Raw genomic sequence first — 72,089 nt, forward strand, 5'->3', positions numbered from 1 at the left:
TCTATGTTCTATGTGAACATTTATTTGTTTTGGCTTGCATGCTGACCGGCTAGGGAAAATAAAGCAAAGAGAAAATCAAGAGTGATATAGGGAAGAAATAAAGCCCGGTTCTAAAGAAAATCCCAGTACTTAAAAACATCCCGAAACTCTGCCAAAATTTTCAAAAAGAGTTATTCCAAAAGAGTCAAACACTGTGTTCTTCCAAATGTGTCAAAAACTGACCGAACTACGCAGGTCTGATTCTCACCGGATGTGAGATACGTAGGCAACCTACATAAGGTTCGGCCTTATTTTTTGAAAAAAAAAAGAAAAAGAGAGTCAGTGGTCAAGTAAATACAGTCTGGATTTTTTTTTGTCAAAATAAGCTGATCCAGCTTCAGCAATGTCTTAAACTGTTCTTGCCGAGATAGCCTTAGAATATTTTTTTTAGTTGTCGAAAGGCTATTTTCGTAAAAGAACGAACAAGTTTGTGAAGTGTCATAAAGTAATCCTCCCCGGCCTCAAAATTCATGTGAAATTAGGAAGGGGCGACACTTGCAAAAACAGTCATTTGGCTAAAATTGGCATATAGGGGAAGAGATCATGGTCCTTTGATTTGTTTTTTTGGAAATATGTTTACAAAAAGGTCCACTAGAGTCAACCTTAACCTTTACCTTCCACAAGAACAAATGAATACCATTCAGGATCTGCCAGAAGTGGTCAGGGAACAAGCTTAGTTGCACTTGCGTATGTGGTAGAATGATCTAGATGAAGATGGTAAGAAATGGATAAAAAAGCAATTGGGTGCCCTTATAAACATTTTTTAGATTAAACCATGGGAAGATCTGATAAAGGCCCTAGTAACCTTTTGGGATCCTGTCCACAATGTCTTTCGTTTCTCGGACTTTGGGATTACCCCTACTTTGGAGGAAATGGCCGGGTACATTGAGTTTGGATGGGATTTGAGGAAGCAACAACTTATATTTCCAAGGGCTCCGTCGGTGCACAAGTTCTTTGACCTCCTGAATATTAGTAAACAGGCGAATAAAGACCATGTGAGAAACGGGTGTTGTGCTTTCCATTTCTTATACTTCAAGTTCGGGCACTCTGCTGTTTTGAAACGCATGAAAAGGGTCTGAGCAACAAACAAGATAAGGGCTGTTGGCAAATTCATCGCCGGTTTGCATTCATTGTGGCATTCTTGGGGATCATGGTTTTTTCAAATGAGAAAGGGACGGTGGATATTCGTATGGCTAGAATTGCACAAATCCTCACTACCAAGGAAGATCATACACTTGCCCTGTTGGTGCTAGCGGATATTTGTCGAGCATTGACTTTATGCAAAGCAGAGGCTTAATTCTTTGAAGGTTGCAACATCCTTCTGCAAATGTGGCTGATCGAGCACCTTCACCATTATCCTAGATTCATGAGTTATGGTTCAAGCCTGGGTAACTTCATCACCAGCTACGAGGAGAGGGTAAAGGATTACAATGCACCAGAAGGGTTTGAAGCATGAGTCTCCCACTTGAAAGTTCTCAACGCAGGTCAGGTCGAGTGGACTATAGGATGACTCCCGAGGACAGAAGCCATATATATGACTGCTACCAAGGGCTACCTGAGGTTAATGTTGTAAGGAGTATTCAGCCATATGCACCGCTGAGGGTCTTGAGGCAATTGGGAAGGTATCAGATTGTGCCCGAAGATGAAGATCTAAGCACCCAGGTCATAGAGTTACATCCAGAAGCTACATTGTCCGAGGCTGTAGTTCAGCAGGATTGGAATAGCTGTCGGTATCTAAAAAATGGCACTCAGGTACCAGACATCGCCAGGGGGGAAGTAGATCCAAACCATGCTGCTTGGTTTGAGAAAATGTCTTGTGCAAATAACGAGCCAGAGCCCGAGAGGCCCGCCAAAAGGCCTCATGTTCAAGCTTTTGAGGACAAAATTAAAGAGAGGTTAGCCTGGGGGGAGAAGGGAAAAGAATATAAGGCCACCATCCATGATCTACGAGAAGAGTTGAGAAATGTCACCTTCAACAATGATTTGCAGGCACAAGAGGCCGAGGGTGAGAGGAGAAGATTGGTGCGAGAAAATGAATCTCTCAGAGCCCAGGTTTGACAATTGAAAATTGAAGCCGAGAACCTAGGCCGAAGCAGGAAAGATGAAAGGCTCATTTATAACCTTACTCAAAAGATACGTGACTATGAAGATGACCTGTAGAAAGCTGAGTCTGAAGTAGCAAAAACACAAGTAAGGTTGACTAAAAGTGCCGAAAGGCATGCAACTTTCGTTCAACAGATGAAAGAAAGATATGAAAGAGGGGTCACCGGTTAGGAAAAGGCAATTGGCAACCTCCAGGGAAATGGCTAAACAAGCCAAAAGTTTTAAGGCTGAAAGAGAACATTGTTACGCCTTAACGGTGCGGTTGGAAGAATACTTGCGGCACTTGCAAGAACAAAACCACGCTGCCACTCAGGTCTTAGAGGCTAGATCCCATCAGATTGGCCTTCTGTTGCAAGAGAAGGGCATTATGAGAGAGAGAGTTCGAGGGATTGCTGACTACATTACCATGAAGTGCAGTGCGTGTGAGGACATGACGAGGTCCATATTTTTCGCCACTGTAATGATCTTTGTCCGTCAGATAATGGAGGAACTCTATTGGCTCCAAGATGACATGGCAAGTAGGCCCGCTACAAGACCGATTGGTGTTCCTAGGGCAGGGTTGGAGGCACTGATGTATTCGTGATTTTCACTTGAGTCTGTATTTTCTTTCTTTTGGAGTCTGTCATTTGTTTTCGAGTCTGTATTTTCTTTTGTTGATAGCTTATTCTGGAGTCTGTAGCTCGTTCTTTCATCAGAGTCTGTTAGTTTCTTTTGAGTCTGTTAGTTTTGAGTCTTTGTAATAGCATTTGCTTTTTATTAAAATTGAAAATCCCAAAATATTTTGTTATTTATTTTTATCTCTCCCAGAACTACGCTTGGTCTGATTCATGCGGGGTCATGATACGTAGGCAATCTCCATAGGATTCGACCGTAACCCTAAAAGAAAGAAAGGAAAGGAAAAACAAGAGGAAAAGAAAAGAAAAAGAGACGAAAAAAAGAGGATAAAAACAAAGAGAAAGCAAGGGCAAGATTGAAAAGACGAAAAGAAAAAGAAGAAAAAGGGAAAAGAAAAACCGAGATGAAGCAAACAGCTGATCAAATGCATAATAGAAACGGTTAACTGCTTAGGTGCATTCATTCCCCAAAATGTGTTGTTACCAATTTGTTAAAGCCCTAATCACTAACAAGGTTGTTGTTGATATACTGAGTTCAGGCAGGTGGTTAGTTGATTGGCATTCTAGCAACTCACTCCTACAATACCCGGTCAAAAGACAAACTGAACATGGCCAACCAAAAACTGGAGGCAAGAATTGTTGATCCGTCAAAAGAGGTGGATGGATCGGAGATTAATTTAAAAGATGAGTTATATAAGCTGAAGCAGCAAATGGTTGAAATATACCAGGCCTAGGCAAAAGGGCATCCACCACCGGTTTATCCCACCAACCCTACTTATATCCCACCATTGGCTCAACCTTAGGAACCTCCCACTGTGAACTCATCTCCAGCCTTTCCCATCTACCAACAGTGCTATGGCGCCACTTCCCATACATCACAAGCTCCACCACCCAAACAAGTCTCGTACCCTCCTCCACCAGTCACTCCTGTTTTTGTGGCAGCTCCACCTGCTGCATTACACCGATCATCCAGTGAGCCTCTATTCCAGGCTCACGATAACTAGTATTATCCCCCCGAGCCCACCTTCAAAGTTCCAAAACCATATTCTTACACCCCTCATCTTGATCTCCGGCAGAGACCGAGAAGCCACCCAAAAATCCCGAACATGAAGAGATGATAAAAATGGTCAAAAGCTTAGAACAATCGTTCAGAGATATGAGGGGGTTGAGAGGTCAAGTAAGTGTGGCGTATAAAGATTTATGTCTGTTCCCAGATGTTCAGTTACCAGCAGGGTTCAAGATGCCCAAGTTTGATCTATACGACGGGCATGGTGATCCAATGGCACACTTAAGAGGATTTTGTAGCAAGATGAGAGGAGCAGGCGGAAAAGATGAATTACTGATGGCATATTTTAGCGAAAGTCTGAAGGATTGACATTAGAATGGTATACCAGACAAGATCACAGCAGGTGGTACACATGAGATGATTTGGCCCAAGCCTTCGCTTGCCATTTTCAGTACAATCTTGAAATTATCCCAGACCGTCTGTCATTGACGAAAATTAAGAAAAAACACGGCGAGAGTTTCAGGGAATATGGATTCTGTTGGAGGGAGCAAGTAGCGAGGGTTGATCCTCCGATGAAAGAAAGTGAGATGGTTGATTATTTCTTGTAGGCCTTGGAGCCACTTATTTTGGTGTCAGTAGTGGGCAAGTCCTTTAATGAGGTTGTAAAAATGGGCGGCATGGTTGAGGAGGGACTCAAGTCCAACAAGATCATGAGTTATTCAGCAATCAAAGTGACCACCCAGGCCATTCAAAACGGTACTGAAGGTGTACTTGGGAAAAAGAAGAAAGAAGATGTTGCGACAGTTGAGTCATGAGCTTGGTTCGGATTAGGGACCCTTCACGGTACTACAACCAGCCTCGACCCTATCACCAAATCTACCCCACACTCCATATAGCCCACCACAACACTATTACCCACTACCAAATCCCCACTTTTCCGTCCATCACGCATAAACATACCTTCACCATCCCGCCCATGCGCAATACGTGCGCCAACTCCACCTAATTCCTACCCAGCTCCACAAAATGACTATCTACCCCCAAGAGCCTACCAAAATCTCCCTAGAACAAGTTTTAGGCCCAATCAGGCCACCAAGAATGAGAGGTTGCAGAAGAAGAAGACTTTCACTCTATTGGGAGAATCCTATACAAGTTTGTTCCATAGGTTGAGACAATTAGGTATGCTGAGTCCGATTGAACCAAAATTGCCAAATCTTCCCCCGAGGAATCTTAATCACTCTGTGAGTTACGAATATTGTTCTGGTGCTCTAGAGCACGACACAGAGAAGTGCTGGCAATTGAAAATAGCTATTCAAGAGCTCATTGATACTAATCGGATTGAGGTCCAAGCACCGAAGGTGCCCAATATCAACCAGAATCCATTGCCAGCCCATCTTGAGACAAATATGATCGAGATAGTGTATAGGGGAGGGGAACCCAAGAAGCCTTCGCAGACCATCATGATGATCCAGGCTAGTGAAGTCAGGCCAGTTGAAAATCCAACAAGTGAGAAATCAGTGATCCGGTTGAGCGAGGCAAACAGTGAGCCATCTGTAGTAGCCAAAAAGGGTACCCCAAGTGATGTGGCAATAAAACAAGAAGTAGCCAAAGTGGTTGTGCCAGGAGTGGCGAATAAGCCTGTTGTAATTGTGGAAGGTGTCCGTATAGACCCTGTCATTATCAAGCCGATAACTCAATTACTGATAGTCAACAGTAGGGAGGTCCCGTGGAATTATGAATGAGTGACAGTGACTTACAAGGGAAAAGAAGTTAAAGAAGAAGTTTGTGAGACCCATGGTTTGACTCGATCGGGGAGATGCTTTGCCCCCGAAGAATTAAGAAAAGCTAAAAGCTCCAAAGATAGCCCAATGCTAGTGAAGAAAGATGTGACCGAAGAAGAAGCAGAGGAATTCTTGAGAAAGATGAAAGTGCAGGACTATTCCATTGTGGAGCAGTTGAGGAAGACACTGGCTCAGATCTCACTATTGTCATTACTGATCCATTCAGACGAGCATCGTCGGACTTTGATGAAGATCCTGAATGAGGCCTACGTTCCTGACAAAATCTCAGTAAACCACCTGGAAAAGATAGCTAACAAGATATTTGAGGTAAACAGAGACACATTTTCTGATGATGAGTTGCCCATGAAGGGCACTGAGCACAATAGAGCCCTCTATCTCACAGGGAAATGCGAAGATTTTGTGGTTACGCGAGTACTGGTCGACAATGGTTCCAGTCCAAACATTTGCCCTCTCTCCATTTTGAACAAATTGAAGGTGGATGATTAAAGAATTCACAAGAACAGTATCTGCGTTTGGGGATTCGATGGTGGAGGGAAATATTCAGTCGGGGACATAGTGATTGAGCTTACAATAGGGCCAGTTGAATTTACCATGAAGTTCCATGTGCTCGATGTGGCTGTTTCTTACAATCTGCTGTTAGGTCGACCCTGGATTCATGCTGCCAAAGCGGTCCCATCTACTCTGCATCAAATGGACATGTTTGAATGGGATAGACAGGAAATTGTTATGCACGACGAAGATAATTAGTGTGTTCCCAGTGATACCATTGTTCCGTTCATAGAGTTTGAAGACGACAAGGGGCCATGGGTTTATCATGTTTTTAACACGATATCGGTAGAGAAAATTCCAGAGAGGAAGTGCGTTCCAACTCCAAGGGTAGCTGTTGCATCAGTCATGGTAGTCGCTGAAATGTTGAAAAATGGTTTCGTACCGGGAAAGGGTTTGGGTGCATCTCTGCAAGGTATCGTACAACCAGTGTCTCTAACCAAAAACTTGGATACATTTGGTTTGGGGTTCAAGCCCACAGCTACAGACGTAAAAAGAGCTAGAAAGTTGAAATAGAGGGCCTGGGTCCTCCCAAATCCCATCCCACGGCTCTCCAGATCATTTGTTAGGCCTGGCACTAAGAAACGCCCAGTAACAATAGTTCCCAATTCGGTGGTTGATGTGGATATGGATTTGATCGAAAAGTTCAAGAGGTTATTCGCCGATGTGAACATGCTGGAGGCTGGAGAGGGTTCTAGTAAAGTGGATGTACAGTTTGTTGGGGCCAGTGCAAAGATTAACAATTGGGAAGCTACTCCTCTCCCTACCAGGAAAGAGTTTTGGTAGTTTGCTTTGATTTTCTTTCAGTTTATCTAGATTATTCCAAGGTTGTAATTCAGATTCTATGTTCCGTCCGTTTGGATGTATAAACCTTGTTATCTTTAATATCAATGAAATGCAGTTTCCCTTTTACTTCCTTCCTGATAGTTGTATTTTTGTTTTTCTTTCTTATTTGTACAGTTCTTTTTATGCTGGTTTCAATGACATGACATGCATGAGGAATCTTCGGCCCAGTCTCCAAGCCTAACCTGAGTGATACAGAAGCAATCAATTTAGGGGACCCAGACAATATCAGAGAAACTAAGATAAGTGTCCATCTTGAACCTCAACTCAAGGAGGAGATAATTAAAGCATTGGTTGAATACAAAGAAATTTTTGCATGGTCATATGACGACATGCCAGGTTTAAGCACTAATTTGGTGGTTCACAAATTGCCCACTGACCCGACATTCCCTCATGTCAAGCAGAAGCTGAGGAAATTTAAAACTGATATGAGTGTGAAGATCATAGAAGAGGTTACCAAGCAGTTTGATGCAAAAGTTATTTGGGTCACTCGGTATCCCACTTGGTTTGCCAATATAGTACCTGTGCCAAAGAAGGATGACAAGACTAGGGTATGTGTTGATTACCGTGATCTCAATAAGGCAAGTCCCAAGGACAACTTTCTACTGCCAAATATCCATATTCTGATTGACAATTGCGCCAAACATGAGATTGAGTCTTTCGTGGACTGCTATGCGGGCTATCATTAGATCTTAATGGATGAGGAAGATGTAGAAAAGACGGCATTCATCATGCCATGGGGAACATACTGCTACAGGGTCATGCCTTTCGGTTTGAAAAATGCTAGGGCAACTTACATGAGAGCAATGACAACCATATTCCACGACATGATACCCAAGGAAATCGAGGTCTATGTGGATGATGTAATCATAAAGTCAAGAAAGCAGTCTGATCATGTTAAAGATTTGAGAAAATTCTTCCAAAGGCTTCGCAGGTACAATCTTAAGCTCAATCCTGCAAAATGTGCATTTGGTGTGCCATCTGGAAAATTGTTGGGATTCATAGTCAGCCGTCGAGGTATTGAATTGGACCCGTCAAAGATCAAAGCTATCCAAGAATTTCCACCCCCAAGGAACAAAACTGAGGTGATGAGTTTATTAGGGAGGTTGAATTACATCAGCAGGTTTATTGCTCAGCTTATGACAACTTGTGAGCCTATCTTCAAACTATTAAAGAATGTTGCTGCTGTCAAATGGACGGATAAGTGTCAAGAAGCATTCGATAAGATAAAGGGTACTTGTCAAACTCACCTGTGTTGGTGCCACCAGAACCAGGGAGGCCTTTGATTCTGTATTTGACGATCCTGGACAATTCATTTGGTTGTGTGTTGGGTCAGCATGACATCACCGGCAGGAAGGAGCAGGCCATCTATTATCTCAGCAAGAAGTTCACATCTTATGAGATTAAGTACACCTACCTTGAGAGGACATGTTGTGCCCTAACTTGGGTAGCACAGAAGTTGAAGCACTATTTGTCATCCTACACTACGTACCTCATCTCTCATTTGGATCCATTAAAGTACAACTTTCAAAAACCTATGCCTACAGGGAGGCTCGCAAAGTGGCAGATCTTGCTCACAGAATTTGACATCGTCTATGTGACTAGGACTGCAATGAAAGCTCAGGCATTGGCCGATCATCTGGCTGAGAACCCAGTAGACGAAGAATATGAGCCTTTGAAGACTTACTTCCCTGATGAAGAGGTAATGCATATTGATGAATTGGAACCAGCTGAAAAGCCTGGATGGAAACTTTTCTTTGATGGGGATGCTATCATGAAAGGCGTTGGGATATGAGCGTTACTTATTTCTGAAACAGGGCATCACTACCCTGTTACGGCTCAGCTTCGTTTCTACTATACTAACAACATGGCTGAGTACGAGGCATGCATTCTGGGTTTGAGGCTAGCTGTAGATATGGGTGTCCAGGAAGTCTTGGTCTTGGGCAACTCGGACCTTCTGGTGCACCAGATTCAAGGAGAATGGGAAACATGAGATTTAAAACTCATACCGTACCGACAATGCTTGCAGGAGCTTTGTCAATGGTTCCAATCAATAGAGTTCAGGCATATTCCAAGGATTCACAATGAGGTTGCCGGATGCTTTAGCTACTCTGGCATCAATGTTACATCATCCAGATAAGGCTTATGTAGACCCTTTGCAGATTCAAATCCATGATCAGCATGCTTACTGTAATGTGGTAGAGGAAGAACTTGATAGTGAGCCTTGGTTTCACGATACCAAGGAATATATCACGATGGGGGTGTATCCGGTACAAGCCACAGGTGATCAAAAGAGAACAATTCGATGGTTAGCAAGTGGGTTTTTCTTCAGTGGAGGGATCTTGTACAAAAGAACTCCAGATCTTGGATTGTTGAGATGCATAGATGCTAGACAGGCCACAACTGTCATGACCGAGGTACATTCTAGAATCTGTGGGCCGCACATGAGTGGGTATGTTCTGGAAAAGAAGATTCTACGAGCAGGTTATTATTGGCTCACCTTGAAGCGAGATTGTATCAGTTTTGTGCGCAAGTGTCACCAATGTCAGGTGCATAGAGATTTGATTCATTCTCTTCCATCTGAATTGCATATAATGTCCGCACCATGGCCCTTTGTTGCTTGGGGCAGGGATGTCATTGGGCCAATCAAGCCAGCAGCGTCTAATGGGCACAGGTTTATTCTAGTAGCCATTGATCATTTCACCAAGTGGGTGGAAGCTAAAACTTTCAAGTTTGTGACCAAGAAAGCAGTGGTCGATTTCATGCACTCAAACATCATTTGTCGGTTCGGAATCCCAAAGGTGATCATCACAGATAACGGCACTAATCTTAACAGTTATTTGATGAAAGAGGTGTATCAACAGTTTAAGATTACACATCGCAATTCCACCCCATACCGCCCCAAGGTGAATGGAGCAGTCGAGGCAGCCAACAAGAACATAAAGAAGATACTTCAAAAAATAGTGGAAGGGTCCAAGCAATGGCATGAGAAGCTGCCTTTTGCATTGTTGGGTTATTGCACTACTGTTCGCACTTCAGTAGGGGCAACTCTTTATTTGTTGTATATGGCACGGAAGCAGTGATACCCGCGGAAGTTGAAATTCCATCCCTTCGAATTGTTGCAGAAGCTAAAATTGATGATGATGAGTGGGTTAAAACCTGCTTGGAACAATTGAGTTTGATTGATAAGAAAAGATTAGCAGCAGTGTGTCATGGCCAGTTGTATCAACAGAGAATGGCAAGAGCATATAATAAGAAGGTGCGTCTACGGAAGTTTGAAGTGGGTCAGTTAGTATTGAAACACATTCTTCCTCATCAGGCTGAAGCAAAAGGCAAGTTTGCTCCAAACTGGTAGGGGCCGTTCGTCGTAACAAGAGTGTTGTCCAATGGCGCTTTGTATTTAACAGATATAGAAGGCAAATGTGTAGAAATGACCATCAATTCTGATGCAGTCAAAAGATACTATATATGATTTCTTTGGTTAAATTGAGTTTGTTTGTACTTGGCATATTTTGAAGATTGGAATGACGAAGGCATTTTGTTCTGCTATCTAAACACTTTATCCTTTGTTACCCTTTTTTGAGCCTTGTTTATTTCCTTTCATACCCCTCTTTTGGAATCAGTGGCGAAATTCAGAAACACGGGAACAAACGATAAGTAAAAGAAAGAAATGAAAAGATAAAGAAAAGAATGAAAAAGAAAAGGGAAAAAGAGAAGAAAACAAAACTACAAAAAGAAAAAGGAAGAGAAAAGAACAGAAAAGAAAAATCACAACAACAAAGCAATTTCTACGACATGAACTATGTTCGACTTGATTCCTTTTAAATATACGTAGGCAGCCTCACGGTTCGGTCCCATCAAAATAAAATCCCAAAAGTCCCCAAGCAAAGAAACTGGGGCAGAAGTTGTGGTTGTTGCAAGAAATCTGATTCCAAAAGTTGTAATTTTAAACCCACTTGAATTGTTTTGAGCCTTTGATACCTTTTCTTTCTAACCCTATCCAAAAACCCACATTACGGTCCAAAGAAAGACCTTCCGATCAGTCTTTGAGAGATGCCAAGTCGAGCAAGTAGAGGTGATTTGTATTAGGGGCAGCACTCTGGTCCAAGCAGGAAAAAATAATAAAAATGAGAGAGTCTTATTGGTGAAAACCCTCACAGGTACCGTAAGGCGATGGGAGCTGAGAGAAATAATAAAAATGAGAGTCTTATTGGTGAAAACCCTCACGGGTACCTTGAGGCGAAAGTGAGTTGAGAGATGAACAAATGAGAGAGGCTTGTTGATGAAAACTCTTCAGGGCACTGCAGGTTGAGCAAGGTCAAGGTTTTGGTGAAGAAATCAGGTTATGGAAATTCCGGGGCAACAAAGTATGGCAACTGAAAGTTAATTGGTTGGACAGATTGGGCCGATTAATCCGAAATGCATGCATGTTATGGAAAGTCCCTTTTCTTTTTCCCCTTCAAATAGTCTTCCAGTTTTGGATTCTGCTTATCCTTAACTCTGAAAGTCATTGCATTTCATTTCTTTTGGGTTTATTTCTCTAAGATGCTCCCAATGTCAGTTCTGTTTAAGCAAATAAGAAGGCATTTCAAAGCTTACTACCAACTTCCAAAGTTGCACAAGGCACAGGGCAGCCAGGGCATTGCTAGAGGTAGTATGATGTGAAATAATGTATAAAAGGTCGGTGGAGATTCCATCGGTGAAACGGTTTGGTAATTTCATGGGAAATGCAGGTGTTCAAACAGATGGGTCAGAGAAGTAACACAATGGTTTGGGTATAGAACACTTGGGTCATCCAAGGTCATGGGGTTTGAAAGTTAGTCGGGAAGTCAAGGGGTTCTTGGCCAGTTCAGGGGAAGTCAGTCAAAACAAAGCACGACAACGGGGAGGCCACTTTCAGCAAGAATGCCACAAACTAACCACCACATTTTAAACTGACAAGATTTTTCTTTGATTGAAACAGGGGCAGAAAGTTTCGATTGTTTCGGAGAAACCCTCCATAAGGGGAAAAGCCAGCACCAGACAGGTTTGATTTTGGATTCTCAGGACCCTCCTGAAAAAATGGGACCTAGTTTAGAGTTCAAAACAATCATAAGTAGTAAAATCTAGCATAAATGTACCCCAAGGAATATAAGATGGTTTCAAAGTTTGCATGTTTAAGATATGATTCAATTAGGAGTTTTCAGAGCCCTCCTGAATAATGGGACCTAACTTTAGAATTTCCATCAGATAACAAGATGTAGCGTAAGTTCTGTTGTAGGGTAATATAATTTAGCCGTAAAACAATCACTCTTAAGAAAAAAGTTAATTTTTGGTTCTCACGACCCTCCTGGATAATGGGATGTAGCTTTAATAATTTCTTAGATAAACAAGATATAGCGGAAGCAATACCTTTAGAAGATATAATTCAGATTTAAAATTGTCGTTTAACTAGGAGTTGTCAGGACCCTCCTGGATAACGGGACCTAGCTTTCAAATTCTTAGTAATATTTGGTAATATGATTCAGTTTAACACTCACATATGTGCCCAGCTGCCAAACTGGGGTAGAAGGTTTCTATGTTTTTGTCTATTTTGTTGAAATCAGGCGCCCACCTGGAAAACAAGGGAATACATTTCAAGTTTCAGCAATCAGGCGCCCACCTGGAGAACAAGGGAATTGGTGGGAGAACAAGGGAATACATTTCAAGTTTCAGCAATCAGGCGCCCACCTGGAGAACACGGAGAATACATTTCAAGTTCAGCAATCAGGCACCCACCTGGAGAACAAGGGAATACATTTCAAGTTCAGCAATCAGGCGCCCACTGAAGAACAAGGGAATACATTTCAAGTTCAGCAATCAGGCGCCCACCTGGAGAACAAGGGAATACATTCAAGCTTCAACAATCAGGCGCCCACCTTGAGAACAAGGGAATACATTCAAGTTTCAGCAATTAGGCGTCCACCTAGAGAAAGGGAAACATCTCAGATTACAATTCAAGGTGGCAACAAGGGGATTCCACCGGGACAAGGCAACAAAAACCACAAGAGCAAGTTTGAAGATATAGATAGGATTTAGTAATTCATAGATCATAGTTTAGGCTAGCTTCTTTTATTTTGTCATGGTGTAATAAGGGGTTCAGTGAGCAGTAGCAGTAACAACAACAATAGTGAAATCACAACTTCATGGTAGTCCCAGCCACCAAACATTCCTGAACTACACTGACCTGATTCCTTTTTAGCTAAGGATATGTAGGAAACCTCAGAAGCAGGGTGCGGTCAACTCTTTCAAAAATGCATCCCACGGAGTATTCAAACGGGCAAAAATCGCTCGTATCCGCTTACTTATCTTTGCACGAAAACTCTTCGTGTTTTCGAGCAAAGAGGGGCAGCTGTGAGCACGTGATTTTTGCCCTACACGAATTACTCCCATAATTTCAAAACAAAATAATTTCTTTTCATTATTTACAATTTTGTGAATTTTGTGGCATTTTTGTTAAATTGTTTGCGTTTGTCTGTGCATTTTTATTTTTGCTTAATTAATAAAAAATACAAAAATAGTGCATTTGCATTTAGGACCTAATTTTCTACTTTTTAGGATAATTACTTAATTAATGTTACAAAATGGAAGAAAATAACAAAAATAGTTTATTTTGCATTTTTAACTTTTAATTTTTGCGTTTGTCATAGTTTTCTTTTAAATTAGGACTTAATCAATTTTGAGGAAATAATTAGTTTAGTTTTGGGAATTAAATCAGGTTTTTTATTTTAATTTTGCATTTTACAAAATCTGAAAAAATAATAAATAAAAAAAGGGAAAGAAAAGGAAATAGAAAATGAAAAGAAAAGAGGGAGTTCAGTATTGGGCCACTTTTGTGATCTAACTTGCCCAGCCCAGATAATTCCTCCCTAGACCCGGTTAAAACCCGGCCAAATCGGCCCAAAACCCGCTTCCAAATTACCCGGTCCCCCTACTTATCCAAACGACGCCGTTTTTGGCCTTCCCATCCCCACCATTGATTTCATCCGATCTAACAGACCTAAACTAACCCTTCCCCAGTATATAACTGTCTTAACAAGCCTTACCCCCTATACTCGCCCCCCTCACTCTTCGTCTCCTTCATAGACGATTGAAGAACCCTAGCAGCCGCCCCTCTTTTCCCACCGCCTTGGGGTGGCAGCGCCACCTCCTCTCACTCCCAAATTAATACCCTGAAACCCTCACGCCTCCCTCATGTTGAATTCACAAATATTTTCCCTCGAATGTCCCTTGAGCTTCTCGAATCTTAGATCAAAGTGTAACCCTAAAGCCCCAATTCCTCCAATTCAAGACCTTTGTGAAGATTTAAGGTTTAGTCAGACTTTATTCATGCGTTTTGTTAAAAACACATGATTAATCTCCGCTTGAGCCAAGATTCTGAAGATTTGAAGTTCTTTTGCATTTCTTACGGTCTAGGCTGTTTTTAGGTATGATATCCTTAATTTCTCAGTTTGAATTTTCATGTGAGCTCCTTTATTGTCTATTTCTGTTTCTTGTGTGTGAGTTCTGAATTTTCTTTTCTTCTCTAATTTTCTGATACTTTGAACTCTTTTCATGTTTTCCCACTTTAAGTTAATTAATGTTTCTGAACCCGAATCTTAGTTTAAATTGGTTTACCCTTGATATTTGGGCTTTTAAAGCTTTGGGTCGAAAGACTGTTGTATCTGTTCAATCTTCTTCTCCCTCTTTTCTTTGAATTCCTCTATGAGACCTCGAGTCAATCTGGGCTCAAAAGAATAGGTTCGGCCCAGAGATTGCAAACCGAGACCCCTAAGTGAATTTGGGTCAACTTGACCCAGTTGGTTTAAGAGGTAAATGCCAGGGCTATTAAGGGTAAATTGGGGAATATAGGTAGGGGAAATCTCTAGGTAACAGAACTGGGAAGCCTTTAGGGAAGTGGGGGAAGGGATTGGCTTGCAAAACTGATGTAAGTTAGGGTCTAAGTTGAACAAAAAGAAAATTGGAGAAGGGGATAACTGATATTTAACAAATCATTACTGCTGCCCTGAAACCCATCTATAAAATTCCATTTTCTAAACTTTCAAAGGGGATCAGATTGGAGAAAAATTAGAAATGGCTGAAAAATACTGAAAGGGTTTGAATAATCAGAAAAATACAAAGACAAATCACAAAATTACTGTTACATTGAAGTTTTTCTGTAATTCTTGGGGTTTTCAAGTTTTGAAGTAATCTCTGATTCATTCTAGGCTTGAAATGGTTTAAAGAAGCTTGATTTACTATTGTTGAACTGCTGAAGTGCATCCACTTATGCTGCTGATCTTCTCACCTCCTCTTTTGCTCTAATTGCAACAGGTACTCTTTTGAACTGTGACTGGAAATGAGGCCTGATTGAGTCTCAGTATGAAGATCTGTAAACCAAGCTGAAGTTATATTACAAACATTAGTCCCTGTTGTTGATTACTGCTTGATTCTGCCATTTTTTATTTATCTAATATTTGCCTAGTCTAGCTTATTTTGCATACTTCATTCCCTGATATTACATTTGTTTTAAGTGATGGATTTGGACCTTGTTTGAATGTAGTTGATTCAAGAGTATTTATTTAGACCTAGTGTAATATGTGTTAGTTGAGGATCGTGATTCTTAGTCTAATTAGTGTAATATGTGTTAGTCCAATGATGTCAAAGTGTCACTTAGTTCTGCTTTTGCTTGTGTATGAGCCTCTTGCATTTTTAAAAGGGCTTTCGGCTGGGTATAGAGTGAAAATTTCTTGTTGAAGCCATGTCGTCAAACATATACATGTGTTTCGAGATCCTTTCAGGTATTTTTGATGAAAACTGAAGTAAGAATTGGTTGTGTTTGATAGCTAGGCTAGTTGTATGAAGGATAATAATGCTCCAGGGAAGAATTGGTCTGTTGTTATTTGGGCATGGAATGTTCTATTTTGGCAATATAGGAAGATCGCCTATTGAGTTTTGTTGAAATAAATCTCACTAGGAATTGTATATTCACTTTAGAATATATGTTAGCATTAAAATATGCTTTGCATCCGAGTCAAGGATTATCAGTATTGGTTCAAACTTAGATTTTCTTGAATGATGTAATTTGCCTCAAACATTAGCACTGAATCGTGAAACTGGGCTGCCTTCTTTGGCCCAGTTATGCCGAATTTCTTTTCAGCGATGGGATTTTCCATCTGGATTCACGTCAAGCCCAGCTGTTTCTTTCGTTGGTCATATAGTAATTGGCAGTTGGCCGTTGGGCTTCTGACCAGCCTGGCCTTTCCGCAATCAAACATGGGTTGTCTATTACTAGTTCATTGATTATTAAATATTAGCTTAAACATTAGTATAAAATAAGTAGAAATCCTCTTACGTCTTTTAAACAACTAGTTATGCTCATTAATTAATTGAGGTGTGCCATTTAACATAAATAGTTATGGCTATCATAGTTAAGTCTAGAAGTTAGAACAAATCGAGCTACGCTGTGCCAAACAAAAATGACAATTGCATGACCCTCGTATTAATTTCATGATTTAGATATAACAAATAACCAATGATCATAGTTTGCTTTAAGCACGTCTAATATATTATCGTGGTCATGGACACGTTCGCGTGACATGATTATGATCTTAAAAACAAAACCAGAGTATGCGTTTGCGCAACTTTGGCCAAACTTTTCTCAATAAAGTGTTATTAATTGTGGACACGTTCGCGTGACATGATTTTTGACGCGCCAAACAAACAGGTACACGTACGCGTGACCCGTTTCAAGATAACTTTCTTAATTAAAAGTGGTAAAAGGTAAATGAACATAGGTTCTAATTCAGAGGAAGCCGATAGGAAGTGAACAATACGTCTATTCTGGCAATAGGATGCGTTCACGTGTGGAAGGCGTGGGGATTTATAGGCTCATTTTAAAGGATGGTTTTCACTTAGATTTAGAAAATACTTTTTATGTTCCAGAATATTCTAGAAATTTAATTTCTCTTTCAAGACTATCGATTAGTGGATATGATTTGAATTTTCATTATCCTTCTATGAAACTTTTGAAAGATAATAAAGTTATTAGTTTTGGAAATTTGAATGGAAATTTATATAAACTTGAGCTAGACCCCACATTTGAATGCAATATTTTAACTTTGCATGATAAAGAAATTGGCACTAAGCGATGTATTATCAATGAGAACTCATCTAGTCTTTGGCACAAGAGATTGGGACACATCTCTATTGATAGAGTCAAAAGGTTGGTTAATGATGGAGTTCTAAAAGCTCTTGATTTTTCTGACTTTGGGACTTGTGTGGACTGCATTAAGGGTAAGCATACCAACAAATCAACTAAAGGTGCCAAAAGGAGTTCTCAATTACTTGAGATCATACATACAAACATATGTGGACCTTTTCCTACCACTTGCTTGAATGGTGAGAGACATTTTATCTCGTTTATTGATGACTATTCAAGATATATGTATCTATATTTTCTGTTTAACAAATCAGAAGCATTTGATGCTTTTAAAGTTTACAAAATAGAAGTCGAGAAACAAACTGGTGCTCAGATCAAAATTGTAAGATCTAATAGTGGTGGAGAATATTATGGTAGGTACACAGATAAGGGACAAGTTAAGGGTCCATTTGCTGAGTTCCTTGAAAGTGAAGGTATAATTGCTCAATATACCATGCCAAGAACACCACAACAAAATGGTGTGGCAGAAAGAAGGAACCGGACATTAATGGACATGGTAAAAAGCATGATTAGCAGATTAAGTTTACCTTTATTCTTATGGAGTCAAGCCTTAAAAACCGCTGTGTATATTTTAAATAGGGTTCCATCCAAAGCTGTCCCCAAGACACCTTTTGAGTTATGGAAAGGATGAAAACCTAGTTTAAATCATTTACACGTTTGGGGATGTCAAACTAAAGTGAGGGTTTATAACCCACAACTAAAGAAGTTGGATGAAAGAACAATAAGCAATTATTTTATAGGCTATGCGGTTAACTCTAAGGGATTTAGGTTTTATTGTCCTTCTCATTCTCCTAAATTGTTGAAGCTATAAACACTAAATTTCTTGAGGAGCATGCAGAGAGTGAGAGTGGTTTGACTCAAAGGGTGGAATTGAAAGAAATAAGGGAACCACCTGTGGTACCTTTATATATTGGAAACTTGAATGTTGCTCAGAAAAATTCTCATGAATTATCTGAACAACAACAAGTTCAAGAGCCATCACCACTTGAGGATCCACATGAAGATCAACCCGCTTTACCTGAACCCACTGAAGAAGTGCCTGAACCAGTGGGAGTGAGAAAATCCTCAAGAATTAGCAAATCAACAATTTCTAGCGACTATGTTATATATCTCCAAGAGTCTGATTATGATATTGGACTAAAAGATGATCCATGCTCGTTTTCATAAGACGTGAGTGGAGAAAACTCCACACTTTGGTATGATGCCATGAAAGAAGAGTTAGAATCTATGGCTAAAAACAAAGTCTGGGATCTCGTCGAATTACCAAAGGGATCCTCTACCATAGGTTCCAAGTGGGTCTTTAAAACTAAAAGAGACTCATCGGGTAATATCGAATGATATAAAGCCAGACTTGTAGCAAAGGGTTTTACTCAAAGGGAAGGCATTGATTACCATGAAACCTTCTCTCCAGTATCAAAGAAGGATTCATTGAGAATAATCATGGCATTGTAGCTCATTTTGATTTAGAGTTACATCAAATGGATATGAAAATAGCTTTCCTGAATGGAGATCTAGAAGAGGAAGTATACAGGAGTCAGCCTGAAAGATTTTGTGATAAGAACAAAAGTCACCTTGTTTGCAAGTTGAATAAATCCATTTATGGGATAAATCAGGCTTCCCGCCAATGGTATATTAAATTTCATAATGTTATTTCTTCATTTGGATTTACAGAGAACATCATTGATTAGTGTATATACCTTAAGATAAGTGGGAGCAAATATATTTTTCTAGTCCTATATGTGGATGATATTTTGCTTGCAAGTAGTGATTTGGGATTGTTGTACGATACTAAATAGTTCCTTATCCAGAATTTTGAGATGAAAGATATAGGTGAAGCCTCTTATGTCATTGGCATAGAGATTCACAGAGACAGACCCCAAAGATTACTTCGACTGTCTCAAAAGACCTACATTGAAAGAATTCTGGAAAGATTCAAGATGAAGAACTGTTCACCTATAGCAACACCCATAATTAAAGGTGAAAAATTCTCATTGAATCAATGTCCACATAATGCATTGGAAAGGAGCAAATGAAAGATATTCTGTATGCTTCGCTTGTTGGGAGCCTTATGTATGCACATGTCTGTACTAGACCTGATATTGCTTTTGCGGTAGGAATGCTTGGCAGATATCAAAGTAACCCTGGTCTTGACCATTGGAAAGATGGTAAAAGGGTCTTGAGATATTTGCAAGGAACCAAGTATTTTAAGCTCACATACAGATACTATGATTCTATGGAGGTGATTGGATATTCGGACTCTGATTTGGGTGGATGGAAAGACACTGGTAAATCTACTTCAGGATACATTTTTCTTCTTGCTGGAGATGTTGTGTCTTGGATAAGTGTCATGCAGACTATTGTTGCAACATCCACAATGGAAACTGAATTTATAACATGCTATGAAGCTACATCACAGACGTTATGGTTGAAAATCTTTATTTCCGGCCTTAGGGTTGTCGATTCCATTTCAAGGCCATTAAGAATCTTTTGTGATAATTCAGCTGTAGTATTCTTTTCTAAGAATAATAAAAGTGGCAGCTGAAGCAAATACATCGACATAAAGTACTTGATTGTTAGAGACTATATGAAGAAACAAGATGTGAGTTTTGAGCATATTAGCACTACTTTAATGATTGTTGATCATATGACTAAAGGTCTGCCAGCTAATATTTTTAAGGATCATGTAACCCATATGGGCCTTAGTAGCTCAATTTAGCCTTGCTTTATTCTCTAACAGTTTTTCTAGACATTATGTTTATTTTGATATACATGACAGTGCACACTTCGGTTTTTCATGTATTATTTTGTGATCATTGGATCAATAAAGTTGGACTGTGAATGACTTATATTAAGTTCATTCATAAAGTTGTTGACAATTTGTTAGAATGTATTGTGCATTGTAATACATGGAAGGAAGTGTTTGTTTAAGAGCATGACCGCCATGATTCATGTAATGATATGTTCTAGCTAAAGTGATTGTTGCATAACGTTTAGTTGAGTGATAAAGTCTATGGCCATACTATATGTTTATCTCTCATAGAGGATGATCTGATTTTAAATATGTGGGCCAAGTGGGAGAATGTAAGAAATTCACCGTCTCTTTCTAGAGATTTCTAGTGTGGCCCACATATAAGGTAATAAATTATTTACCTTGTCTCCAAAAGGAAATAATATATCAGATAATATTCTGTAGTTATGCATATATGGTGGTTTCTTTGATCAAAAGAAATTACCATATATTAGTAGTTCCTAGGGTAATTATAATTTATGAAGAAATCCCTAGGGCTAAAGTATTTGCCTAAGAGTCCCTAACCTACCTATAAATACGCCTGTGACTCCATCAGTCTGGCATCATACGATAGACGCAGGCTAGAAGGCTCCTAGGTTTTTTGTCAAAGTTCTACAAGGCGATTCTACAACACTTGAACAACTATGGCTGAAGGTACGTTCCTTGTATAATTTCTGCTGCGTTAGCTCTATATGTGTATTCGAATTTCAACAAAGACAATATGAGAAGCACCTATATATTATATTGTACTTACTTAAGAGGAAGAACGACTAAGTATCTATTGGCGCCCAAATTGAAAATCTGACTTTAATTACGTGGTATAAGAAACTCACTTTTTGGAGAATTTTATTGATCTCACATGTAACATGGGAATGTAGTTAGCTCACATAGTTATGAATCAAAGAACAAAACTTGACTGGCCAGTATTCATGAGCAGATAACAAGCAAGAGTGAAGAGAGGTCTTATTTTACCAGTTTTGGTGGTATATATATATATATATATATATATATGTGTTCCATTTTCGGCTTTCTGGTGATATAAGTTAAAACACGCCTTTTGTAATCACCTTAACAGCATTGCTACAGATGGATGAAACTACTCGATCTATTTTGTATAGTTTGTTATAATTAAGTTGAGCGTTGACATGCATGTGTGATGCTTGAATTGCAATCACATGACTGTAACCCATAGCTTGCGAAATTGTTGAATTTCAGAATTTGTAATTGCAAGCAACGGCCCAACAACTGAAGAAAGCAATACTAAGCATGAATCCTGGAACCATAGCAACTTAACTAGCAGCTACTTAATCTACCACCTCAAACCACATAAAATAAAGTTGTAATCATTTTCACCACATTAATTAATCGCATCAACTTAGATTAAAATTTGTGAGAGACAGAATCTATATATATATATATATTTATCTATATATATATATTAAAGCAAGAAAGTTACCATATATAATTGATATTATGGTTAAGCCAAGTGGTTGTTGGGAATAAACTCCGTAAAAATAATATTCACGGTATTACTGATAAACACGGACCACTAAGTTATGGTTAAATCAACAAGAGTAAAAATGCAGCAATAATGACACCAAGATTTTACGTGAAAACCCTTATGAATAAGGGAAAAAATCATAGCCAAGAAGAGCAACTGATATCACTATAACGAGGAAATTTACACTGTGTAGTAACGAGTACAAATACTCCTAAGACCACTATACCCTCAAAAGAAAAAAATACTCTTTTGCTTTTTCTACCTCACTACAATATCTCTCACACTCTATTTTTCTTCACAGACTATTTTCTTATAGTCTATGGAATACCTTGCTCTCTCTTTGTTGGCCTGTCGAAATGAGAGTTAAAGCTCTCCTTTTATAGCCAAAACCTCACTCTCTAAAGCCTACAATATTTGATAATTTGCACACTCTTTTCACAATTTCAACAAGGTTGGCTACCAAACCAAACCAAGTCAATAAAATTGGCTACCAAATCATACAAATTCAACAAGGTTGGCTACCAAACCAAACCAAGTCAACAAAATTGGCTGCCAAATCATTTGAATGAGATGGACACCATATCAATCTCCCCCTACAATCTCATTCATCTAGAAGAGGTAGCACTGTCTTCTAGTCTGAGTGCATGCCGACAAGTTCTTTGCATAGCTCGAACTTGTTTTTTGGTACCACCTTGGTCAACATATCAGCAGGATTTTTACTTGTGTGAATCTTTTTGACCTGAAGTAATTCGTTCTCCACTCGTTCACGAATCCAGTGATATCTGACATCAATGTGTTTTGTTCTTGCATGGTACATGGAGTTTTTGCTTAGGTCTATTGTGCTCTGACCTTCGCAATAGACAACATACTCCATCTATCGCAATCCAAGTTCTTGAAGAAATCTCTTGAGCCATATCATCTCTTTGCCTGCTTCAGTAGCCGCAATATACTCCGCTTCAGTTGTAGACAGTACGACACACTTCTGTAACTTCGACTGCCATGAGATAGCTCCCCTTTAAAATGTGAACAGGTATCCTATGGTAGATTTACGATTATCAAGATCACCTACCATATCAGCATCCGTGTAGTCCTTCAAGATTGAATGAGATCCTCCAAAACACAAGCAATCTCCTACAGTACCTCTTAGGTACCTGAGTATCCACTTGACTACTTCCCAATGTTCCTTTCCAGGATTTTCAAGGAATCTGCTAACAACACCAACTGCATGAGCAATATCTGGTCGAGATATCATTGCATACATCAAAGCTCTCATGCCCTTAGGCAACTTCACCAACTTATAAGTATGGTTCTCATGCAGAGATTTCATCTCATCTTGCATGGCTTCAATCCATTGATCCTTGTGCTCATCTTCTATAGCCTCCGCATAATATTCAGGTTCTCCCCATCAGCGAGTAATACATACTCATTGGGTGAATAACGGGAGAAAGGAGTACGAGGTCTAGAGGACCTCCTGAGTGGAATATCTAGCTCGTCCACAGCTTCGTGAGTAGGAACATCTACCTCATCAACATTAGCATTGTTATCACCATCACCATCAATATGTTGATCTGGATTATGGTTCTGGCCATTACCATCATCATTGAGCCCACCAACGTCATCCGCATTTGTATGAGGAACTTGATCAAGATTGACTAAACCTTCAGAACTTAGAGATTTTAGCTTCTCCGCTTTGTTAATATCTTCAATGGTTTGATCCTCCATGAAGATAACATCACGACTTCTCACGACCTTCTTCTCAATTGGATCATATAGCTTGTAACCAAACTTATCAAGGCCATTACCAATGAAGATGTACTGCCTTATCGTGGCAGTTAATTTTGATCTCTCCTCTTTAGGCACATGTACAAAAGCTTTGCAATCAAACACTTTTAAGTGGTCATAGGAAACATCCTTGCCATACCAAACTCTGTTTGGAACATCACTTTGCAAAGCAACTGCAGGGGATAGATTAATAACATGTGCAGCGGTCAACAAAGCCTCACCCCAAAAGGAATTCAACAACTTTGCTTCAGAAAGCAAACATCTGACTCTTTCCATCAAGGTCCTGTTCATCATTTCTGCTAAACCATTAAGCTGAGGAGTCTTAGGAGGAGTCTTTTGGTGTCTAATACCTTGTTGCTTGCAGTATTCGTCAAACGGTCCACAATATTCACCACCGTTATCAGTACGAATACACTTTAGCTTCTTTCCAGTTTCTCTTTCAACTGACGCCTGAAACAGCTTAAAGACACCCAACACTTGGTCTTTAATCTTCAAGATGTAGACCCAAAATTTCCTTGAGCAATCATCATAAAGGTAGCAAAATAAAGTGCACCACCCAAAGTCCTTGTCTTTATTGGACCACATAAATCTGAATGCACCAACTCAAGCAACTCTGTCTTTCTTGAAGGAGGATGAGACTGGAAAGAAACTTTTTTTTGTTTTCCAGCCAAGCCTCACATTTTTCTAATTTTGCACTTTCAAAATTTGACAACAATTTCTTCTTGTCCAGAACATTTAGTCCTTTCTCGCTAATGTGGCTAAGCCTCTTATTCCATAACGTTGAAGAGTTATTACTCTCAACGACATTCACAATATCAACACAGGTAGAGGCCGTAGACCACAATGCTTTTCCCCACGAGCCACAATCATGGAACCTTTAGTGAGCTTCCACTTTCCCGCACTATTGGTACTGATATATCCCTTATCATCCTAAACACCAATAAAGATTAAGTGCAAACGAACATCAGGTGCATGCTATACATTGTTTAAAACTAGTTTAGTTCCAATACTAGTTTCCAAACAAATCGTTCCAACACCAGCCACCCTAGATACAGTCCCATTACCCATACTCAAAGTTCCAAAGTCACCCTGAGTATAAGATGTGAAAAATTCCTTCCTTGATGTCACATGAGATGTGGCACCACTGTCCACAACCCAGCTTGACACATCACAAGTAATATTTATCAGATCCGCATCAAGGACGGTAACAAGATCTTCTGTAGTGATAGTTGCCACACGATTGCCATCTTCTTTTTGTTCTTCCTTGTCTCTATTATCCTTTTTCAAAATCCAGCAGAACTTCTTTGTGTGCCATTTCTTTCCGCAATGATAGCACTCAATATCTTTAAGTCTGCTTCTGGATTTGCTTCTATTATATTCTCTATTTTGAGAACCCTGATTCTTGCTTCTCCTCCTAGAGTCAGTCACCAAGACATCTGATGAGGAGGAATCTTGAGATTTTCTTCTCATCTCTTCATTTAAAAGGCTGCTCTTGGCAAGATCCATAGAGATCACACCATCCGGAGGAGAATTTGATAATGAAGTTCTAAGAATTTCCCAAGAATCTGGTAGGGAACCAAGTACAAACAGGCCTTGAATTTCTTCATCAAATTTAATGCCCATAGCAGATAACTGGTTCATGATCCCTTAAAAATTATTCAGATGATCTATCATAGAGAAACCATCATGGTATTTTAAACCCAACATTTGCTTTATTAGAAACATCTTGTTGTTTACAGTTTTCTGAGCATACAAACTTTCAAGGTGCTCCCATAGGGTCCGAGCATGTGTCTCCCCAGAAATATGGTTCAAAACATTATCGTCAACCCACTGTCTAATAAAGGGCAAACCTGTCTGTGTAACAGATTCCACTCTTCATCTGATTTATTATTAGGATTTATAGTGGCGAAGACAGGTTGATGAAAATTCTGGACATAGAGCAAATCTTCTATTTTGCCCTTCCAAATGACATAGTTTGTGACGTTCAAAGTAACCATTCTACTAGTGTTGGATTCTATCGTTTATCACAAATATAAATACTATTTATTATAAGACCAAAGTAATTCTTTTCTGATGTGGAAGTTCAGATTGTGCTGCAACCACAGAGCATTCTTAGACAGAACCTTGGCACTGATACTACTTGTTGGGAATAAATCCCATAAAAATAATATTCACGGTATTAGTGATAAACGTAGATTACTAAGTTATGGTTAAATCAACAAGAGTAAAAATGCAGCAATAATGACACCAAGATTTTACGTGAAAACCCTTCTGAATAAGGGAAAAAACCACGACCAAGAAGAGCAACTAATATCACTATAGCGAGGAATTTTACACTGTGTAGTAACGAGTACAAATACTCCTAAGACCACTACACCCTCAAAAGAAAAAAAATACTCTTTTGCTTTTTCTACCTCACTACAATATCTCTCACACTCTATTTTTCTTCACAGACTATTTTTTATAGTCTATGGAATACCTTGCTCTCTCTCTTTTTTATCTTTGTTGGCGTGTCGAAATGAGAGTTAAAACTCTCCTTTTATAGCCAAAACCTCACTCTCTAAAGCCTATAATATTTGACAATTTGCACACCCTTTTCACAATTTCAACAAGGTTGGCTACCAAACCAAACCAAGTCAATAAAATTGGCTACCAAATCATACCAATTCAACAAGGTTGGCTACCAACCAAACCAAGTCAACAAAATTGTCTACCAAATCATTTGAATGAGATGGACACCATATCAGTGGCAAGCTAATAAATGTCAATAATATATGGTAACTTTATTCTATATTTGACTACTTTAGTTAAATACAAATATATATATATGAATTTGAATTAAAAGATAATTTTGAATTTATAGATAAAGCTCTAAAATTCGAATTTAAATTAAAAAAAATTAACTTTTTTTATCGTGTTATCATACTTAATTTGGTTAATGATCATATGAAATCATGTTAGGAACTTTTGTTATTTTTTATAATTATTTAAATATTACTTCGCCTCTAGGAAAAAAAAACTACTCCATATAACTATAAAACTATTTCACATTTAAAATCCTATAAATATAATTCTTTGAAACACTGTAGCTAGATTTGAATAAAATGAAATTCTTTTAATATAATGTAATATATAGGGTACAAGTCTATGTTTATCTAAATAACAAAAAAGAGTTTATAAAACCAAATAAAAGTTTACTTACATATATAATGAAGTAAACATATATGCTGGAGAAAGAAACATCACAAAATCAGTCAATATTAAAAAAAAAAATTGTTTCTTTTTTCTTCTTGAAGAATATTTGTTTGAAGAGTCAATTTGCATAAATGGATATCGAACCCCTTCATTTAGCTGTAGTCAAGCCAATATTCGAAGGGTATAATATTTGTTTCGTTGGAGAATATTAGTTTTGAATCATTAAATTATGTGAATTTTTTTTTTTTCAAACTCAATAGGAGATAAATTAGTTTCTAATTGATAATTTCTATAGCGCCTTTTAAGGGTAACAAAGAGTATATATAAAGAAAAAATTGGTATGACGTGGAATATTTTTTTTTGAATGTAAACAAATTATTTCGAAAAATCTCTTTACTTTTTTTAATTCAAAGATAGTAAAAAGATAAGATATTTTTGAACATTAGTAGAGAGTTTTAAAATTATTATAATATAAGTTGTATCATGGATAAACTAAAAAAAATGGAATCTTATGGAATATTTGCATAATATTCGGTCATATTTATTGTTTACTTTTTATAGCAAATATAAATAGATGATATATCAACAACACACGATTATACACATATTATATATGGATTATATATAAATTACACATCATTCAATTTCTTAATTTAAGTGGTCGGGTGAGCATCTATTTAGGTTGATTAGATAAAGCCAAAAGAAAAATATGAAATAATTTCAACCAAAGACTAAAAATATAATTAAAGTTCATATGTAGATGATTTTTATTAAAACTCATCCTTTTGTAGTGAAATAAAATAATTTTTTGTAACAACAGAAATAATGACATAAAAAATAAGATAAAAGAAAATAAATATTGAAAAGTGTTAGAAAGATCTAAAAACGAGAAATAAAAGATGACAACAAATTTTTTGTTATGTTTCACCTTTGTTGAGTATAAAAAATTTGAAAGTTAATTTCATCGATTTCAAATATATTTTTTTTGCAACTCAAATACATAAATTATAAGAAAAGGATATCTTCGAATATTTTTTTTTAATTTACATTATGTGTCGTTTTTGAAAAATCACTATTACTAACAAACTGATAAGATATTCGAATTTTAATTGGAATGCAATTTGAGTAGTTTGCATTGAGGTTAAGCAAGGTATGATGTCGAAACATAAACTACTTGACAATTTTAAGACAATATATGCAATGTTTTATAATAATAATTAACTATTTTAACATTTAATGATTCAAAGAACAAATTTTTTGCATACATAGGGTATTAAAATTCAAATTTTGGGGCTAGAGATATCAATAAACTTAAAGTGGAGTCATACTGAAATAAATCCGGCTAAAGAATTATTTAAATTTTTAGATAGCCGATTAAAGTGAATTTTAAATTAAGGATAATATCTTCACTTGCATCATTATAAAGATAATCATTATTCTAATATATATAAAGTTTTAGAAATTGAAATTTCAAAATAGAAATATTTTTGAAAGATAAAATCATACCAAATAAGAGTTCAAGTCGTAGTATGAGAGTCACGTCGTAATCAAAGAATCGTTTATATCGTGTCAACCTTGTGCTTTGCCATAAATATGAGTTATTTTTTTACTTTGTGACTATTTTTAGGCTCCAATGATACCTATGAGAATAGTGCAAAAATAAAATTATCACTACGAGAATTGATAACATGTTAGTCTTTTTTCATGTAGTGTTTCTTAATTAATATCTGACAATTATCTATAATTATTTAGAAGGTTTAAATGTTAAGGTTATTTACATATAATTCAAATAACTCAAATATTTAATATGGTTAATGTCAAATATCAAAATGGAGTAAAAAAATTCACTAGGTAAAGAATTTTTTATATTTTTAGATAGCCAACTAAAATGAGTTTTGAATTAAGAATAATATTTTCAATTACATTATTATAAAAATAATTATTATTGAAAAATAATGTTTTAGAAACTGAAATTTTAAGAAAGAAATATTTTTTAAGAGATATAAACACACCAAATAAGAGTTCAAGTAGTAGTAAAAAAATTAAGTCTTATCCAAAGAGTCATTCATTGTCTCAACATTTGATTGTTTTGCCATAAATATGAGTTATTATTTTGCTTCCTGACTATTTTTAGGATCCAATGACACCGGCAAGAATGGTATCAAAAAAGAAAAATAGAAGAAATTGTTAATTTTTTCATGTAGTTAATATCCAATGATTATTTATATTTACTAAGAAAGTGTAAATTTTAAGATTATTTACATAAAATCCAAATAATTTAAATATTTAACATAATTAGTGTCCACGTATCTGCACGGGTACTAATACTAGTATGAAGATGATAGCGATGAGGAGTTAGTGATGACTGGTGAGACGATTGGTAGGCTTCTTTCCAGTTGTCCTTGCTCCTTGCCTGATTTAGATACAACACCAACTATACGTCTCAAATCTGACATTGTTTCCAACAGTCCCCGATCTTTATTTGTGGGATCGACTACTTGCAATTCCTATATAATATTCATGACAATCAACTCGTTGAACCCACATTTTACCTTACTTTTAAATTTCCTTTTCATCGTTTCACTTTAATTATTTGCTTAATACTCCCGCTGTTTTAAGGCATGACATTAAGTCATTCATATTGTGGAAATACTATACAAACTAATAATAATAATAATAATAATATGTTTGTAGGATTCCCATTGTATAAGAGGGTAACCGTTTATAAACAAATATACAAGAGGTTTATCCGTGATTGGATCACTCTTTTTTTCATTTTCTTTTCACCGAAAGAAAATTATATGACCTAATAGCAGGGGAGCTTGGAATGAGCAATGAAAATGGTAGTGGAGGACTAAACCAGTTATGAGATTTAACACTTTTTGTGATGGGAGCAAACCTTGCTCTATGTGAAAGAAAGAAATTAGACAAAACAAAAAGAATGAAAAGTAAAACAGAGAAGAAAACGTAGTATAAAACAGAACAATAGGCGGAAAAATTTATCTTTTGAATTCTTTTCTTTTGACGTAAGTGATTACATCGGCAAGACATTCAAATACCTATAAAAGGGGTCTGCCTTTTTATTTACAGATCACTTCTTCTTTCTCTTCAATTAATAAAGAGCTATTCTTTGTGTGGCCGTGGAGTAGGCAAAAATTGCCGAACCATGTAAATCTTGTCTTGTCTTGTCTTGTGCAATTTATTGATTTTCTCTTTAAAATATTTTTTTCATTCTATTAGCTTGATACGCTTCCCAACATCTGGTATTAGAGGACAAATAGTATAATTCTGGTAGAAAAGTACGGTATAGGTACTATTCACAAGAATAATGCGATACTATTGATCATCAATACTAACACTATTCACAATAGTGAAATACTATTCATTAACAGTGATAGTACTGTTCACCAATAGTGATTGTTGTCTACATTATATAGTTGGGTCATTTTTCTTACACAAAGGAGTATTTGCGGTTACTATTCACAAGCACTATTTACATAAAAAAATTTGTCAAAAAATGGCATCGGAAGAAGGGAAGGTTAAGATTGACAAGTTCAATGGCAAAGATTTTGGATTCTGAAAAATGCAAATAGAGAATTACTTGTACCAGAAAAATTACGCTTGCCTCTGACCGGGGTAAAACTAGAGATATGGCCAGAGCGAATTGGGATTTATTAGATTGCCAAGCACTTGGTGTGCTTCACTTGTCGCTGACATGAAATGTAGTGTTCAACATTATTAACGAGAAGACCACTGCATGCCTGATAGAGGCGTTATCAAATATGTACGAGAAGTCATCTGCTTCAAACAAAGTCTATTTGATGGATCGATTGTTCAATTTGAAGATGACATAAGGCGGATCTGTTAGGGAACATATCAATGAGTTTAATGTAATATTAACTCAGTTGAGTTCTCTTAATATAACATTTGATGAAAAAGTCTAGAGAATCAAGCGATTGCCCAGGATCTGCTTTTAATATAGAAAGCAGGGGGAGAAGCAGCAAAAGAGGAAAAAGTCATGGCCGTGTCAGATCAAATTCAAGGAGAAGAAGGCAATCCAAAAATCTCAAAGTCATTACGTGTTGGAATTGTGATAGAAAGGGTCACTACAGTTGTCAATGTAGAGAACCAAAGAAGAAGAAGGATGAAAATTCAACAAATGTAATTGTTGAACAAGTCGGTGATGCACTAATTTGTTGTGCAGACAGTCCAGTCAAATCTTAAATTATGGACTCAAGTGCATCCTTTCACTCTACCTCATGCAAAGAATGATTGCATAATTATGTTGCAGGAATATTCAGGAAGGTTTATCTAGCAGACGGAGAACCTTTGGATATTGTCGGAAAATGTGAAGTTCATATAAAAACTTCACAAGGGACGCTATGGAAATTGCAAAATGTTGACATGTTCCTAGCTTCAAGAAAAATCTGATATGCATGGGTCAGATTGATAATGAAGGATACACAATAATATTCGGTAATGGATCGTGGAAGATAACTAAAGGAAATTTGGTTGTGGCACGAGGCTTCAAGAAGGGAACATTGTATGCAACTGCAATACAGAGAGATGCTATAGCAACAGTTGACCATGGTCATGACACAACGTTGTGGCACCGGAGGCTCGGACATATAAGTGAGAAGGGAATGAAGCTGTTGGCATCCAAAGAAAAGTTGTCAAACCTAAAGCATGTTGAATTAGATACGTGGGAAAATTACATTTATGGAAAACAAAAGAGAGTTAGTTTCTCAAAAGCTGGAAGGATGCCAAGAAAGAGAAACTGGAACTAGTAAATACGGATGTGTGGGGACCAACTCCTGTAACTTCTCTAGGAGGCTCACGCTATTATGTCACCTTCATTGATGATTCCACGAGAAAGGTATGGGTTTATTTTATGAAAAATAAATCTGATGTGTTTGTTACCTTTGAAAGATGAAAAACTGAAATTGAAAATCAGACAAGCCTAAAGCTAAAAATGTCTGAAGTCTGATAATGGAGGAGAGTATGATAGCCAAGAGTTCAAAGTATTCTGATATGAGAATGTCATGACCCCGGTTCGCCCTCCGTGAACCATCGTGACGACACCTAGTCTCTACGACTAGGTAAGCCTAAATTGCGAAAGATAACCAAACTTGCGGAAGTAAAACAATATAAAAACAGAAATAAAACAATAATAGTGTTTAAATGTGCCGCTCGGCATACACCATATATAAGTCTAAAAAACCAGTATCTAAATCCAAGACCCGAAAACCCATGAATCACAAGCTAAGATAAATACTATATAACTCTAACTCCGGAATATCTAACAAGAATAGAAAAAAAAATACAGAAGGACTAAATACTAAAGGCAGGAATGGAAGGGACTCCTTGGTCTGCGGACGCGACAGATATAACTTGGAGTCTCTAAAGCAGTCGTCTCCCTCAAGGATGGTAGGCCTGAGCGGCGGTACCTAGATATGCACATGAAAAACATGCGCAGAAGGTGCATGAGTACACTACAGCGGTACTCAGTAAGTGCCAAGCCTAACCTCGGTCGGGTAGTGATGAGGAAGGTCAGGGCCCTACTGAGATTAAATAAATAATAAGATGACAAGATAAGATAAGCAGTAAAATTGAGAATCTACAGTAAGAATCTATACATGATAATAAGAGTACAATAACGGAAACAGAGATAAAGGCAACCACAAGGAAAGACCACTCATAGCAAGGATGATAACCGAGGGATCTCTTGGTATCCCGAGGATCTCTTGGTATCCTCAATATATGTGCCAGAGATCTCTTGGTATCCTGAGAATCTCTATATGCTAGGGATATCTTGGTATCCCGAGGATCTCTATATGCTAGGGATCTCTTGGTATCCCGAGGATCTCTCAGTATCCTTAATAAAATGCCAAGAATCTCTTGGTATCCCGAGGATCTCTTGGTATCCTCAATATATGTTAGGGATCTCTTGGTATCCCGAGGATCTCTCGGTATCCTCAATATACATGCCAGGGATCTCTTGGTATCCCGCACCTCAGTCCAAAACATAAATACATACAGGGGATCTCCCGGGATGTCGTTCCGTAGTCCCAAAATTAAAACACACAGAAAAAACACAAGAATACTCAACCAAATGCTAATTTCGTACCAAGTAAATAGTTAATTCTAGCCTAACATGCTTCGCGTAATGCAATTAAGGTAGTTTAAGCAAGCAGACAATTAAGTCAACTAAACATGCTTTTCTAAACTAACAACAGGCTAAATTCGCAAGTAGAAATAAGCAGGAAAAAGGAACTCAATTGTAATACTTAGAGTAAAAATTGGATTTTCAACAATTAGCTCAAGTATGCACTCGTCACCTCACGTACAAGGCATCTCAATTATCATATATGTCATATCCTAAGGGGAAGGTCCCCCACACAAGGTTAGACAAACCACTTATCTCGAACCAGCTCAAAATCAACCCGACACCACGTCTTTGCCACGAGTACTCAACTCTAAATGGCCCAAATTTATTCAATTCAATTGCATAATGTAAATAACACTTCAAGTGACTGATTCTACAATTAAAGTCTAAGCTAATACGCGAAATTATGTAAAATGACCAAAATGCCCCTTGGGATCACATCTCGGAATCAGGTGAAATTTACATTTTCAGAAACCTCGTACTCTCACGAGTCTATACATAACAAGAACACTGAAATCGGAGTCCAAATGGCCCCTCAAATCCTCATTTAAAGGTCTCTTAAACTCAAGCCCTAAATACCCATTTTCCCCAAATTTTTCATCACTAATTAGGTCTGTAATCACATAGAAACGAGTTATGAAGTCAAGGATGTTACCCCCAAGCGATTCCCCTCGAATCCTTCTTCTATCCCCTTCAAACAGCTCCAAAAACGATTAGAAATGGTGGAAATAAACTCTCAAGTCGCGGAACCCCTTTTAAAATAATGCCCAGTAGTTTCCACATCTACGGTCATGGGACCGCATCTGCAGTCCCGCTTCTGTGGAAAAAATATCGCATCTGCAACTTTCACTTAAAGAGCCAGCTTCTGCATCTGCGACTCCCAATCCACAGATGCGGTACTGCTGCTGTGGTAATTCCACCGCTTTTGCGTTTCCTGAAGAAAAGACCAAAATCCGCTTTTGCGGCCCCTTAGCCACTTCTGCGGCGCCGCACCTGCGGTCCCCAAACAGCAGATGCAAAAATACCAGAAGCAGCAAAAAAAAATACATCAGCTGCAACATTTCCTCAAATTTCTCGTTAACCATCCAAATCACCCCGAGGCCCCCGAGACCTCAACCAAAACCACAAACATCACCTAATACCTTATTCAAACTTGTACCAATCCTTAAAACACCTAAAACAACATCAAAACCTCGAATTAACCAAAAATTTAAGCCTAAGAACTCCAATTTTCCTCAAAATACGCTTTCGATCAAAAAGTCTATCATAACGCGTCCGAATGATCTAAAATTTTGCACACACGTCATATTCAACACTACGGAACTACTCCTACCTCCGAAATTCCATTCCGACCCTCGGATCAAAATCTCACTATCGGACTGGAAACTTCAAAAATTCAACTTTCGATATTTCAAGCCTAAATTAGCTACGGACCTCCAAAACACAATTCGAACACGCTCCTTACCCCGAAATCACCCAACAGAGCTAACAGAACCATTAGATTTCCATTCTGAGGCTGTCTTCACACTATTCCGACTACGGTCAACTTTCCAACACTAAAGCAAAACTCTCCGAAACTCAAAACCGAACATCTCAGCAAATCGAAATAGCAGAAATAAACTTGGGGAAAGTAATTAATAGGGGATGTGGGCGTTAATTCTTAAGACGACCGACCGGGTCGTCACATCCTCCTACATTTAAACATTCGTTCATCCTCGAACGAGCATAGAGACATACCTGAAGTAGTGAAAAGATGCGGGTAACGGCTGCGCATATCCTGCTCGGTCTCCTAGGTCGCCTCCTCGACCGGCTGACCCCGCCACTGAACCGTTACTGATGCAATGTTCTTTGACCTAAGCTTTCTAACCTGCCTGTCCAATATCGCCACCAGCTCTTCAACATAGGATAGAGTTTTGTCCAACTTGACTGAACTAAAATCCAACATGTGCGACGGATCACCATGATACCTCCGGAGCATCAAAACATAAAATACCGGATGAACTCCTGCCATGATGGGAGGTAAGGCAAGCTCATAAGCAACCTCCCCAACACGATATCAATATCTCAAAAGGTCCAATAAACCTCGGACTTAACTTCCCTTTCTTCCCAAATCTCATAATGCCCTTCATAGGCGAAACCCAAAGCAGAACCCGCTCTCAGACCATATAGAAAACATCACGAACCTTCCGGTCCATGTAACTCTTTTGTCTGGACTAGGCTGTACGAAGTGTGTCCCGAATCACCTTCACCCTCTCCAAAGCATCCTGAACCAAATCTGTGCCCAATAATCTGGCCTTACATGGCTCAAACCAAACAACCGGAGACCTACACCGCCAACCATATAAAGCCTCATACGGTGCCATCTGAATGCTGGAGTGATAACTATTGTTGTAAGCAAACTCTGCCAATGGCAAGAATTGATACTCAACTCCACCCGAGTACCCAACTTATGATGAATGGCCCTCCAAAACCGTGATGTGAACTGAGTACCTCTATCTGAAATGATGGAAACTGAAATACCATGCAAACGAACAATCTCCCGGATATAAATCTCCACCAACCGCTCCGAAGAATAAGTAGTACACACAGGAATGAAATGAGCGGACTTGGTCAGCCGATCCACAATCACCCAAATAGTATCGAACTTTCTCAAAGTCCGTGGGAGCCAACTACAAAGTCCATGGTGATCCGCTCCCACTTCCACTCCGAGATCTCTATCTACTGAAGCAACCCATGTGGTCTTTGGTGCTTATACTTCACCTACTGATAGTTGAGACACCGAGCTACAAATCCAACTATATCTTTCTTCATCCGCCTCCACCAATAGTGTTGTCTCAAATCCTGATACATCTTTGCGGCACCGGATGGATGGTATACCGCAAACTATGAGCCTCCTCTAGAATCAACTCTCGCAGCCCATCAACATTGGGTACACAAATCCGACCCTGCATCCTCAATACCCCATCATCACCAATAGTCACATCTCGGGCATCAACGTGCTGAACCTTGTCCCTGAGGACAAGCAAATGAGGGTCATCATATTGCCGCTCCCTGATACGATCAAATAAGGAAGACCGAGAAACCATGCAAGCTAGAGCCCGACTAGGCTCTGAAAGATCCAATCTCACAAACTGGCTGGCTAAGGCCTGAACGTCCATCGCCATAGGCCTTTCCGATGCTGGTAAATATGCCAAACTCCCCAAATTCTCCTCCCGGCAACTCAAGGCATCAACCACTACATTGGCCTTGCCCGGGTGATACAAAATAGTGATATCATTGTCCTTTAGCAACTCTAACCACCTCCTCTGGCGCAAATTTAGATCCTTTTGCTTGAACAGGTGCTGCAAGCTCCTATGGTCAGTATAAATCTCACAAGGCACACCGTATAAGTAATAGCACCAAATCTTCAGGACGTGAATAATGGCAGCTAACTCAAGGTCGTGAATATGGTAGTTCTTCTCATGTATCTTCAATTGTCTAGACGTGTAGGCAATCACCCTACCATCCTACATCAATACCGCTCCGAGGCCAACCCTCAAGGCATCACAATAGACCGTATAAGACCCCGAACCTGTAGGCAATATCAAAATTGGGGTTGTGGTCAAAGCTGTCTTGAGCTTCTGAAAGCTCGCCTCACACTCCTTCGTCCACTGGAATGGAGCACCCTTTTGGGTCAAACTGGTCATAGGGGCTGCAATCGATGAAAACCCCTCCACAAAATGACGGTAGTAGCCCGCCAAGCCAAGGAAACTGCGGATCTCGGTAGCTGAGGATGGTCTGGGCCAACTCTGCACGACCTCTATCTTCTTCGGATCCACCTGAATATCCTCACTCGATACCACGTGGCCTAAGAGTGCCACTGAATCCAACCAAAACCCACATTTCGAAAACTTAGCATATAACTTCTTCTCTCTCAAAGTTTGAAGCACAGTCCTCAGGTGCTGCTCATGATCTTCCCGATTCCGGGAATACACCAGGATATCATCAATAAAGACAATATCAAACGAGTCAAGATACTTTCGGAACACACTGTGCATCAAATGCATAAAGGCTATTGGTGCATTGGTCAGCTCAAATGACATGGCAAGGAACTCGTAATGACCATACCGAGTCCTGAAAGTAGTCTTCGGGATGTCTGCCTCCCGAATCTTCCACTGATGGTAACCTGAGCGCAAATTAATCTTATAAAACACTCGTACGCCCTGAAGCTGGTCAAACAGATCATCGATACAAGGCAAATGTAAACGGTTCTTCACTGTAACCTTGTTCAACTGGCGGTAATCAATACACATACGCATATAACTATCCTTTTTCTTCACAAACAAGACAGGAGCACCCCAAGGTGAAACACTGGGCCAAATAAATCCCTTATCAAGCAATTCCTACAACTGATCCTTCAACTCCTTCAACTTAGGAGGAGCCATACGATATGGAGGAATAGAAATGGGTTGAGTGCCCGGCAACAGATCAATGCCAAAATCAATATCTCTATCAGGTGGCATGCCCGAAAGATCAGCTGGGAACACATGGGGATAATACCGTACTACTAGGACTAAATCAATTGAAGGGGTGTCAATATTGACATCTCTCACATAAGCTAAATACGCGTCACACCCCTTCTCAACCATACGTTGAGCCTTAAGGAAAGAAATAACTCTACTGGGAGTGTGATCTAAAGTACCCCTCCACTCAACACGTTGTACACCTGGCATAGCCAGCGTCATGGTTTTGGCGTGACAATCAAGAATAGCATAATGGGGCGACAACCAGTCCATGCCCAAGATAATATCAAAATCAACCATGCTGAGTAACAATAGATCGGCTCTGGTCTCAAAACCACTAAGAGCAACCAAACACGACAGATAAACATGGTTTACAACAAGAGAATCTCCCACAGGAGTAGAAACATAAACATGGGAACTCAAAGAATCCCGAGATACACCCAAATGCGGAGCAAAATAAGAAGACACATAAGAGTAAGTACATTCTGGATCGAATAGAATCGATGCATCTCTGTGACAAACCAATATAATACATGTGATGATAGAATCAGAGGCAACAACCTCGGTACAGGCAGGAATGGCATAGTATCTGACCTGGACTCCCCCTCTAGGGCGACCTCTATCTCCCTGACCTCTACCTCTAGCTAGCTGAGCAGGTGGGGTAGCAACTGGAGCTGTAATAATAGCCTGATAACTCTGCGAGGCACACTGTGGTTGAGAAGTCTATGGAGGTGCACTCCTCCTAAGTCTAGGGCAATACCTCACCACGTGGCATGTGTCACCACACTCAAAACAAGCTTTGGGAGGACGTGGTGGCTGTGACTGGCTAGGGCCAGGTCTGCTGGACTGACTTCTGAAAGCACCCCTCGTAGGAGGGGCGCTAGAAACCGGAGGTCCATAATAAGGCTCCTGAGGCCTAGGAGGAGCTGGAGCACTACTTGCTACTGGAAGAGATGAATGAACAAAAAGACTCATATAACCCCTACCATGATGACCTGCAGCTGGGGTACGAGCACCAGAATAATGGCCCGACTCTCGAGACCTCTTGGCCACCCTCTCCTCTCTCTCCCTAGCATGCATACCCTCAATCCTCCTAGCAATGCTCACCCCCTGCTGATAAGAAATATCTATCTCCAACTCACGAGCCATGCTAGATCTGATGCTGGGAATAAGCCCCTCAATAAACCGGCGAACCCTCTCGCGAATAGTAGAAACCAAGGCTGGTGCATGCCTAGCCAAACTAGTGTAACGGACTGCATACTCTAAGACAATCATAGTACCTTAGCGCAAATGCTCAAACTCCGCACGCCATGCGTCCCTAAGGCTCTAAGGAACATACTCCCTCAGGAACAGATCTGAAAACTGAGCCCAAGTCAGTGAAGCAGCCTCGTCTGGACTATCTCTAACTCATAGGTGCGTCACCACTCATAGGCGGCTCCTCGAAGCTGGAAGGTAGTGAAAGAAACCCCGCTCAATCCTGAGATACCCATGGTACAGAGAATGCGGTAACACTCATCAAGAAATCCTAGAGCATCTTTCGATGCTAGACCACTGAATACAGGAGGCGTGTACTTCTTGAACCTCTTAAGCCTCAGCTGCTCATCCTCGGAAGCCGCTGCCCTGTCCTCGGGTTGAACTGGCACTGCAGGCAGTCTAGGAATAATCTCAGGGACCTGCTCAACATGCACTCGCTGCTCAGGAGTGAGGGCGGCGGGAGTCTGAGCTCCTCCCCCAGCTTGAGATATGGCTGCAACAATGGGAAGCAACCCTTCCTGAGCCAAGGTGGTGTACATGCTCATGAACTGCGCCAAAGTCTCCTGAAGGGCTGAAGTAGTAGTAGCAGTAGGCATATCAAGTGCCTGGACACCGACTGGAACTGCGGGTGGTACCTCGGCGGAAGCTTGCGTAGGTGCTCTAGCTGCACCACGTGCGCGTCCTCAGCCTCTACCCCAGCCCCGGCCTCTAACGGCTACAGTAGGGGGCGCAAATGCCTGATAATCTCGGGTAGCATGTGTCTTCACCATCTGTGAGAGAATAGAAGACAAAAGTTTAGAATTGTGATGTCAAAATATCACACGACAAGGAATCAAATGAAGTGGAAATTTTCCTAACAGTTACATAGCCTCTCGTAGATAAGTACAGATGACTCCGTACCGATCAGCGAGACTCTAATAAACCGAATTATTATCCATGATTCCTATGAACCTAGAGCTCTGATACTAACTTGTCACGACCCCGGTTCGCCCTCCGTGAACCATCGTGACGGTACCTAGTCTCTACGACTAGGTAAGACTAAATTGTGAAAGATAACCAAACTTGCGGAAGTAAAACAATTTAAAAACAGAAATAAAACAATAATAGTATTTAAATGTGCCGCTCGGCATACATCATATATAAGTCTCAAAAACCAATATCTAAATCCAATACCCGGAAACCCATCACAAGCTAAGATAAATACTACATAGATCTAACTCCGAAATGTCTAACAAGAATATAAAAAAAAATACAGAAGGGCTAAATACTAAAGGCAGGAATGGAAAGGGACTCCTTGGTCTGCGGACGTGGAAGATGTACCTTGGAGTCTCTAAAGCAGTCGCCTCCCTCAAGGATGGTAGACCAAAGCAGCAGTACCTAGATCTGCACATGAAAAACATGCAAAAAAGGGCATGAGTACACCACAACGGTACTTAGTAAGTGCCAAGCCTAACCTCTGTCGGGTAGTGACGAGGAAGGTTAGGGCCCTACTGAGATTAAATAAATAATAAGATGACAAGATAAGATAAGTAGTAAAATTGAGAATCTACATTAAGAATCTATACAGAATAATAAGAGTACAATAACAGAAACAGAGATAAAGACAACCACAAGGAAATACCACTCCTAGTAAGGATGATAACCGGGGGATCTCTTGGTATCCCGAGGATCTCTTGGTATCCTTAATATATGTACCAGGGATCTCTTGGTATCCCAAGGATCTATATATGCTAGGGATCTCTTGGTATCCCGAGGATCTCTCGGTATCCTTAATATACATGTCAGGGATCTCTTTGTATCTCGAGGATCTCTTGGTATCCTCAATATATGCTAGGGATCTCTTGGTATCCCGAGGATCTCTCAGTATCCTCAATATACATGCCAAGGATCTCTTGGTATCCCGCACCTCAGTCCAAATCATAAATACGTACAAGGGATCTCCCGGGATGCCGCCCCGTAGTCCCAAATTAAAACACATAGAAACAACACAAGAATACTCAACCAAATGCTAATTTTATACCAAGTAAACAGTTAATTCTAGCCTAACATGCTTCATGTAATGCAATTAAGGCAGTTTAAGCAAGCAGGCAATTAAGTCAACTAAACATGTTTTTCTAAACTAACAACAGTCTAAATTCGCAAGTAGAAATAAGTAGGAAATAAGAACTCAATTGTAATACTTAGAGTAAAAATCGGATTTTCAACAATTAGCTCAAGTACGCACTCGTCACCTCACGTACAAGGCGTCTCAATTATCATATATATCATATCCTAAGGGGAAGGTCCCACACACAAGGTTAGACAAGCCACTTACCTCGAACCAGCTCAAAATCAACCTGACACCACGTCTTTGCCACGAGTACTCGACTCCAAATGGCCCAAATCTATTCAATTCAATTGCATAATATAAATAACACTTCAAGTGACTGATTCAACAATTAAAGTCTAAGCTAATACGCGAAATTATATAAAATGACCAAAATGCCCCTTGGGCCCACATCTCAGAATCAGATGAAATTTACATTTTCATAGACCTCGTACTCTCACGAGTCTATACATAACAAGAATACTGAATTCGAAGTCCAAATGATCCCTCAAATCCTCATTTAAATGTTTCTTAAACTCAAGCTCTAAATACCTATTTTCCCCAAAATTTTTATCACTAATTAGGTCTTTAATCACATAAAAACGAGTTATGAAGCCAAGGATGTTACCTTCAAGCGATTCCCCTCGAATCCTTCTTCTATCCCCTTCAAACAGCTCCAAAAACGATTAGAAATGGTGGAAATAAACCCTCAAGTCGCAAAATCCCTTTTAAAATAATGCCCAACAGTTTCTGTATTTGCGGTCATGGGACCGCATCTGCGGTCCCGCTTCTGTGGAACAAATGTCGCATCTGCAACTTTCACTTAAAGAGCCAGCTTCCGCATTTGCGACTCCCAATCCGCAGATGCGGTTCAGACAACAGCTTACCTAAAAAACAGGGGACCCTCTATATGCTAAATTTTTTAAATTCTGAAGAGGTATGGATAGGAAAGGAAGTAACTCTCTCACATCTTAAGTCGTTCGTTTCTTATGTGCATGTAAACTCTAATGATAGAGACAAGTTTGATCCTAAAACAAAGAAATATTTTTTTATTGGCTATGGTGATGATAATTTTGGTTATCGATTTTAAGATGATTAGTATAGAAAGATCTTAAGACACATGAATGTCACATTCAATGAAAATATGATGTACAAGAAGCTTGGAGTACAACTAACCAGCACCAGCAGACAGACATCTGAAACAGTTGAGTTAGAAGAAATCTCAGAAAATAAAGTGGCTAGAGAGACTACAACTGATTCTGAAATTGAAGATGCCGAACCAAAAGCTAAATCTGGGTCAGAATCAGAACCAGAACCAGAGATAGAATCAGATGGAGAACTAGATCTGGAGTTAGGACTTGAATAAAATTTGGGATAAGTTAATCCTGGACCTACATTAAGGAGATTTAAAAGAGTCATGAATACTCCATATAGGTTAACTCTCTCTCTCTCTCTCTCTCTTTCCACTATTTACTTCTAACTGATGTTGGAGAACCATAGCATTTTGTTGAAGCTATGTAGGTGATAAACTCTGATAAGCAGAAGCTGGCCATGAACGAAGAGATGAATTCTCTTCAAAAGAATAAAACATGGATACTTACGGAGTTACCAAAAGGAAATAAGGCATTGCAGAACAAGTGGGTTTACGGTCAAGAAAGAACATGATGGTAAGAAGAGATACAAAGAATGATTAGTAGTAAAAGGCTTTCAACAGAAGGAAGAAATTGACTACACCGAGATCTTCTCTCATGTAGTCAAATTAACTACTATCAGGTTGGTGCTAAGTATCGTAGCTGAAAAAATTTGCATTTGGAGAAGCTAGATGTTAAAAATGCTTTCTTGCATGGTGGCCTTGAAGAAGATATTTACATGAAGCAACCTGAAGGTTTTTACGTTTCTTGTAAAGAAAACCTTGTGTGTAAGTTGAAGAAGATTTTGTACGGTTTGAAACAAGCTCCCCGACAACGGTACAAGAAATTTGATGGATTCATGCATAGCAATGGTTTCAGGATATGTGAGATGGACCATTGCTGTTTTATCAAAAATCTTGATGAATCATGTATAATTTTACTATTGTACGTTGATGATATGGTAAATGCAGGATCTAGCATAAATGAGATCAATATGGTTAAGCAGCAGTTGACGGAAGAGTTTGAAATGAAAGACTTAGGACCAGCTAAGCAAATGCTTGGGATGAGGATTAGCAGAAACAGGTCTGTAGGAAACTTAAAGTTGTCTCAAGAAAAGTATATACAGAAGGTACTAACCAGGTTTAGTCTTCATGATGCAAAGACCAGAAACACTCCACTCGAAAGCCATCTTAATCTGTCGAAGGACCAATCATCTAAGACAAATATGAAGAAAGGAAGTACATGTCCAAAGTTCCATATGCTTCAGCAGTTGGAAGTTTGATGTATGCTATAGTTTGTACTAGACATGACATAGCCCATGCAATTGGAGTTGTAAGTAAATACATGTCAGATCTAGGAAAAGAGCATTGGAAAGGTGTAAAATGGATATTGCGATATCTCAAAGAGGTACCTCAGGTATGGCACTTTGTTTTAAAAAGAACAATATTATCTTACAAGGTTTTGCTTATGCAAATTTAGGCAGCGATCTGGATAGTCGAAAAAGTACCACAGGCTACGTGTTCACCTTGGGTGGTACTGCTGTTAGCTGGATGTCCAGAATTCAGAAAAGTATTTCTCTATCTACTACTGAAGCAGAGTACATGTTAATCTTAGAAGTTGGAAAAGAGATTATTTGGATCAAGAATTTTCTTAAAGATCTAGGTAAAGAACATGACAATTGTGAGCTTTCAGCGATAGCCAGAGTGTAATTCATTTTGCCAAGAATCTGGTGTTTCATGCAAGATTGAAGCATATCAAGTTGAGGTATCATCATATCCGAGAGTTGATAAGTGAAGAAACTCTTTCCCTATGGAAGATACCAGGATCGAAGAACCCATCAGACATGTTGACGCGCACAAATTGTATAGTATCATAAATAGCCCCAAAAGTTATCGGTGTTGACAAACTGAGGTTGTGCACTACCTCAATTAGCCTTCAAGACTGATAATGTGAAGGCGCCACCAGATAATAGAAAATCTTTTTTATTTTCTTTCTTGATGTAACATAGGTTTGAGAGGGAGATTGATGGGAGCAAACCTTGCTGTATGTGAAAGAAATAAAAGTACACAAAAAAAAAATGAAAAGTCAAAGATAGAAGAAAAAGTAGTATAAAACAGAATGATAGGCGGAAAAATTCATCTTTGAATTATTTTCTTATAACGAAAGAGATTACGTCGGCAGGGCATTCAAATGCCTATAAAAGAGGTCTGCCTTTTCATTTGCAGATCATCCCTCAACCTCTTCTTTCTCTTCAATTAATAAAGAGCTATTCTTTACATAGCCGTGAAGTAGTTAAAAATTGCTGAACCACATAAATCTTGTCTTGTCTTGTGCAATCTATTACTTTTCTCTTTTAAATATTTTTTCCCTTCTATTAGCCTGACACGCTTCCCAACGGTTTTAAGAAAAAACTGAAAATCATCTCTCTCTCTCTCTCTCTCTTTCTCTCTCTATATATATATATATGAGGGAATAGAAAAAATGACTTGACACCTCTCTTTGGCCAAGAAACTCAATTATCTTTTTTCTCCTTTTCCCCTCATATTTCCCTTTATTTTATTTAAAAAATTAAAAACTTCTAGGCAGTTATTTTTCCCTGCCAGAATGAATGTGATTAATGTGTATTAAAGACATTAGTAAAGGCAAAAAAAAAAAAAAAAAACGTTTCCTTTCCCATGTCCAAGGAGTTACTTTTTTGGAGAGTTACAAAACTTTTTGGAGAGGAGTTGTAGTCGGAATGCACTTTTAACAAGGCATTGAAATGGCTTCTGTTGCAACAAATTTGTTCTGCTTACCATGGTTTGGGCCATCTTTATGTCAAAGTCAATGGAGCAAAAAAGATCTACACTAAAGATCTACACTAACGTATATTAGAATTCTATCATCTCTTTTCTTTTTTGGGAGGTGGGGGGTGGGGGTTGGGGGAGGGGGAGGGAGGGACAAGTAAATACATTTTACATCCTTGAAATACTTCTATTTTAAAATTTAGAATTTCATAATTATTCAAAGAGAACTTTGAGACTAACATCAAGGAGTTAGTATTTTAAAATTTTGAATTTTCTATGCTTCTTCTTCTCATTCCGAGCCGAGGATCTATTGGAAACAACCTCTCTACCTACATTAGGTAGGGGTAAGGTCTGTATACAAACTACTGTCCTCAGACCCCACCTGTTGGGAACATGCTGAATTTAGTGTTGTTGTTGAATTTTCTGTACTTCTGCTTCCTTGATGTTTCCTTGCACTTCTCAGAAAATATTTTAGACCTCTCAAATCTCTAAAGTTCAATTGCGTCCTGTGCTTTCTATATGTATTACTTTATCACATGGATATTTTTCAGATAATACTATCATTTGAATCTCATGCATCAACATGAACGAAAACTATAACAAATGAAATAATAATAGTTCAGAACTATTTCTACTCAAACCTTTCTCATTCCTTGTAATAAAAAACTTAAATCCATGTATTACAATGGCAACTTTTCATATTCCTTTTTAATGGAATAAAAAGAAATTTTACAGTCTCAAATTTATCTATTTTCTTCCTCCATTCTCCTGTTCCCTACTTTTTCTTGGTTTATTAATTTAGTTAATTCGAAATGAAGATGGTTTTAGATATTGCTACAAAATTATAGAATTTAATATTTTCACTATTGTCCATGCGTTTATGTGCAAGCACATGATTGCAACTTAAATTGTCATGCTTTTTCTTAAATTTCTTCACTTCGAGCTTAAGTGTAATACTTTCCTATACATGTGATATTGCAGTTAAGTACTTTGATGGGTATTTAAAAATTAAGGACATGTCAAAGGATGTAAATTATTAAGAGCCAGTGTTATTTACATCCGGCAATAAGATAGGATTAAGCTCAGAAGTATGCATATATTTGCGCGAAGATAAAATAAATGAACATATAACAAAAGTCAAGTGACAAAGATATTATATGGTGCCAAATATTGTGCATTGCTTTCAAGGCAAAGCTTTCCAAAATTTCAATTGAGAAGATTCAGATGATTATATTGGGACTATCCGTTGGGTATAAGCAAGAATACGATGATCTTTTCCTTTTATTTTTATTATCATATTAGTTTAACTTTCTTAATCATTTATGATGTACATGTATGAATTAATTTTATTTTTCTTATCAACAACTAAAAAAAGTTTGTATATTTCTTTTTCCTTTATCAATGAATTTACTAATTTTATCTTTCAAAAAATATATTTCGCGCGGTCAAATTGACTAGTTTAAGTATAAAATTGACTGACCCTTGTGTTGCTCGGTTCTTTTACCCAGTCTTTTAGGAATTGAATGGATATTATTCTTACACTAGTTATTGTCGCACCTCCTTTTTCCGCGCCCGCGGGAGGCGCTTAGGGAGTTTTCTCCAATTAAAGGACAGTCGAAACGGGATTTGTTTATTTGTTTCAGAGTCGCCACCTGGGAATTTTAAAGCGTCCCAAGTCACCGGTTTTAATCCCTGAATTGAGGAGAATATGACTCTGTTTGTTATTCTGCGAACCAGAAATCCTGAGTAAGGAATTCTGTTAATCCGGAAGAAGGTGTTAGGCATTTCCGAATTCCGTGGTTCTAGCACGGTCGCTTAACTGTTTTTATTCTTGGCTTAATTATCTCGATTTTACATTTTTATTGCATGATTTTATTACCGCTTCTATTTATTTTGTTTATAATTAAAGACCCTTCTTCGAATCGAATCACGCGTACGTATATTCGTTTTATATATTATATATTTTTAAACGTGAGGAATCGTGTCACGCGTACGTGTACACAATGATATTGATAATATATTTATTAAAAAATAATTATTTTCGAAATTGTATTTTAAATACAATCAATAACATTCACACTTTTTGTATGATTAAGTAGTGAACCGCACATCTCAGGTTTTTATGAAGTTAATATTGATAGTCTCCGAAGAATCCCTTTTATTAAATATTCGCTCGAAGTTGCGCGAACGCATAATCCGAATTGCTTTTAGAAATATAATCAGGTTACGCGAACGTATCCCTAATTACAAAAATATTCTTGATGGTAGTATAAATTTGTTTACAGATTGTTTATTATATCCACGTATTTTTATGTGAACATCATGAGAAATAAATATTCCTCTAGTCTCTAAATTCCTTGAAAAGAATTTACAATTTATTGGACGTTGATTGCAAATTATATTTTTCGCGTATGAATTATATTCTTCAAACCATTCGAATTTAAGGAGTAAAAATAAACAACGTGTGATTAATACTACCATTTAGTGAATACAATATTTGCCTACCCAAATAAACAACGTGCGAATTACGTATAAAATTGGGAAAGAATTGATGTAAGAAAGGAAATGATATTTTCGAAGAATTTTCATTATTCTATTTGAGGCGAATGCTATTTTTATATTTTTTTTAAAAAAAAATTATAATCTATAAACCTAATTACCTTCTACATTACTTGTTTTTAATCCAAAATTGTAATCGTTTGGTTAATTTGTTTACGATGGTAGATAGGCATCAAGTTGGTAAGAAAGGGAATTATTATACAAATTGATTCAATAAAATTGCCTTACATGCAATATAGTTGTACGTCTGAAACATTCATAACACTCTAACATCGTAATGAGCTATATCAAATCACCTTCCACTTATGGTTCTATATATATACCTGTTACCATGCCATATATGAACGTACAACTTACATCATTCAATCCATAACTAAATCAGATATTAGAATAAACTAGCAATATGGGTTTTGACATTTTCATACTATTCTTTATTCAACTAACAATGCCACAAGGCTTAGTTAATGGCCAATCTTTATGCCATATTTTCCTATCTTGGCAATCCAATCATAACTATGCTTTTAATGAGATTCCGAAATAGGCAACATTATTACAGCGCTCATACGAACTTCAAAAGAGAAATGATCAACTAATAGTTATTCTATCAAGCATATTACTATATTAATCAGTATGAAACAAAACTGAAATTTAAAATAATGAACTTAAACGAATGGAAAACAGAATTATAATTCCCAAGCTTCATTTATTTGTCATGTTGAAGCTTTTCACAACATGAGTTTAAAAGATATGTACCGGGAAATGAAGGTAGAAGGAGTAAATTTCAGCAGTAGCAGCAGTAACAAAATCAGCAGAATACCAGTATTTCCACAGATTTGAGCAATAATAGGACCCGAGGAACCCAGATGCACAGTAACAGTATTTTTAAGAAATTTTAGATTTTTAACTGAACAATGGGATCAAATAAATCCGGACAGATTCAATGAAAGAATAATATCTCTGATTTTGAGACTTAGGACAAAGCAGACTGAAAAAGCTTTCAATTTCAAAACACAGAATCAGCTTCAATACTAGTTTCCGATGTAGAATTCTGTTTTACTGTTTCTGTTTTCCTTTCTTAACTTCTATCCAGATTTTTCTCTCTATGTATATGTATTTCTGTGTGTATTAAAATCTCAGTCTCTCTCTCTTAAAAAAAATCTGCCTTCTTCTTAAAATCTGAATCCTGTATTTATACAGGTCTGCCCCTCTTCTCTTAAGTGTTGCCTAGACCCTTTTCTCTTTTAAAAATCAGAAAATCTCCACCAAAATCTGCTTTTACTACTTTAAATCCCATTAATTGATCTTATCCTGATTTTCAGCAGCCCCATTACCCTTTATTTCCCATTATCTCATTAAGTAATAGCCATTATCACTCCACTATCAGCACACTATTATTATCACATTACCCTACTGTTTCTTTCCCAAAACAACCCTGAAATCTTACTGTTATTACTGCCCTTAATACAAAAATCAGAATCTGATACAAAACAGATTTTATAATCTGTCCAGGCTTAGTTATCTTTCTGATTTAAACAGCTAGAACCAATCCTAATCAACTTCTTAACATAGTTGTATCTAACCAACCCCCTGTAAACTTGAATTCAAACCCAACATCACAACAACATTATACTGAATTCAACATAACAAGTTATACTGAATTTCAGCATTGAACTAAGATTAAACAAATACAGGAGCATTGTCAATATACTGACAATGCCCTGAAAACAACTGGTTCAGAAATCAACACACAAATAATTGACAAACTTTCTGACTTATTAAACGAGAATTAACTGATTGGGAAGAACTAATTAACTGACTTCAATGATAATAATCAATCCAAAACAAATAAGCAGGCTATTACAATTATCATTAACGGAAACTAGAATTTACAAAACAACTAATCGACGAACTTAATCGAGTCGATTATACACATTATAAACAATCACAAAAAACAGAAACATTGCTATAATTCTGATCAAATAAAACAGGTATGAGATAGAATCATAGAATCAAATAAATAAAAATGTGAAAAATAAATTACACAAGCTACTGAAACAGGCAACAATATATACATAGAATATAAAAAGAAATAGGAAAAATACCTTTGAATCTTTAAATTCACACGGACACAGGGTCGACTTGGACTTGGACCTTTTGAGGCTGAACAGACTTTATTCGAAGTATTCTCAACTGAGAATACCTCGATTAAAGTCTCTTAGACCTCAATCCCTCACTTGAATTAGACAAATTCCATGACTGGAAATTTTTTAGGGTTTCAGATTTTTTTTCAAATCCGAACATTTCTAGGTATATTCGAATCAAACCAATGGTATTCTAGGCACGAGGGAGGTCAGGTGGGTAACTGGTGTGAGTTTGAGGTAGGTTGGGATAGGGTCAGGTTTCACTCGAATCTTCAAATGAAGATTCGAGCAGTTCCAGGAGGATTCGAGCCATGCTACTAACAGATCCGTGGTGAGGGTATTTAGGGGAAGCTGTGGTGTTATTTTGGAGGCCATTGGAGAAGATAAGGTTTTCAGGCCAACCTTCGATTTAAGATTCGAAGAGTTGGGGCCTGATTCGAAGGAAACTAATGCCAGATCCGTGAAGAGGAGGTTGTGAGGAGTCTGGGGTGTTAAGGTGGTGACCGGCGGCGTTGTTGCCGCCGGGTTTCAGGCAATGGGGCATTAGGGCGGCTAGGGTTAGGGGTGTGCTTTCGGAGAAGATGATGAATAGTGAAGAGAGGGGGTGTTTAGTTAGGGGGCCGGGGTAGGGATTTGGATTTATATAGGGATGGGGTGGATTGATACTGGCCGTTAGATCAGGCATGATACACGGTCAAGATCAGTTCATTAAACCAAACGATGTCGTTTGGTTTAATGCCAGGGTCGGGCTGAGTCGGGGCAATGGGTCGGGTAAAAGTTATGGGTAAGGGATGTGGGATCTCAGCCGTTGGTTGGCTTTGATCCAACGGTCCTTGATAAAATGTGACCAAACGTCGTCGTTTGGTATTGGTCTTGAATTGGACCGGACCTGGGTTGTTTGGATTGGGCTGAGGGGGTTTATTTTGTTTGGGCCTGGATTTAGGTCCAGGTCCGATTTCAGGTCCGATTTTTTTAGTTTTTAAAACTTATTTTACATTTCCTAATTTTAATCCTAAGTATAAAAAATCCTAATAAAAATTATAAAACAATTTTAACCTTACAAAAATATTAATTACTTTTTAACAATTATTTAACACATAGACAAAGCGTTAATCACACAGTGAAACATTAAAACTAGAACAAATGCATATTTTTGTGATTTTATTTCAATTATTTTTTAAATGCATAATTAAATCCTAGATATGCATGCAACATGTATTTTTATTTTCGTTTAATTATAACAACGTTAACATTTACAGACAAAACACAAACAATTAATAAACGCAACACAAATTCTAAAATTGCACACTAATAGAAATTAATTTTATTTTTGATTTATTTAGGAGTAGTTTTCGTGAGGCAAAATCACGTGCTCACAGCTGCCCCTCTTTGTGCGGAAACTCGAAGAGTTTTCGTGCAAAGATAAAGTGAGCGGATACGAGCAATTTTTGCCCGTTCAAATACTCCATGGGAAGCATTTTTTGAAAGATTTGACCGAACCTCTGCTTCAAAGGTTTCCTACATATCCTTGGCTATAAAGAAATCAGGTCAATGTAGTTCGGGAAATTTTGGGTAGCTGGGACTACCATGGGACTGTGATGCTACTGCTGTTTCGTGCTGCTTTTACTGCTTGCTGAACTCCTTATTACACCTTGCTTCAAAGGTAATACAAAAAACTAAACTAGACTATGGTACATGAATTATAAAATCTTATCTAGATCATGCCCTCACGTTTCTTGTTGTCTTGGTATCTTGGTGACTCTTGGGCATTTGGCTTATTCCGCATTCCCTTTCATTGTGTCCCGTATTTTCTTTCTCTGTTTGGGACTCTTGTTGTTTCCTGCTGGGGACTTTGTTGGACTCCTCTGCTTTATTGACTCTAAGTGTGCTCCTTTCTCATATGAGCGGGCTTTTGATTTCAATACTTCAATTATATTCCCTTGTTCTCCAGGTGGGTGCCTGACTTCTGCTGCTTCAATTGTATTCCCTTGTTCTCCAGGTGGGCGCCTGACTTCTGCTGCTTCAATTGTATTCCCTTGTTCTCCAGGTGGGCGCCTGACTGCTTTTTTTTTTTATCTCTCATCCTCATTTTCCAGGTGGACGCCTGATTTCTTCTTCAATTCTTCATCCTCATTCTCCAGGTGGACGCCTGACTTCTTCTTAAATTCTTCATCCTCATTCTCCAGGTGGACGCCTGACTTCTTCTTAAATTCTTCATCCTTATTCTCCAGGTGGACGCCTGACTTCTTCTTAAATTTTTCATCCTCATTCTCCAGGTGGACGCCTGATTTCTTCTTTAAATTCTTCATCCTCATTCTCCAGGTGGACGCCTGATTTCTTCTTAAATTCTTCATCCTCATTCTCCAGGTGGACGCCTGATTTCTTCTTCAATTCTTCATCCTCATTCTCCAGGTGGACGCCTGACTTCTTCTTAAATTCTTCATCCTCATTCTCCAGGTGGACGCCTGACTTCTTCTTAAATTCTTCATCCTCATTCTCCAGGTGGACGCCTGACTTCTTCTTAAATTTTTCATCCTCATTCTCCAGGTGGACGCCTGACTTCTTCTTAAATTCTGCATCCTCATTCTCCAGGTGGACGCCTGACTTCTTCTTAAATTCTTCATCCTCATTCTCCAGGTGGACTCCTGATTTCTTCTTAAATTCTTCATCCTCATTCTCCAGGTGGATGCCTAATTCTTTATCTCTTCATCCTCATTCTCCAGGTGGAAGCCTGATTTCTTCTTCTTAAATTTTTCATCCTCATTCTCCAGGTGGACGCCTGATTTCTTCTTTAATTTTTTCATCCTCATTCTCCAGGTGGACGCCTGACTTCTTAAATTCTTTACCAGGTGTTTCCTGACACAAATGTTGTTTTTTACCCTATTTCAAATCACAGACAACTTTGTTAGTTTAAAGCAGGGTGGTTAACTGGGCATTCTTGCCGACGGTGGGGCTTCTCTTCGTCTTGTTTTATTGCCTCGGAATGGTTGTAAAGACTGTTTTGTCCTTGTAATTGATCCTTAACTATAGGATCCCCAACTGTATGTTTTCATTTCAAACCCTTTTAACCGTAATCATACGTCTCTCCTGACATTGCTGATCCACTTTTGATTCCACTTTTCTTACACCCATATCTTATTTTTTTTATCCTATTACCTCCTACCCATCATGGCCGTATATTTGTCCTATGCAATCTTGAATCTTGGTAGTATACCTTGACATTCCTTCTTATTTGTTTGGAATAAAACTTATCTCAAAAAGCTTTAGAAGTAAGATTATTAGTGACGAAAACATGACGATTTCGAAAATCTAGAATGAAAAGAAAAATCCAAATTTTGATGACTGTTGGAGAAAAAATAAAGGACTTATCTGATTGGAGTCACTGACACCAATGATCATGGTATGCATTTTGGATTAATCGACCCAGTCTTTTAATCAATCTCCTTTCAATTGTTTCATTTTGTTTTTCCCAAAATTTCCATAACCCAATTTTCTTTAAACCTTATTTGGGTTGCTGTATCTAAAAGAGTTTTCACCGGCAAACCTTCCTCATTTGTTTATTTCTTCATCCTTTTCGCCTTATGGTGCCTGCGAAGGTTTTCACCAATAAGACTCTCTCATTTTACTTTCTCTCAACTTTCGTCGTCTCATGGTGACCGTGTGGGTTTTCACCTATAAGACTCTCTCATTTTTACTTTCTTTTCTTGTTTGGACCAGAGTGTTAGGAACCATCTTCATTTGCTCGACTCGGCATTTTTCTAAGATTGGTCGAAAGGTCTTTTTGGTATGGGGTTGGAATGGAAAGGTATCAAAAGTTAAACAGTTTTGACATGGGTTTAAAATTACAACTCTTGGAATCTTTTTCTTATCTCCAATACAATTCCTGCCCCAGTTTCTTGATTGGGGTCACTTGATGTTTCTTTTTGTGCACATTATGCATATCGTGCACCTTATGACCGAGCCGTGAGGCGCCTACGTATCCTTCTTTGAGGAATCAGGTCAAATGTAGTTCACTCAATAATAGCGATTTTTTTTAATAATTATTTCATATTTGATTTTCATTGATTCCAAGAGAGGGTAGGAAAAAAAATGGCTCGTTGATTCCAAGAGAGGGTAGGAAAGAAACAAATATGGCTCAAAGGGGAAGCAAAGGGTATAGTGTTTGGATAGCAGAATAAATTGCCTTTGTCATTCCAATCTTCGAAATAATGCTAAATATAAACATTCAAAAAGTTATGCATAATATCTCTTTACCGCGTCAGAATTGATAGCCATGTCTATGCATTTGCCTACAATATCTGTTAAGCATAGTGCACCATTCGATAATACTCTGGTCACAATGAATGGTCCTTGCCAATTCGGGGCAAACTTGCCTTTTGCCTCAACCTGATGTGGAAGAATACGTTTCAGCACATGTTGACCCACTTCAAACTTCCGGGGACGCACCTTTTTGTTGTATGCTCTTGCTATTCTTCTTTGATACAATTGGCCATGACATACTGCGGCTAATCGTTTTTCATCAATCAAGTTTAACTGTTCCAGACGGGTTTTGACCCATTCATCATCATCAATCTTTGCTTCGGCGATGATCCAAAGGGAAAGAATCTCAACTTCTGCAGGAATTACTGCTTCAGTGCCATATACCAACAAATAAGGAGTTGCTCCTACTAAAGTGCGAACAGTAGTGCAATATCCCAATAACGAAAATGGTAGTTTTTCATGCCATTGTCTTGAACCTTCTACCATTTTCCGAAATATCTTCTTTATGTTTTTGTTGGCTGCCTCGACTGCTCCATTTGCCTTGGGCCGATATGGGGTAGAGTTGCGATGTGTAATCTTAAACTGTTGACATACTTCCCTCATTAAGTTACTGTTAAGATTAGCACCGTTATCTGTGATGATCACCTTTGGGATTCCGAATCGACATATGATATTTGAGTGAACAAAATCGACCACAACTTTCTTGGTCACTGATTTGAATGTTTTGGTCTCAACCCATTTGGTAAAATAATCAATGGCTACCAGAATGAACCTGTGCCCATTGGATGCTGCCGGCTCAATTGGTCCAATCACATCCATGCCCCAGGCGACGAAGGGCTATGGTGCTGACATTGTGTGCAACTCGGATGGTGGAGAATGAATCAAATCTCCGTGTATCTGGCATTGATGACACTTGTGCACAAAACTGATACAATCTCGCTCCATGGTAAGCCAATAATAACCAGCTCAAAGGATTTTCTTTGCCAACACATATCCGCTCATGTGGGATCCGCAAACTCCCGAATGTACTTCAGACATAATAGTTGTAGCTTGTCTGGCATCTATGCATCTTAATAATCCAAGGTCTGGTGTTCTTTTATACAAAACTCCTCCGCTTAAGAAGAATCCATTTGCCAATCACCTAATGGTTCTCTTTTGATCTCCTGTGGCTTGTGCTGGATATATCCCCATCCTGATATACTCCTTGATGTTGTGGAACCACGGTTCACCGTCAAATTCCTCTTCAACCATATTGCAATAAGCGTGCTGATCGTGGACTTGAATATGTAGTGGATCTACATAAGCTTTGTCTGGATGGTGCAACATTGATGCCAGGGTAGCCAATGCATCGACAACCTCATTATGGATCCTTGGAATATGCTGGAACTCCACTGATTGAAAACGCTGACAAAGATCATGTAGACATTGTCGGTATGGTATGAGCTTCAAGTCTCGGGTTTCCCATTCTCCTTGAATTTGATGTACCAGAAGATCCGAATCTCCCATGACTAAGATTTCTTAGATACCCATGTCCGCGGCTAGCCTTAACCCCAAAATACAAGCTTCATATTCAGCCATATTATTGGTGCAATAAAATCGTAGTTGAGCCATAACAGGATAGTGATGCCCTATTTCAGAAATGATTACAGCTCCTATCCCGACTCCTTTCATGTTAGCAGCCCCATCGAAGAAAAGTTTCCAACCAGGTTTTTCAATTTGCTCGATCTCATCGATATGCATTATTTCTTCATCGGGAAAATAGGTTTTCAACGGCTCGTACTCCTCGTCGACCGGGTTTTCGGCTAAATGATCGGCCAGTGCTTGGGCTTTCATTGCAGTTCGAGTCACATAGATGATGTCAAATTCTGTGAGCAATATCTGCCACTTTGCAAGTCTTCCCGTTGGCATAGGCTTTTGAAAAATATATTTCAACGGATCCAGACGAGAAATGAGGTAAGTAGTGTAGGACGACAAATAGTGTTTCAACTTCTGAGCTACCCACGTTAGGGCGCAACATGTCTTTTCCAGATGAGTATACTTAACCTCATAAGCTGTGAATTTCTTGCTAAGGTAGTAGATGGCCTGTTCTTTTCTGCCGGTGAGGTCATGTTTCCCCAATACACAACCAAATGAATTTTCCAAGATCGTCAAGTAAAGAATCAGAGGTCTTCCTGGCTCCGGTGGGACCAACACGGGTGGGTTCGACAAGTATCCTTTTATCTTATCAAACGCTTCTTGACACTCATCGGTCCATTTGACCGCAGCATCCTTTTTCAACAATTTGAAAATAGGCTCACAGGTTGTCGTGAGCTGAGCAATAAACCTGCTGATGTAATTCAACCTCCCTAACAAACTCATTACTTCAGTTTTGTTCCTTGGAGGTGGCAATTTTTGGATGGCTTTGATTTTTGATGGATCTAGCTCGATGCCTCACCGACTGACTATGAATCCCAACAACTTTCCAGATGTAACTCCAAATGCGCATTTGGTAGGGTTAAGCTTGAGGTTGTACCTGCGAAGTCTTAAGAAGAATTTCCTCAAATCCCCAACGTGGTCGGCCTGATGCTTTGATTTTATAATCACATCGTCCACGTATACTTCAATCTCCTTGTGTATCATATCATGAAATACTGTGGTCATTGCTATCATGTAAGTTGCCCCGGCGTTCTTCAAACCAAAAGGCATTACTCGGTAGCAATAAGTTCCCCATGGTGTGATGAATGCTGTCTTTTCTGCATCTTCCTCATCCATCAGAATTTGATGATACCCGGCATAACAATCCACAAATGATCCCATCTCATGCTTGGCACAATTATCGATCAAAATATGGATATTGGGTAATGGGAAATTATCCTTCGGGCTCGCTTTGTTGAGATTGCGATAATCGACGCATACTCTGATCTTGCCGTCTTTCTTTGGCACAGGAACGATATTAGCCAACCAAACAGGGTATCGAGTGACTCGAATGACCTTTGCCTCCAATTGTTTGGTGATTTCTTCCTTAATTCTCATACTCATATCAGGCTTGAACTTTCTCAACTTTTGTTTGACAGGAGGCACCGTTGGATCAGTGGGCAATTTGTGAACCACTAAGTCAGTGCTCAAACCTGGCATGTCGTCATACGACCATGCAAAAACATCTTTGAATTCTATGAGTGCTTTAATTAACTCTTCCCGTATCTCTGGTTCAAGGTGGACACTTATTTTAGTCTCTTGGATATTATTCGTGTTCCCTATATTGATGTCTTCGGTATCACCCAAGTTAGGTTTGGTTTTTTCTTCAAAATGAATTAACTCTTTACTAATCTCTTCGAAAGCCTCATCTTCATCATATTCTGATTCATAATCACAATATATTTCTTGAATTATTATTTCGGAACCAGATTGATTTTTAAGACTGGGTTGAGGATTCCTCATGCATGCCATATCACTAGAGCCAGCGTAAAAAGAACTGTACAGAAAAAGAAGAAAAAGAAAAGAAAACTATCAGGAATGATAATAAAAGGAAACTGCTTTTTATTGGATGATGAAAGATAACAAGGTTTGCACACTTCAAAAAAACTGTAAGATAGACATTGGGGTTACAACCCTGAGGTAACTCAAACAAACTGAAGGAAAATCAAAATAAACTACCAAGACTCCTTTCGAATGGGGAGAGGAGTGGCTTTCCAATTATTAAGCTTTGTTTCTGGCCCAACGAATTGAACTTCTGCGTTGCTACAACCTTCCCCGCTTTCCACCATATTCACATCGTCAAACAATTTCTCGAATCTTTCAATTAATTCCTCCTCAGGATTGACCAGGGATTTAGGAATTGTTGTTATCGGGAGATTTTTAGCACCGGTCTTGACAAAAGACTTTGATAGATGTGGGACTGGTTTTGGAAGAACCCATGCCTTTTGTTTCAGCTTTCTAGCCTTTCTCACGTCGGTGACAGTGGGTATGAATCCCAAACCAAATGTTCCCCAGTTCTCGGGGAGAGATACTGGTTGTATAATTCCTTGCAAAGATGAGCCCAGACCTTTGCCGGGTATAAAACCATTTTTTAACATTTCATAGGCTACCATGACTGATGCAGAGGTTATCTTTGGATTCGGAATGTACTTCCCCTCTGGAATTTTCTCTACCGACACTGTGTCGGATACTTGGTATACCCATGGTCCCTGGTCATTTTCTATTCCCTCAACCGGTACAATGGCATTGATGTGAGCATTTAAACTTTCTTCCCCATGCACAACTATTTCTTGATGATCCCATTCAAACTTGACCGCCTGATGTAGTGTTGACGGGACTGCTTTAGCAGCATGGATCCATGGTCGACCCAAGAACAGATTATAAGAAACAGTTATGTCCAGTACTTGAAACTCCATCGTGAATTCAACCGGCCCTATTGTCAGTTCCAACACTATGTCGCCAAATGAATCTCTGCTTCCACCGTCAAACCCCCGTACGCAAATACTATTCTTCTGGATCCTCTCCTCTTTGATTTTCAATTTGCTTAAAGTGGAGAGAGGGCAGATGTTTGCACTTGACCCGTTGTCAACCAATACCCGGGTTACTATGGAGTTTTCACATTTCACGGTGAGGTAAAGAGCTCTGTTGTGCTCAGTCCCTTCCACAGGCAATTCATCATCAGAAAATGTAATTCTGTTTGCCTCAAAGATTCTGTTGGCTATTCTTCCCAAATGATTTACAGAGATTTTATCGGGAACGTGAGCCTCATTCAGGATTTTCATCAAAGCCAGACGGTGCTCCTCTGAATGGATCAGTAATGACAACAATGAAATTTGAGCGGGCGTCTTCTTCAGTTGATCCACAACAGAATTGTCATGGAGCTTCATTTTTCTTAAAAACTCTTTCGCTTCTTCTTCCGTCACAACTCTCTTTATTGGTGTTGGATTATTTTTAGTTTTTCTTAACTCTTCGGGAGTAAAACATCTTCCCGAACGAGTCAAGCCTTGCACCTCACAGACTTCTTCCTTGACTTCTTTTCCCTTGTACATTACAGTCACCCGTTCATAGTTCCATGGAATGGCCTTGTTGTTGATCACTGGTAGCTGGGTTACAGGTTTGATAATAACCCGATTTGTACGGGCTCCTTTCACGAATACAATGGGTTTACTGGCAACCCCTGGTACTATCACTTTCGGCCTTTCTAGCTTTGTGGCTACTTTGCTCGAAGATCCCTTCTCGACTACCACAAATGGTTCATCATCATTTCTGTTTTGCTTAGGTACCGACTTCTCCTCTGTTAACTGCTTATCCGGCTTGGCTTCATGAGACCTGATCATCATGACGGTTTGTGACGGCTTCTTTGTCTCCCCATCAACCTGTACTATTTCTATCATATTAGCCTCTTGATGAGCTGGCATTGGATTTCTGTTGATATTGGGAGCTTCGGGGGTTTGAACCTCGATTTTGTTAGTATCAATCAGCTCTTGTATTGCATTTTTTAAATGCTAGCATTTTTCCGTATCATGACCTGGTGTACCGGAACAATACTCACAGCTATTGGTGTAGTCCAAATTCTTTGGAGGAGGATTGGGTAGCTTGGATTGTTTTGGTCTTAGCATGTCCAGCTGTCTCAACCTGTGGAACAGACTAGTGTACGACTCTCCCAATGGAGTGTAGGTTTTCTTTTTCTGTTCCCTTTCTCCCCTGAATGCTGGCCTAGGCCTGAAACCTGGTCCGGGATAGGCTCGTGGGTAAGTACCTGGTATGACAGGAGCACGCCAGTTAGCGTGTGCCGGTGGATGATTGTATGCTTGTGTACGGTTGATAGAAAAATGAGGTTCCGAAGGGTGATAGTAGTGTTGAGATGAATTGTGGTGGTGAGTTGATTGGTGAGGTCGATGTTGATTATAGTAAGGAGGTGAACCTCTCGATCCCAACCAAGTTCCTGAATCAACCACCGCTGCTTCTTCCCTTTTCTTTCTTCCGATTCCTCCTACCCCGCCTTGAATAGCTTGAGTAGTCGCTTTGATGGCCGAATAGCTCATGATTTTATTTGTCTTGAGGCCTTCTTCCACCATACCTCCCATCTTTACTACTTCGTTGAATGATTTACCTACCGCTGAAACCAAATGGGCATAGTAAGTTGGTTCCAAGGCTTGGAGGAAGTAGTCTACCATTTCACTCTCCTTCATGGGAGGATCCACTCTTGCTGCCTGTTCTCTCCACCGGAAGCCATACTCTCTGAAACTTTCATTGTGTTTTTTCTCAAATTTTGTCAAAGATAGTTGATCTGGGATGATTTCCAGATTGTATTGGAAATGGTATGCAAATGCCTGTGCCAGGTCATCCCAGGTGTACCATCTCCCATGGTCCTGGCGTGACCACTCCAAAGCTGATCCGCTTAAACTTTGACTGAAGTAAGCCATCAATAATTCGTCCTCTCCCCCAGCTCCTCGCATCTTGCTGCAGAAACCCCTTAAGTGGGCTACTGGGTCGCCGTGCCCATTGTATAGGTCAAATTTGGGCAACTTGAAGCCAACTGGCAATTGCGCATTTGGGAATAAGCATAAATCTTTGTAGGCCACACTGACCTGTCCTCCTAACCCTCGCATGTCTCGGAACGATTGTTCTAGGCTTTTGACCTTTCTGAACATCTCTTCTTGTTCAGCATTATTGACTGGTTTGTCCATTTCGGTTGGGAGGTCAAAACGAGGAGTAGTTGAATGGATTTCGGAGGCCTTGAAGGTGGGCTCCAGGGGGCAATATTGATTGTCCTGGGCCTGGAATATGGGCTCACTAGGAGATTTGTGGAATGTAGCCAAGGGAGGTGCTACGAAAACAGGAGTCACTGGTGGAGGAAAGTATGGAACTGGTTTAGGAGGGGGAGACTGCGGTGTATGAGAGGTGGTGCCTCGGTAGTGTTGGTAGATGGGGAAATTTGGGGATAATTTAGTGGTAAGATTATCCTGAGTTTGGGCCATTGATAGAGCGGGGTTAGTTGGGTAAGATGGGGGTGACTTCCCTGTAGACCAGGCCTGGTACATCTCAGCCATTTGTTGCTTGAGTTTAAACATCTCTTCTTTCATTTTCCCGACATCCATCTCCTCTATCTCAATACCTGTGTCAACATCTGGGATAGACATACTTTCGGGTATTGGTCCTTTTGATCTCGTGTGATAATGATAATATGCCAGTATACTCTTAGAGAAACTAACTGCTTGAATTCTGGAAATGAACAAACTTGTTAGTTTTGAGAGTTTAACACATATATAATTACACGTTGAGATGCAATGCTCCTAGACAAGTAACCCCTTTCTACTATGCATTTGCTTGGCTGCTTGTGTCGTCCCAGCTTTCTTGAAATTTTTATTGTTATTCACTTTTATTTTATTTTCTTATATACATTTTTTATTGTATCGTGGTCGAATCTTATAGAGATTGCCTACGTATCATGCCCCCGCATGAATCAGACCTTGCGTAGTTCGGACCGTAAGGCAAACACTTTTATTCATTATACAAAGATGGAACAGACATTACATTTGAAAACCTTATAAGAAAATGGTTTGAAACACACACACTTAAATCAAAATAAAAGAAACAACTCTTAACATCTCACAACATGCCCCACTTTCCACTTTTGTCGTCAATCATTGGATTATCTGCTCAATGTGGGGCTTGACCTGGATGACCTCCCAGCGTACGATACATCCTTTCCAACTCCATAGCTAGATGACGGGCAAAAATGGGTGCATGCTCTGTAAACCTTTCATAATCCATTCCTTGGCAGTTTACATAACTTTGAGAGGTGTAGACCGCCAGGTCGTGGATTTGTGCCCTGAAATCTTGGAGACGTTGGTCTTGGTTCTGCAATTGCTGCTGGAGAGTGGTGGCTATATCTCTGACATGGTCCTCACGATCTAAAGCTGACTCTAACTGAGCTCGGAGTCTGGCCAGATCGAGTCTTGCCTGCGCTCTTTCTCTGTCGATGTCTGCTTGTTGATGTTCTCTGTTGTATCTTCTCGCCTCTTCCAGTTGTGCACGAAGTTGGTCTTCTGAACGTATCCAATGGACTTTTTCCTTTTTGAATTGTGCCCTGTCTTCTTCGGATTGCCTTACTTGGCGTTCCTTATTAGATCTGGCTTCTTCGTTTAATTGTTGGATTCTTTCTTTAGCTTTGCTCAACGCCTTTTCGTTTTCTGCAAGAATGAAATCATAATCTTGCATTCTTTCAAAAAGATTGGCGATGGTTTTTTGATCCTTCCAACTCCTCATTGGTGTTTCAGAAACTCTTTTCATTTTTTGAAATCGAGCGTGAAGATTTTCATTCTCACAAGCTAAACTCTTCTTTTCGCCTTCGGCTTCTTGTGCTTGCAAATCTTTCTCCAGACTGAGGCTCCTCAGATTTTCCTTTAGGGCATGGATAATTGCTTTGTACCCTTTTTCCTTTTCTCCCCAAATCAACCGCTCTTGGATTTTATCATTAAAGCTATGAACATGGGGTCTTTTTGTTGGCCTACTTAGCTCGGGTTCTGGTACATCATCCACGCGAGACCGTTTCTCAAATCACCTTGCATACCCTGGATTTATTTCACCCCTTGTAGTGTCTGGGACTTGAGTATCACTTTTCAAGTATCGACATCCATTCCACATATGTTGAATTAGAGCCTCGGGAATAGTGGTTTTAGGTTGTAATTCGATTACTTGTATACTCAAATCTTTATCATCAGGAACTACTTGGTATCTCCCTAGTTGTCTTAGGACTCTTAGTGGCGCATATGGCTGGATGCTTCTCAATCCCAATAGTAGCAAATAACTATTTGAGGTTGACATGTGTATCACTTCCCTCATCGGGAGCCATCCCAAAGTCCACTCAATTTGATTTGCCGTTAAAGCCCTTAGATGAGATACCCATGCTTCTATCCCTTCTGGGGACTTATAATCTTTTGTTCTTTCCTCATAACTCTCGATGCAATTATCATTGCTTGGCCCATACTGTATGATCTTGGGCTGTTGTTGGAGATGTTCAATCACCCACATTTGCAATAAAATGTTGCATCCTTCGAAGACTTTTGCTCCTGATTTACATAAAGTCAACGCCCGATAAATGTCTGAGAGAATGATTGGGACAAGGGTGTGATTTTCCTTGGTGGTGAGGACCTGCACAACTTTCGCGGTGCGAATATCAATTGTTCTCTCTTTGTTTGGGAAGACCATGATTCCTAGAAAAGCCACTATGAAAGCAAAGCGACGGTGAATCTGCCAGGTGTCTTTGTTTTTCTTGTTAGTAAGGCCTTTCTCGTGAATTTCAAATCCATCTGGCTTTCCGAACCTTGAATACAAGAAGTTGAAAGAACAACATCCGTTGATGACGTTGCTTTTCCTGATTTGATTACTGATGTTCAGAAGATCGAAGAATCGATGTACCGAGGGAGCCTTTGTAAATATTAGGTTTTGATTTCTTAGACTTCCGTCAAAACCAGCATATCCAGCTATCTCCTCTAATGTAGGAGTAAGCTCGAAATCAGAGAAATGAAAGACATTGTGAACAGGGTCCCAAAAAGTTACTAACGCCGCAATCAGATCATCACGGGGTTTAACTTTCATAATATCTGTGAGATTTCCCAAATGCTTGACGACCCATTTTTGACAATCTTTGCCTAATTCATACCACCACATTTGAAGCTGAAATAGAAACTCGCCTGTATTCGTGGATGGGGGGTTTTGTGTGGTGCTCATTTTGTATCTGAAATTTAATTTTAATAAAGTCAAGACTCATTTTGAAAATATACACTAAAAAAATCATTTTCAATTTTTATTTATTAAACACTTTTTATTTCAAGATTTAAAACTATTTTTTGGGAATTTTCTAAAAATAACCCATTTTGTTCCTCGGCTCTCAAAAATATTTTCAATTAAGATGGTCAACAAGCAAATCCGAGGCAAATGAATGCACATGTAGCAAGTAGGATGCATCATGATGGTCTTTTTATTTCGGGTTCACCTGTCCTAGACAGACCCAACCCCTGTGTTGAGTCTCCAAGGCCAAATATACATGATGCAAATAGACGTTCCTACTAGAGATCTGGTACATGGCTGAGTTATTCTAGGTGAAAAACCTGAGGCATATTGTTCTAAACCTGGCTCACCCAAACGGACAGTTTGAGCCGAAGTGGGGGCAACGTACCGGGAGCACGAAAGTCTACCCGGCCTAGTTACTTGTCCCAACTTCGTCTTATTTGGTATGACTTTAACAGAAAGGTGGGCCACGCGCACGTGTGCACCATAAATTTAGAAGACTCAGAAAGAAGGGGGTTTCGTAGCAGTTGTATATATTCATAATTCAAATAATATTAAAGCGGTAAAAGTGTCATTTAGCACATTGGGCATATATCATGTAAAAAAAAATTAGATAATAAATAAAGCCAAATATAACAGTTATTTAAAGCTCGAATTCTTTAAACCCTGAACCAGTGGTTCTGGGTTACGGTTTTCAAAACTTACGTCCCCAGCAGAGTCGCCAGAGCTGTCGCACCTCCTTTTTCCGCGCCCGCGGGAGGCGCTTAGGGAGTTTTCTCCAATTAAAGGACAGTCGAAACGAGATTTGTTTATTTGTTTCAGAGTCGCCACCTGGGAATTTTAAAGCGTCCCAAGTCACCGGCTTTAATCCCTGAATCGAGGAGAATATGACTCTGTTTGTTATTCTGCGAACCAGAAATCCTGAGTAAGGAATTCTGTTAATCCGGAAGAAGGTGTTAGGCATTTCCGAATTCCGTGGTTCTAGCACGGTCGCTTAACTGTTTTTATTCTTGGCTTAATTATCTCGATTTTACATTTTTATTGCATGATTTTATTACCGCTTCTATTTATTTTGTTTATAATTAAAGACCCTTCTTCGAATCGAATCACGCGTACGTATATTCGTTTTATATATTATATATTTTTAAACGTGAGTAATCGTGTCACGCGTACGTGTACACAATGATATTGATAATATATTTATTAAAAAATAATTATTTTCAAAATTGTGTTTTAAATACAATCAGTAACATTCACACTTTTTGTATGATTAAGTAGTGAACCGCACATCTCGGGTTTTTATGAAGTTAATATTGATAGTCTCCGAAGAATCCCTTTTATTAAATATTCGCTCGAAGTTGCGCGAACGCATAATCTGAATTGTTTTTAGAAATATAATCAGGTTACGCGAACGTATCCCTAATTATAAAAATATTCTTGATGGTAGTATAAATTTGTTTACAGATTGTTTATTATATACACGTATTTTTATGTGAACATCATGAGAAATAAATATTCCTCTAGTCTCTAAATTCCTTGAAAAGAATTTACAATTTATTGGACGTTGATTGCAAATTATATTTTTCGCGTATTGAAATATATTCTTCGAACCATTCGATTTTAAGGAGTAAAATAAAACAACGTGTGATTAATACTACCATTTTGTGAATACAATATTTGCCTACCCAAATAAACAACGTGCGAATTACGTATAAAATTGGGAAAGAATTGATGTAAGAAAGGAAATGATATTTTCGAAGAATTTTCATTATTCTATTTGAGGCGAATGCTATTTTTATATTTTTTTTAAAAAAAAAAATTATAATCTATAAACCTAATCACCTTCTACATTACTTGTTTTTAATCCAAAATTGTAATCGATTGGTTAATTTGTTTACGATGGTAGATAGGCATCAAGTTGGTAAGAAAGGGAATTATTATACAAATCGATTCAATAAAATTGCCTTACATGCAATATAGTTGTACGTCTGAAACATTCATAACACTCTAACATCGTAATGAGCTATATCAAATCACCTTCCACTTATGGTTCTATATATATACCTGTTACCATGCCATATATGAACGTACAACTTACATCATTCAATCCATAACTAAATCAGATATTAGAATAAACTAGCAATATGGTTTTTGACATTTTCATACTATTCTTTATTCAACTAACAATGCCACAAGGCTTAGTTAATGGCCAATCTTTATGCCATATTTTCATATCTTGGCAATCCAATCATAACTATGCTTTTAATGAGATTCCGAAATAGGCAACATTATTACAACGCTCATACGAACTTCAAAAGAGAAATGATCAACTAATAGTTATTCTATCAAGTATATTACTATATTAATCAGTATGAAACAAAACTGAAATTTAAAATAATGAACTTAGACGAATGGAAAACAGAATTATAATTCCCAAGCTTCATTTATTTGTCATGTTGAAGCTTTTCACAACATGAGTTTAAAAGATATGTACCTGAAAATGAAGGTAGAAGGAGTAAATTTCAGCAGTAGCAGCAATAACAAAATCAGCAGAATACCAGTATTTCCACAGATTTGAGCAATAATAGGACCCGAGGAACCCAGATGCACAGTAACAGTATTTTTAAGAAATTTCAGATTTTTAACTGAACAATGGGATCAAATAAATCCGGACAGATTCAATGAAAGAATAATATCTCTGATTTTGAGACTTAGGACAAAGCAGACTGAAAAAGCTTTCAATTTCAAAACACAGAATCAGCTTCAATACTAGTTTCCGATGTAGAATTCTGTTTTACTGTTTCTGTTTTCCTTTCTTAACTTCTATCCAGATTTTTCTCTCTATGTATATGTATTTCTGTGTGTATTAAAATCTCAGTCTCTCTCTCTTAAAAAAAATCTGCCTTCTTCTTAAAATCTGAATCCTGTATTTATACAGGTCTGCCCCTCTTCTCTTAAGTGTTGCCTGGACCCTTTTCTCTTTTAAAAATCAGAAAATCTCCACCAAAATCTGCTTTTACTACTTTAAATCCCATTAAGTGATCTTATCCTGATTTTCAGCAACCCCATTACCCTTTGTTTTCCATTATCTCATTAAGTAATAGCCATTATCACTCCACTATCAGCACACTTATTATCACATTACCCTACTGTTTCTTTCCCAAAACAAACCTGAAATCCTACTGTTATTATTGCCCTTAATACAAAAATCAGAATCTGATACAAAACAGATTTTATAATCTGTCCAGGCTTAGTTATCTTTCTGATTTAAACAGCTAGAACCAATCCTAATCAACTTCTTAACATAGTTGTATCTAACCAACCCATGTAAATTTGAATTCAAACCCAACATCACAACAACATTATACTGAATTCAACATAACAAGTTAAACTGAATTTCAGCATTGAACTAAGATTAAACAAATACAGGAGCATTGTCAATATACTGACAATGCCCTGAAACCAACTGGTTCAGAAATCAACACACAAATAATTGACAAACTTTCTGACTTATTAAACGAGAATTAACTAATTGGGAAGAACTAATTAACCGACTTCAATGATAATAATCAATCCAAAACAAATAAGCAGGCTATTACAATTATCATTAACGGAAACTAGAATTTACAAAACAACTAATCGACGAACTTAACCGAGTCGATTATACACATTATAAACAATCACAACAAACAGAAACATTGCTATAATTCTGATCAAATAAAACAGGTATGAGATAGAATCATAGAATCAAATAAATAAAAATGTGAAAAATAAATTACACAAGCTACTGAAACAGGCAACAATATATACATCGAATATAAAAAGAAATAGGAAAAATACCTTTGAATCTTTAAATTCACACGGACACAGGGTCGACTTGGACTTGGACCTTTTGAGGCTGAACAGACTTTATTCGAAGTATTCTCAACTGAGAATACCTCGATTAAAGTCTCTTAGACCTCAATCCCTCACTTGAATTAGACAAATTCCATGACTGGAAATTTTTTAGGGTTTCAGATTTTTTTTCAAATCCGAACATTTCTAGGTATATTCGAATCAAACCAATGGTATTCTAGGCACGAGGGAGGTCAGGTGGGTAACTGGTGTGAGTTTGAGGTAGGTTGGGATAGGGTCAGATTTCACTCGAATCTTCAAATGAAGATTCGAGCAGTTCCAGGAGGATTCGAGCCATGCTACTAACAGATCCGTGGTGAGGGTATTTAGGGGAAGCTGTGGTGTTATTTTGGAGGCCATTGGAGAAGATAAGGTTTTCAGGCCAACCTTCGATTTAAGATTCGAAGAGTTGGGGCCTGATTCGAAGGAAACTAATGCCAGATCCGTGAAGAGGAGGTTGTGAGGAGTCTGGGGTGTTAAGGTGGTGACCGGCGGCGTTGTTGCCGCCGGGTTTCAGGCAATGGGGCATTAGGGCGGCTAGGGTTAGGGGTGTGCTTTCGGAGAAGATGATGAATAGTGAAGAGAGGGGGTGTTTAGTTAGGGGGCCGGGGTAGGGATTTGGATTTATATAGGGATGGGGTGGATTGATACTGTCCGTTAGATCAGGCATGATACACGGTCAAGATCAGTTCATTAAACCAAACGATGTCGTTTGGTTTAATGCCAGGGTCGGGCTGAGTCGGGGCAATGGGTCAGGTAAAAGTTATGGGTAAGGGATGTGGGATCTCAACCGTTGGTTGGATTTGATCCAACGGTCCTTGATAAAATGTGACCAAACGTCGTCGTTTGGTATTGGCCTTGAATTGGACCGGACCTGGGGTTGTTTGGACTGGGCTGGGGAGGGGGGTAAATTTGTTTGGGCCTGGATTTAGGTCCAGGTCCGATTTTTACTTTTAAAACTTATTTTACATTTCCTAATTTTAATCCTAAGTATAAAAAATCCTAATAAAAATTATAAAACAATTTTAACCTTACAAAAATATTAATTACTTTTTAACAATTATTTAACACATAGACAAAGCGTTAATCACACAGTGAAACATTAAAACTAGAACAAATGCATATTTTTGTGATTTTATTTCAATTATTTTTTAAATGCATAATTAAATCCTAGATATGCATGCAACATGTATTTTTATTTTCGTTTAATTATAACAACGTTAACATTTACGGACAAAACACAAACAATTAATAAACGCAACACAAATTCTAAAATTGCACACTAAAAGAAATTAATTTTATTTTTGATTTATTTTGGAGTAGTTTTTGTGAGGCAAAAATCACGTGCTCACAGTTATTAGCTGATTTTACGCTTATTCTCTTGTTTTCATATTATTATACGCCTAGCGTACATAAAAACTAATTTGATCAGAATTCACTCTTTTTCGTGTCTTTTGTGATCTACATATTTTTTACTCCTCTGCTTTCTGCTGTATTTGCTGTAGTTTTTGTTGAATTTGGCAAATCCCACGTCGGTGGGTTAGCCTTTTGGTAGGGAATTTTTTCCTATAAAAGGAGGCCTAATGTTTAGGATTTAAACACATCTCTCATTTGTCTTCTTATCTTCTTAAGACATTTGTATCTTCTCTCTTTAGTATTATTTCACTTGTATTTTGGAGTGGAATAAAATATTGGTTGTGTCTGAGGAAGTAAGCAAAATTGGCTGAACCTCGTAAATTCCGGTGTTGCTTTTATTATTACTTTATTGTTTTGTTTATTATTTTGTGGCTGTCATATTTTTGGTATAGTAATTGTGACTCATTCACACTATATACATTTGGCTTCCGCAACAATTGGCATCAGAGCCAGGTTACTGTCTAAGTATGCTCCGTGGTTGCAACACAGTCTGATCATCCACATCAGAAAAGATTTATCTTGGTAACTGAGTCAAGGTTCTGTTTGAGTATGCTCTGTGGTTGCAGCTTAGTCTGATCTTCCACACCAGAAAGGCAATAATCTTGATTTTTGTCGTCAGCTATTAAATAATATTTGTGTCAAAGATGGGAGACAATAAACTAGAAAGATCTACATCAAGTGTCAACAATACGTCATCATTGACATCTTCGCTTATGACAAGAATTGTGTCAAATGCGAAATTTGCGGTAGAAATTTTTGACGGATCAGGACATTTTGGGATGTGGCAAGGCGAGGTTCCAGATGTCCTTTTTCAACAAGGGCTAGATCTTGCCATTGAAGAAAAAAGACCAGATGTTATTGGAGAAGAAGATTGGAGAATTATCAATCGTGTTGCGTGCGGTACCATTCGATCCTACCTTGCTAGAGAGCAGAAATATTCATACACAAAGGAAACTTCTGCAAGTAAATTATGGAAAGCACTGGAGGATAAATTTTTGAAGAAAAACAGTCAAAATAAATTGTACATGAAGAAGAGACTGTTTCGCTTCACCTATGTTCCTGGTACCACAATGAACGAACATATCACCAGTTTCAATAAGTTGGTCACAAATTTGCAAAATATGGATCAACTTTTGATGAGGGTGACTTGGACTTGATGTTATTGGGGTCACTTCCTGATGAGTACGAGCACCTTAAAACTACTCTACTCCATGGGAATGACGAAATTTCTCTCAGAGAAGTTTGTTCGGCTTTGTACAGCTATGAACAAAGAAAGGGAGAAAAACAAAAGGGCAGAGAAGGAGAAACACTGGTTGTGAGGGGTCGTCCTCAAAATTAAATGAGGACAAAGAAGGAAAGATCCAATCCAAGATCTAAACCCAGCAAAGATGAATGTGTTTTTTGTCTAGAAAAGGGGCACTGGAAGAAAGACTGTCCGAAATTGAAGAATAAGGCCAAACATAACAATGGAAAGACCATTATGGATTCAAATGTAGCTGATTGTGATGATTCAGACTTCTCATTAGTTATAACAGAGTCATCAACATCATCAGACATATGGTTAATGGACTCGGCTTGTAGCTATCATATGTGTCCCAACAGGGACTGGTTCGTGGAATTTCAAGAAGGAGAATATGTAGTCATCCACACAGCGGATAACAACCCTCTTACCTCATATGACATGGGTTCAATACGATTGAGGAACCATGATGGAATGATCAGAACATTAATAGATGTTCGATATGTACCGGATTTGAAGAAGAATCTCATCTCTGTGGGAGCCCTAGAATCAAAAGGGTTCAAAATCATTGCAGAAAATGGAGTGATGAGAGTATGCTCCGGTGCACTAGTGGTAATGAAGGCCAATCGGAAGAACAATAACATGTACCGTTATCGCGGTAGTACAGTTATTGGGACAGCGACAGTAACATCCAGTGACGAAAAAGAGGCAGAAGCAACCAGGCTATGGCACATGCGCTTGGGACATGCTGGAGGAAAATCCTTTCAAACTTTATCAGATCAAGGATTGTTAAAAAGAGTAAAGGCTTGTAACTTGGAGTTTTGCGAGTATTTTGTCAAAGGGAAACAGACAAGGGTTAAATTTGGTACAGCGATCCATAATACTAAAGGCATTTTGGATTATGTACACTCTGATGTTTGGGGTCCTTCCAAAATACCTTCATTGGGTGGGAAACACTATTTTGTAACCTTTGTTAATGATTTTTCCCGAAGAGTGTGGGTGTATACAATGAAAAGCAAAGATGAAGTGCTGAGAATTTTTCTCAAATGGAAGATGATGGTGGAGAATCAAATAGGCAGGAGGATCAAGTGTATTCGCACAGACAATGGAGGTGAATACAAAAATGATCATTTCAATAAGGTCTGTGAAAATGATGGCATCGTCCGACACTTCACTGTTAGACATACACCACAATAGAATGGAGTGACAGAACGTATGAACCGGGCCTTGCCGGAGAAGGTACGGTGTATGTTGTCTAATGCTGGCTTGGGCAAAGAATTTTGGGCTGAGGCAATTACATATGCATGCCACCTCATTAATCGTCTACCATCTGCTGCTATTGATGGCAAGACACCATTTGAAAAATGGTATGGAAAGCCTGCTGTATATTATGACTCTTTGCACGTGTTTGGCTCAACTGCATATTATCATGTGACAGAGTCAAAGTTGGATCCAAGGGCAAAAAAGGCTATTTTTATGGGAATTACTTCTGGAGTCAAAGGATATCGCTTATGGTGTCCTATGACAAAGAAAGTAATATTCAGCAGGGATATTACCTTTGATGAATCTGCTATGGTAAATAAGGTAACAGAAGATACCAAACAAAATGAAGATGCTTCTAAGCAGGTGGAGTTTGAGGGAAAAATTATTTTTCCTACACAAGAAGCAGAGGAGGAAACAAATGAAGATTATCTTCTGGAAGGAGAGCCAGTAGACAATAACGAACCTCAACAACAACTTGAATTAATAGCAACCAGCAGGCCAAAAAGGACAATAACGAAACTTGTTCGTCTCATAGAGACGGTTGCTTGTGTAACCTCAATTGTAGCTGATGATGTTCCTACCACTTATAAAGATGCAGTCCAAAGTTCAGAAGAAGATAAGTGGAGGATTGCCATAAATGATGAAATACAGTCCCTTCATCAGAATCATACATGAAGATTGGCCAATCTCCCGAAGGGAAAGAAAGCAATTGGGTGCAAATGGGTATTTGCAAAGAAAGAAAAATTTCCTAACCAAGAAGATGTTCGCTACAAAGCAATATTGATGGCCAAAGGATATGCTAAAAAGGAGGGAATTGATTACAATGAAGTATTTTCTCCAGTTGTAAAACATTCCTCCATTAGAATTATGTTGGTTTTGGTAGAACAGTTGGATTTGGAACTAGTTCAGATGGATGTAAAAACTGCATTTTTACATGGAAACTTGGAGGAGGAAATCTACATGACTTAGCCAGAAGGATTCAAAGTTGTTGGAAAAGAAAATATGGTGTGCAAACTTGAAAAATCATTGTACGGATTGAAACAATCTTCTAGACAATGATACAAGCGATTTGACGAGTTTATGTTGCGGCAAGGATACAAGAGAAGCAAATACGATCATTGTGTGTATTTGCGCAAGCTTAAAGATGGTTCCTTTGTATATCTTCTCTTATATGTTGATGATATGTTGATAGCTTCCAAGAATT

At 38.6% G+C, this 72,089-nt stretch overlaps 1 protein-coding gene across 1 annotated transcript; it reads left to right on the forward strand.

The window, feature by feature from the left end:
* Positions 1-19,201: 19,201 nt before the first annotated feature.
* On the forward strand, positions 19,202-19,714 carry LOC142163114 (secreted RxLR effector protein 161-like). The gene has a single exon (XM_075220367.1). The coding sequence runs from the start codon at positions 19,202-19,204 to the stop codon at positions 19,712-19,714; it is 513 nt and encodes a 170-aa protein (XP_075076468.1).
* The last annotated feature ends 52,375 nt before the right edge of the window (positions 19,715-72,089 follow it).

The sequence above is a fragment of the Nicotiana tabacum genome, chromosome 8 (genome assembly GCF_000715075.1).
Source record: "Nicotiana tabacum cultivar K326 chromosome 8, ASM71507v2, whole genome shotgun sequence".
NCBI lineage: Eukaryota > Viridiplantae > Streptophyta > Magnoliopsida > Solanales > Solanaceae > Nicotiana > Nicotiana tabacum.

Excerpts from the sequence above, each read along its gene's own strand:
- LOC142163114 (XM_075220367.1), top strand. The coding sequence starts at position 19,202 with ATGAAAGATATTCTGTATGCTTCGCTTGTTGGGAGCCTTATGTATGCA.